The 72,089-nt window shown below is 31.7% G+C and overlaps 2 protein-coding genes and 1 long non-coding RNA gene across 3 annotated transcripts in view; all 3 read left to right on the forward strand.

The window, feature by feature from the left end:
* Nucleotides 1–19,767: 19,767 nt before the first annotated feature.
* Nucleotides 19,768–23,586, forward strand: LOC143056107 (uncharacterized). Its single transcript, XR_012972244.1, has 3 exons — nt 19,768–19,875; nt 21,302–23,050; nt 23,295–23,586. It is a non-coding gene; the product is annotated as an uncharacterized LOC143056107 (long non-coding RNA).
* A 6,138-nt stretch (nt 23,587–29,724) lies between these two features.
* LOC143056784 (DNA ligase 3-like) lies at nt 29,725–51,315 on the forward strand. The gene is made up of 18 exons (XM_076229947.1): nt 29,725–29,811; nt 33,137–33,661; nt 34,134–34,316; nt 34,962–35,102; nt 35,408–35,514; nt 36,699–36,743; nt 37,728–37,814; nt 38,616–38,695; nt 42,182–42,259; nt 43,023–43,179; nt 44,506–44,661; nt 45,024–45,155; nt 46,221–46,300; nt 46,735–46,822; nt 47,837–47,914; nt 48,738–48,861; nt 49,735–50,099; nt 50,917–51,315. Exons 2-18 carry the CDS (start codon nt 33,154–33,156, stop codon nt 51,004–51,006), a joined length of 2,499 nt encoding a protein of 832 aa, XP_076086062.1. The 5' UTR covers nt 29,725–29,811; nt 33,137–33,153; the 3' UTR covers nt 51,007–51,315.
* A 3,825-nt stretch (nt 51,316–55,140) lies between these two features.
* The window catches only part of LOC143056783 (DNA ligase 3-like), a 34,745-nt gene continuing 17,796 nt past the window's right edge, over nt 55,141–72,089 (forward strand). Inside the window, exons 1-11 of the mRNA XM_076229946.1 lie at nt 55,141–55,214; nt 63,618–64,104; nt 64,779–64,946; nt 65,890–66,030; nt 66,752–66,858; nt 67,493–67,537; nt 68,890–68,976; nt 69,869–69,948; nt 70,572–70,649; nt 71,104–71,266; nt 71,820–71,975. Coding sequence (XP_076086061.1) covers nt 63,819–64,104; nt 64,779–64,946; nt 65,890–66,030; nt 66,752–66,858; nt 67,493–67,537; nt 68,890–68,976; nt 69,869–69,948; nt 70,572–70,649; nt 71,104–71,266; nt 71,820–71,975 — 1,311 coding nt within the window. The 5' untranslated portion in view covers nt 55,141–55,214; nt 63,618–63,818. The remainder of the gene's footprint in view (nt 55,215–63,617; nt 64,105–64,778; nt 64,947–65,889; nt 66,031–66,751; nt 66,859–67,492; nt 67,538–68,889; nt 68,977–69,868; nt 69,949–70,571; nt 70,650–71,103; nt 71,267–71,819; nt 71,976–72,089) is intronic.

The raw sequence follows: 72,089 nt of genomic DNA on the forward strand, positions 1-72,089 counted from the left end.
CCAAAAGCTTAAGGAGAATCCTGCGCATTTACTGGCCAAACAAAATATCCAATGAAGATCTTCTAAACCAGTGTCAGCAAGATAGCATGGGTACAATATTAGTGAGAAGGCGTTGGAAATGGATTGGGCATGTGATTAGAAGATATAGTAATTCCATCACTAAAACAGCATTACATTGGACTCCAGAAGGAAGGCGTAAGCGAGGAAGACCAAAAAACACATGGAGACGTACTGTAGAAGGAGAACTGAAGACCATGAACAAAACATGGGGAACAGTAGAAAAGATGGCCAAAGACAGACAGAAATGGAGAACCTTTGTTGCTGCCCTACATGCCGATGGCATACCGGGCAGTAAGTAAGTAAGTAAGTATATTAGCAAACTTAAAGACAAGAATACTCAAATTTACTATAGTACAATAACACAATACCGGGATTGCTAATGTTGCCTTGATATGTATCCAATCAAATATACAAAACACCATATATTTTTTTTTTTTTTATTTTATTCGCTTTAATCAGAAGTTTCAAATGATTGTATGCCTGTGAGAATTTACTTCTTCAGTATCTTTTTGCGAAGGTCTTAACCTTTTAGGTGCTTGTATCCCACTTGACTGATTTATCTAAGTTCAAAGAACTCATTAAATTGTCTGTTTAATACTTAATTTAATCTAAATTGTCGTTTCAAACATTCATGTTTTTAAGTAACAGGCATTTGGCTGAAACTTAATGTTAGTTTATTGAATTCTAATTTATAGAAGACAATGCAAGAAATCACTGGGTCGATGTTATTGAAAACCCTAGCCGTATTGGACGCAACCTTTTGGAACATTTGGTCCTCAGTGCTCTTCAACTTTGAACTTGTTTTGGCTTTCGAACTTTTTTCATCTATGCGTCACTGGTTAGTCTTGTGTGGACGAAACCACGTCTGGCGTATTAAATTTTAAACTGGGTACCTTTTGTTAGCTATTATTCGTGTGTTTATCTGTCCTATATGTTCTTATTGTCCACATTGACGATGAGTAATTATCCGCTGGACACCAACCATCTCATTATTTGCATTGTAGTCCGGAGGGAGCGGGAGGTTTGGCATGCCACAAAACCAGGTTCAATCCACCATTGTTTTTTTTTTTCTTAAAATAGCCTGTACCAAGTCAGGAAAATGGCCATTGTTATATTGCAGTTCGTTTCTCTGTGTGCTACATTTTAATGTTGTGTTTCTGTTGTACGTGTCATTGTTCTCCTCTTATATTTAATGCATTTCCCTCAGTTTTAGTTTGTAACCCGGATTCGTTTTTTCTCTCAATCGATTTATGAGTTCGAACAGCGGTATACTACTGTTGCCTTTATTTACTGAATGCTGGTGGAGTTTTTATTCCCCGATAGTATCACCAACCCAGTAGTCAGCACTTCTAATTATAAATTAACTGTTTACATTTTTGAAATACTAAGGCTTTTCTACATCAGGAATATATTCCTTAAGCTATATTTTGCAAAACTTTTAGGAATTTTGGATCCTCAATGCTCTTCAACTTGGTATTTGGTCTGGCCTTTTTAACTTTTTTTTATTCGTGCGTAACTGATGAATCTTCTGAAGACGAAATTCACGTCTGGCGCAAATACAAAATTTATATTCTGATATCTATGATGAGTTTATTTGAACACCTCGATTAACATAATTCAACAGTTTTCATTACATCAAGAAAATAACCTAGTAATTATACATCACTTACACGGATACAGGATAAATAAAAAAAAACTAGCAAAATAGACAGCGGTCTAAACAAGTAGACGAGAAAAGGAAACACCAATGACAAACAAGAGGTGGATAAATAAAAACGTTTTAAACTAGGGCTAGACTTTTTTTATTCAACATATATTTATTTATCATTAGTTTACTTAAAAAGATAATTTAAAATAATTTCACAAGGTCGCATTCAACTGCATATTATATAAGAATTATGAAGATATCATTATTCCTATCAATCAAGTAAGTTGATTCGCACCAGTACCATCAAAAGAGAATGAAAAATAGAAAATTATTTTTGCCATTTAATTATGCATTTAATTTTCTCTGATGAAGTAATAAATCGGGTTTTTTTTAATAAACTATTTGATGTTCAAAGTTTATTTAATTTTGACATGGTGAACTTATATTAGATGCATACATTTTCATGAAAAGGTACATTAAATTATGATATCTGTCAAATTATAAACGATGATATAATTTTCTCTCTAGCTTTTAAAAAAAAATGTTTGTCTAATTATCATATATTTAATAGTTAAATTTGGAACATAAGGTCGTGGGAATGTTTAGCCCACTAAATGAGGAGTATGTATAGTAAGTATAGTTATCATACTTATGGAACGTTATATTACATAATATACATAATTAGTGTCATAACCTAGGTTTATACCTGAAGAAATAAAGATTTTAACTCCTTTAAGGACTCGAGTACAATTTTGGGATATGACATTTATAGCGACTTTATAACTGGTCTTTGTCCAAATCGGGTGATTTTGGCGAAGTCCAGACACAATTTGTTACTGTAAATTCAGAAACTATTGCGATGTTTTTGTTATTGCGAAAAATGCGACAGAGTTATAATCGCAATAATTCAAACTCGCTTTATTCATTTTTTATATGAATGAAACATGATTTTTAACAATATCGCAAAAATTAAAATCTCATTTCAGTCTAAAATGACAAAATCGCAATAATAAATGCACGCAATAATTTACAATATGCTAAAGGGTTCTATTTCCATGAACATTTTTAAACATGCTGTTTAAGGGGTCATGCAAATTTTTCAACGATTCCGCCCCATCAAAAATTGACAAATCATGTATAGATCCTTGACAAATTTGAATGTTTTGAAATGTAAAAGGTTTTCTACCCAAGCAATAGATAACATTAGTATTTTTTGTCTAAGACTTTCAGAATTTTGGATCAAAGCCATCAATATTCCTTATTTGGCCATTTAATATTTTTATTATTCGAGTGTCACTGATGAGACGTTTGTAGTATGTCGGAACGCGCATCTGGCGTACACAATTTTCATTCTGGTACATGAATCTACGATGATTTTACTGTTTCTTTTCATTCATTCATTAGAAGTTGCGGTACTGACAGGAATCCGTGAATGTAACCGAAAACGATCGAAGGAGGGAGTATAGGAACGTAAGATCGTAGTGATGGTATGCTTATTTTATGTTAATTATGTGCAAGAAGCAGGTAGTGACGTCATTCGTCATTCCTTTGAAAGAAAAGCCCGATGAAGTGACTATGTCTCGGCCTGAAGTGTCCGACCTCGACATTTTGGCAAATCAATTTTTGGAATTATATACTTGTAAAACGTCTATGTATTTATCATATATATGAAGCTCCAGAAGGCTTGGTGACCCCTGTCACCCTAAATCTGTGTTTATTGAAAGTTTATTTTCTCCGAAAACGTATTGACATCGATTTATTGAAGTGATGAGGTCAAATAACTTAACAGTTGTCATAAAGGATGGCAGTACCCACCAATATATTGCACAGTAAAACACACAACACTCAGAAACTGTAGAACAAAGAAAAAAACAAAAAAACAACGAAGTGGGGTTGAAACAGTTTCATCTGCGTAATCACCAAAATCTGTGTAAATCTTATTGCCTTTTTTCGCACTTTTAATGACATACTAATATAAATATATCAAATTAACTTAATAGTTCCTAGTATCCATGTTTTCCGTTGTATTTCCTTTAAATTAAAATTATTTGCATTCTACTTGTGGTGGAATATTTAAATTATTTTACTCAAAGCAATTTCCTATCCCTGTAAATGTTACTTATCGTGAAGCAGATAATGCAAACACTTCGCAAAACAATTGTTATTCAATTCATCATTTAATTTTAAATTTTACATTATATGAATGATGTGTTAGTAGATAAACCTTTAGAATTAAATCCGTCAGTTGAAATTGGGGTTGTAGTAGGTTTTGCAAAAACTCATATAAATTAAAAATAATATATGATATTGTTACGACATTAATTTTGTTTTTATACAAGTGAGAGCTAGTTTTAAAACAAGGTTTAATCCACCATTTTCTACAGACCAAAATCTCTGTACCAATTCAGGAATATAATAGTTTTTATCCATTCGTTTGATGTATTTGAGCTTTTAACTTTGCCATTTATTTATGGACTTTCCGTTTTGAATTTTCTTCGGTATTTTTTCAATTATTTTACTTGATTTAACATCTAACATATTTGAAAAGTTATGCATTAGAGGTTTGTTTTCGATATGCATATCATAACATGTAATAAAGAAAGAATGATACCAAAACTGTTTGTTTTGTTATATATTTAATGTATGCTTTAAATATATATCCGTATTTCAAACATACAATGCACTTTATTTACCATTATAAAAATTGTAGAAGATATTTGATAAGGCATGCGATGATATGGAGATATAAGATTGATAGCTCATAGCTCGTGCTATTGATTGGCTCCCATGTTATTGTCTAAGTTATTCCGCTTTCAATTTCTACTTCTCAGCCCTCATGTTTCAAAATGCACTACATCTATAAAAAGGACATTTTCTATGTACGGTTTCACTGATTAAGCAGTCGTCAGCGACTTTGAGATCAAAAAGTAGATGATGTGCAAACAAAAATCACAAATGCACATTTGTAAAATCTTTTTATCATGGTTCTGGAAAAAATAAAAAAATGATCATGTCAGTTTCCAATGTTGGAGAAAAAGAAGGTAACATACCAAAAGACTTAAAAACTACTGTATACAACAACCTGTTTTTTTCTCTTTTTTACATTTTTACCTATTATGTCTATTAAAACCAGGTTTAATCCACCATTTTCGACATTAGAAAATGCCTGTACCAAGTCAGGAATATGACAGTTGCTATTGGATTTTTTGCATCTGATTAAGGACTTTCCGTTTTGAACTATCCTCAGAGTTCAGTATTTTTGTGATTTTACTTTTTCTCACAATAATAAATAATGATATTTCCATCTGAGTAAGAATGACAAAAATGCATATACATGCTCGCGGTTTTATATTTCGGTAAAATGTTACCTTTTTCGGTATAATAATATTAGATTTAATCATATATATCATCATGGTGTTTAATTTGAGGACTTTCCCTCTCATCTTATACCTTTGAGACAGTTAGGTCTTTCATAAGCGAGTTTGATTGTAAGAGATAACGCTATTGCTTTCGTTTTAGATTTTATCTTAAAACGGATCAAGTATACTTTTTTCAAACTTTCAATTATCTTAAAGGATACGTTTGTTCTTTTTGTTAGAAATGTCATATCATTGTATTATAGTTTTCATTCTTTTCGATTTTAAAACTGATAAATATCTGTATTAGATGAACTTCAAGGATATCAGAAAAAATAGACAGAAACTGCACGCAAACGACGTTTTGATCCAAGTTTCCAGCACACCTTTGTATAAACACTTTCGATAGGTGGGTGTATTTGTAAAAAAATAAGATTAGAAGGTAGAAATACTCACGATACCACTCTTAAAATAAAAATAATTTGCTGAAAAGATTACAGCGTTCTTGTTTCATGAGATCAAACATGAAAGTATTCACATATTGGTAATCAAAGGAAATCATTCGGCCAAAATATGGTATAACACTGTTACCAAATTTGAATAAAGGGAAACAGATGATCTAAAGTATGTAATCTAGTTGGGTTTTTTTTTGCGTGAATAAAAATTAGGAAAACATTTAATAGGTTTAACATATTTTATTTTAAGTACACGAAGGGAATCGAACACAGTAAAAAAAAACTAAGGTTCTCTTCCAACATTATACCAGTGACGATGTGTCAGCAATAATTATCATGTCAGATAAAACAACTATAGACTTAACATGGCCGTTCGGTTGCCTATTATTGCTAACATCCACTTCATTTGAACTTTAATTGATAGTTGTCTCGTTTGTTTATCATATCATATCTCTGTATTCCTATATAGAAACTGAATTTATAAACAAATTAGTAGTGACTATCATAAATCTTTCATCAACTCCATATTTCCAAAAACAAAAACAAATATATCGATAAAACAATAGATGAAAAAGTTTCGGACTTGGTACAGGATCATGAACATAGAATTCTCCCGCATTAATTCAAATATTTCAAATCTAATCGGTTAAATAAGAGGCAAATTTAAATGTACTATTAGGCTTGGTTTTCTCGCAGTAACGTTGATTCAATCCCCTTGTGCATGATTATCATACACAATTTTGAACCAAACATCACTATGTTTGAATTCGCGTACTAGTAAAGTAAAACTAATAAGACGATTCGAAGCTTTTTCGATAGAAATAATATTCCACAACGCTAACTTATAATAAAAAAGCAACAGATAAAGCTAGCTAGTTTGCATCCCATTTGCATAAGGATCTTCTTGAACATCCACGCAATATCTGCCAATGGGCGTGAGACCAACAATCAATAAATCACGAGATTCTTGAGGTATAACAGTTCCTGTTCTACCTGAATCTCTCGTCATGTTGCTCAAGAAAACAATCTGGTTTCGGATGATGCGATAAAAGATAAAGAGGGCAGGATATTGACTCCAACAAATAGAACATATATATGTGTTTTACTAGTGTGACACAGATATGCGCCCATACATACTCGTTTTATATTTTTGTATTCAATTTTTATATGACTATATAATATTTGATACAACAGTTTTATTTTTGATTTTATTTTTTGCAGTAATTGAAGAAATTCCATGTGTTTATAGTTTATTGTATTATTTGTTGTACCAGTTATGTCTATATTTTATATTTATGATTTCTGATATTAATCACTAAAAAGGTGAACTTTTGCATATTTTACTGTAATTAATATTGCCTTATAGTTAATAAAATGAACATAACGTATTTAATATCATCCGCAATTCGACCTTTAGCTGCGGAAATATACATTAAATAGAGATACAAATCAAATGTCATATATTTTAGCTTTTTAAAACGTAATGTTCACATAAATATACGTAACTGTATTATTAAAAGACATGGTATTTTATGTCATAAATTTTTTGAGATTGGGAAATCAGATTTATATATTTATGTGACTGTTCCATGTCTGGTACCTGTGTCTGGTACCTGTAATTCGGTTGTTGTTTGGCATATTTGTTTTTCGTTATAATTGATTGTTTTAGCGTAAATCTGGAAGTTGGTTGTCTCGTTAAATTTGAATTATATTACATTTTGTCATTCTTTGTATTGCTGATTTCTTCCCGATTTTCCCACTTTGCATATTTTATGAGTTCTGGTTGTCTTACATCGAGAAGCAATCGTATGAGTTATGCTGAAGGTCGTATTGTGACATGTAACCACGTCCTTTAGTCACCGGAGGGATCTTGGTGTTTTATTGATAATCAAACCATATCTCCTTATTTTTACTATAATGACAGCTTTGGATTTCAAACAAAAAGAAACAAAAAACAGATATCAATGAAAAGATGTCATGCTTCCACTTTTTTGGTCAGGGTGTTTCTCAAAATTAAATGGATAAATCATAAAGAATAGGTTCCAAAACGAGGACCACCAATTGAAGTTGTGCATAATGTGTTTTGAACTTTTGAAAACAAATGTCACTGCGAATGAAGCCATAGAAACCGACAATAAGATAAAAAGGGAGTATGGTATATTATTGGATTAAATAGAAATGGAAAATGGGGAATATATGTCAAAGAGACAACAACCCGACCAAAGAGCAGACAACCGTCGAAGTCAACCAACAGGTCATCAATGTAGCGAGAAAAATCCCTCGAGAGTAAGAACTGAAAACCCCTTGAGAGTATGCATGAACTTATAACCATTACATTTTTATACAATGTAGATGTCCGCTATAGACAGTTTTTTTTAATAACTTTCACAATCATAGGAACTAATTTGTTGCCATGGAACCTAAAATTTCAAAATGCTATAAACTTAATGACACTTCACAGAAATGTTGTCTGGTAGGTGAAGATGTGGTATTTGGCTTTGAAATTTCCAAAATGTTTGCTGTTACCATGGAAACAATTCAAAAATGTAAAAAATCACCATAAACTTTAAAGTAGCATTGCCTCTCTTAAAATAGTAGGTCAAATTCATTGAAATAACATTAACGGTACCAATTTTCCTGCACCAGATGCGCATTTCGACAATACATGTCTCTTCAGTGATGCTCGTGAAACTTAGATGGTATGTGCACTCCCATGTACCGATGTTGCATTTGTCATTAAAATTTCGGAAGGAGTCTTTGTCACCATGGAAATCAGTAAAGTGTCAAAAATCAATAAAAAAAGCTCGGGACATTTAACTTTGGCATTTCCAAAATGGTCACCATTGCTTTGGAAACAGCAGAAATGTGGAAAATTTCAATATGCTCCAAACATACTAAAACATTACAAAATATATTGTCTGGCATGCACATATCTGCCATTCAACTTCGGAATGTTCTAATTGGCTGTCGTAACAGCGGCAATGGGGATGAGTTACATTCGCTATTTCTTGCAAAAGCACTTCTAGTTTCATTTAAAAAGTAAAATTGATTCCAAAACATGTTTCGTGAGTTGTCACCTAATGATAACCAGTATCAAATCTACTGTAACAAAATATAACACTACATATCTTTCTTTTAAGTATATCTTTTTTTCGAACCCAAACTAAATATCTTTATATAATCTGTATGGTAAACATTTGACGAATTACATATAAAGGCAGTAGTAGTCTACCGGTGTTCAAAGATCATAAATCGATCGAGAGAAAACAAATCCGGGTTACATAACCATGAACAATTCTAGACCAATAATTACCATATGTAGTTTTTAATGTAGTCTGTCATGTGATTCACACCACGTTTGCCTTATAACATAAAGTTTGGAGTCGTCTACTTGAGCTTTTGATTTTGTCATTTGATTAAGGACTTTCCTTTTTGAATTTTCCTCGGAGTCTAGTATTTTTGTGATTTTTCTTCTTTCTCCTTTAAGTTCAGTAGTAGCTTGCAAAATTTAATTTGTACACTCTCTATAATATTTGGTTTTCTGAACCCCAAAATTTCACACTGATTTGAACGTCTCGACACAACATTTCGTTGGGTTTGTACCGATTAATATTCTAGACCTGAACAAAAGATGTTTATTAGTTGAAATGCATCATTTAATTATATATTTCAAGAGGTTCATGCAAGTACTCTCAAATTCTTTCTTTGAACCATTTAAATGATGTCTTTTTGATAGTTTTTTTTTATGGATTTTCTTTATTTTTTAACACTGTACAGTCAGGTGTAGTTGTATAAATTCTTGTCTTTTTAGTCTTTTGCTATTTAGTTGTCTAATTGGCAACCATACCACATCTCGTTCTTTACATTTTAACCAACTTGCACTGTGTCTGAAAGAAATATATTTTTACCATTTTGCACTGTGTCTGAAAGAAATATATTTCTACCATTTTGCACTGTGTCTAAATTTGAAAGAAATATATTTCTACCAGTTTGCACTGTGTCTAAATTGGAAAGAAATATATTTCTACCATTTTGCACTGTAACTAAATTTGAAGGAAATGTATTTCTAGCATTTTGCACTGTGTCTAAATTTGCACTGTGTCTAAATTTGAAAGAAATATGTTTCTACCATTTTGCACTGTGTCTAAATTTGAAAGAAATATATTTCTACCATTTTGCACTGTGTCTAAATTTGAAAGAAAAATATTTCTACCATTTTGCACTGTGTTTAAATTTGAAAGAAATGTATTTCTACCATTTTGCACTGTGTCTAAATTTGAAAGAAATGTATTTCTAGCATTTTGCACTGTGTCAAAATTTGAAAAAAAAATATTTCTACCATTTTGCACTGTGTTTAAATTTGAAAGAAATGTATTTCTACCATTTTGCACTGTGTCTAAATTTGAAAGAAATATATTTCTACCATTTTGCACTGTGTCTAAATTTGAAAGAAAAATATTTCTACCATTTTGCACTGTGTCTAAATTTGAAAGAAATATATTTCTACCATTTTGCACTGTGTCTAAATTTGAAAGAAAAATATTTCTACCATTTTGTACTGTGTCTAAATTTGAAAGAAATGTATTTCTACCATTTTGCACTGTGTCTAAATTTGAAAGAAATGTATTTCTAGCATTTTGCACTGTGTCTAAATTTGAAAGAAAAATATTTCTACCATTTTGCACTGTGTCTATATTTCCACCATTATGCACTGTGTCTAAATTTGAAAGAAATATATTTCTACCATTTTGCACTGTGTCTAAATTTGAAAGAAAAATATTTCTACCATTTTGCACTGTGTCTAAATTTGAAAGAAATGTATTTCTACCATTTTGCACTGTGTCTAAATTTGAAAGAAATGTATTTCTAGCATTTTGCACTGTGTCAAAATTTGAAAGAAATATATTTCTACCATTTTGCACTGTGTCTAAATTTGAAAGAAAAATATTTCTACCATTTTGCACTGTGTCTAAATTTGAAAGAAATATATTTCTACCATTTTGCACTGTGTCTAAATTTGAAAGAAAAATATTTCTACCATTTTGTACTGTGTCTAAATTTGAAAGAAATGTATTTCTACCATTTTTTCACTGTGTCTAAATTTGAAAGAAATGTATTTCTAGCATTTTGCACTGTGTCTAAATTTGAAAGAAAAATATTTCTACCATTTTGCACTGTGTCTATATTTCCACCATTATGCACTGTGTCTAAATTTGAAAGAACTATATTTCTACCATTTTGCACTGTGTCTAAATTTGAAAGAAAAATATTTCTACCATTTTGCATTGTGTCTAAATTTGAAAGAAATGTATTTCTACCATTTTGCACTGTGTCTAAATTTGAAAGAAATGTATTTCTAGCATTTTGCACTGTGTCAAAATTTGAAAGAAATATATTTCTACCATTTTGCACTGTGTCTAAATTTGAAAGAAAAATATTTCTACCATTTTGCACTGTGTCTAAATTTGAAAGAAATATATTTCTACCATTTTGCACTGTGTCTAAATTTGAAAGAAAAATATTTCTACCATTTTGTACTGTGTCTAAATTTGAAAGAAATGTATTTCTACCATTTTTGCACTGTGTCTAAATTTGAAAAAAATGTATTTCTAGCATTTTGCACTGTGTCTAAATTTGAAAGAAAAATATTTCTACCATTTTGCACTGTGTCTATATTTCCACCATTATGCACTGTGTCTAAATTTGAAAGAAATATATTTCTACCATTTTGCACTGTGTCTAAATTTGAAAGAAAAATATTTCTACCATTTTGCACTGTGTCTAAATTTGAAAGAAATGTATTTCTACCATTTTGCACTGTGTCTAAATTTGAAAGAAATGTATTTCTAGCATTTTGCACTGTGTCAAAATTTGAAAGAAATATATTTCTACCATTTTGCACTGTGTCTAAATTTGAAAGAAAAATATTTCTACCATTTTGCACTGTGTCTAAATTTGAAAGAAATATATTTCTACCATTTTGCACTGTGTCTAAATTTGAAAGAAAAATATTTCTACCATTTTGTACTGTGTCTAAATTTGAAAGAAATGTATTTCTAGCATTTTGCACTGTGTCTAAATTTGAAAGAAAAATATTTCTACCATTTTGCACTGTGTCTATATTTTCACCATTTCGCACTGTGTCTAAATTTGAAAGAAATGTATTTCTAGCATTTTGCACTGTGTCTAAATTTGAAAGAAAAATATTTCTACCATTTTGCACTGTGTCTATATTTCCACCATTATGCACTGTGTCTAAATTTGAAAGAAATATATTTCTACCATTTTGCACTGTGTCTAAATTTGAAAGAAATATATTTCTACCATTTTGCACTGTGTCTAAATTTGAAAGAAATGTATTTCTAGCATTTTGCACTGTGTCTAAATTTGAAAGAAATGTATTTCTAGCATTTTGCACTGTGTCTAAATTTGAAAGAAATGTATTTCTAGCATTTTGCACTGTGTCAAAATTTGAAAGAAATATATTTCTACCATTTTGCACTGTGTCTAAATTTGAAAGAAAAATATTTCTACCATTTTGCACTGTGTCTAAATTTGAAAGAAATATATTTCTACCATTTTGCACTGTGTCTAAATTTGAAAGAAAAATATTTCTACCATTTTGCACTGTGTCTAAATTTGAAAGAAATGTATTTCTACCATTTTGCACTGTGTCTAAATTTGAAAGAAATGTATTTCTAGCATTTTGCACTGTGTCTAAATTTGAAAGAAAAATATTTCTACCATTTTGCACTGTGTCTATATTTCCACCATTTCGCACTGTGTCTAAATTTGAAAGAAATGTATTTCTAGCATTTTGCACTGTGTCTAAATTTGAAAGAAAAATATTTCTACCATTTTGCACTGTGTCTATATTTCCACCATTATGCACTGTGTCTAAATTTGAAAGAAATATATTTCTACCATTTTGCACTGTGTCTAAATTTGAAAGAAATATATTTCTACCATTTTGCACTGTGTCTAAATTTTAAAGAACTATATTTTATGCTAGCTTTACATAATAAATAACATCCCTCCAGATGTTCAGTTTTATATGAACTTAGTATTGACCTATTGTATAGTCTGAAAAAATATATGAGAGTTCAACTTACCCTTTCATGAAAAAATATCAGGCTTGTCATACAAATTGTATTGTAAATAAATGTGAGAATAAAAAATAAATGGTTTGTTAGATATTTGATACTTTCAATATCAAAGTGTAAGGCACAAAAATACTTTATAAAGAAAAAACACAATATAAATTTTGAAAATAATGCTTTGTAATTTCAGGTTATCACATACTAATTATATTTATAACACCTGGCGCGCGAACTATTGACAAAAGGTTTATTCAATATTGCTATTTTCTTCATAAACTATTTATCTTTTCAACAACGTATAATAACAAATGAATAGGTATTATATTATGTATGATTAGGCTGAATGATATGATAATTATCAACATTTTAACCTAAATTAGTCTATTTATTTTGAAATGCAACCAAGAAAATGGGCACAAGTACCGGGTCGATGGGTGTTACTACGTAGATATTTTAATATGCCTGTGCCATTTGATGGCCAAATATTCGACCTTAACTTATGTATGCTGAGCTGGTATATAAAGTAAACAAATTCTATATATCAATTATAAATCTAACACTGTCGATAAACTGTCAATAAAAAATGCCAATAATCATTCATGTTTTCAAAAATTCGCAAAAACAAAGACAAAACAAAACGAAAATTATTCACTGGTACATTCCTTCAAGCTTTAAGCATTCACTTCCTTCTGAAAAAGGTTGTTTCTCGAAATGCTTAGGAAAGTTTAGATCAAAATTATAGATGTTTCTTGTAACAGATAGGCGGAAGACATATCTATAATACTAAAATAACGAGGTCCAATTTGTCAGCCGTCATGGGGTAAACACAACAAATCAAAGTAGCTAACTTAAAATAGGGCGTATAGGTTCTGTTTTTAATTTGTTATCCGGCATGACGTACAACAGCGAATCAAAGAATTCAGCTTTATTTATAAATAATATAGGACAATACTGTTGATTAAAATATACTCCATTCCAGGCCCTTTTGTTTTCCAAATAATTAATATTACCAATAATTGATAAGTTCCAGGTCGATGGGTTCAAACAGTGAGATTTTGAAAGCAGATAAAACTGTGTATTTTATAATCGGCATGACTATCAGTTGACAATACCAATACTAAAATAAGGCTTACGCATAGTTATATACCTTTATCATATACTTAGACTTAATAACATTTGATTTTTGCTCTACGATAATAGCATTAAATGTACGTAAATTCCATATTTTTCGAATTGGTGCTTAGCGGGCTGATATGAAAAGTTTATCACATGCTTCGATTGTTATCACATGCCTTTCCGTAACGTTATCGCAGGGCATTCCGGTGATACTCGTCAAATTCCGGGAAATAGACCTCAATGAATGCTACGTTTTCAATGAAAAACATTATAAAGTAGGGTACAAAACAATTATTTGGATGCTGGAAAGTATATTTTGTAAATAATTTAAAAAATAATAATAATAAAAACAAACAAAAAAAAAAAAAAAAAAAAACAACAAACAAATTATTAAATAAATGAATTTTTAAAAGTTTCAAACAATAATTATATTTAGAAAGTTACTTTAAAAAAGTTGATTTTCCAAACAGTGTTTATTATAATATATTTTTGTCAATTCGTCCATATTAAAATATTTTTCTTCTCTATTGAGTCGTATGATAGAAAGATTTCATATCGAATGTACTAAATTTGGGGTCCGATGTCCGTGAACTTTTCACTCTTTGAACTTCTATTTGGAAACCACGTAAAAGGATCAATATATGAATCTGTTATTTTTCTCCACTGTTGACGCATATGATAAAAAGATCATAACATGTCATTTTTCATATCGCATGTATTATCAGCTCTAGGTCAATATCAGCCCTCGAGCCATGCGGCTCTTGGGCTGATATTAAACCTAGGGCTGATAATACATGCGATATGAAAAATGTCATGTAATAATCTGATATTATTCAGTCACGGACCCGCAATATCACAGGTGTGTTCTAGTATGATAAATGATATCAAACTCAGAAGACGATGACACACTGACAACACCAGGGCAAACAAAAAACATAAAATCGACTAAATGACAAACAACAGCTTTCAACAAAAAGAACATAAAAATAAAAACTGAATAACACGAACCACAAGAAAAACCAGGTGTGATCTCAAGGGCACCAGAAGATTATGCAGATCCTGTTCAACATTTGACAACCTCAATGTTCATGGTACAAATTAAGCGATGTCACATATACCTAGTATATCTAATTTAATCTCCTTGCATATACTATAACGTTAATGTAAGGCAAGGTACTTTTTCACTTCGGAAAGTTATATTGGTGTGAGAATACAATGTCACAGACGAACCTATATGTATTTACAAGCCTAATGTGGCCATAACTGTTGTAAATTATTCTGCATTCATGGAAATATTGTATTAATGAAGTACCTCCATGATATACTATTATACTAGTAATGTAAAATTGTCTGTATGTAAAATTGATTGCATGACACATATATGAACAATGCAGTGTTTGCCTGTCGCAATAAACAATTATAGGTTACCGTAGGACAAAAAAAACTCATACCGTATAGTCAGCTATGAAATAACAAATATGACAGACATGAACCAACGACAACACCTGAATTTAACGCTCCTGACCTGGGACAGCGAGGCAACTCTCCATCCAAGTCATAATGTGTTCATGTAAAAAGTAAACAATCATATGTCAAAGCACGGTCTTCAACATGGAGCCTTGGTTCACAACGAACAGCAAGTTATAAAAGGCCCCCAAAAGACTATATAGTGTAAAAAAATTCAAAGAGGGAAACCAAGGGTCTAATATATATTATATGGGGAAAACAGAGAAAGAGAAACGCTTATAAACCAAATGGAACATGTTTAAACGTGCACAACACTCGTTTAAACAAAGGCAGTGGTGTTTATGTACTAGCACATTAGAACGAACTGTATAAACAGTTGCATATATTATTTAGCTGTCGAACCTTGACTGCATGCATTCTACATTATGTCCGTAAATGATCTTCTGAAATCAAGAACGTGTCATAATTGTCATACATTGTTACATTAACTATAACCATGATACAAGGCGGAATACATTTGTTCAAATTATATAGGTAGTATTACCCAGTTACATCAGTGGGTGGTGAATGTCGATTTCAGCAAGGTTTCGTACATTAATTTTACAATGACTTAGAATTAAGACTATTCTGAAAATTTATGGCTATTGAATTATTTGAAATGACAGAAAGCAAATTGCAAAATCATTTTACAATCATGACTTTTTTAAAGTACCTGTAATCTACCTGTAATTTCTTTCATATGTGCTTAAATTTTCAGACAGTTCTTGACTTTCTTATCGGCAAAATGAGCGATTAACAAGGGCGGATTGGGCGTACGTACCCATCTGTGAATTCACTAAGCAAATAATAAAACATATTTTTTGTCTTGCTAGTACCAAAAATTGACAGGCTCAGTCATCTTAAAAAAAATTTTTTTTTAAATTTGTACATGTTAAAATGCAATTGTGTGTGGGTTTTTTTCTTTTGTTACTTTCAGCCTTTTTGATATCCATTTTTCCTATCAAAAGAAAAACCTCATGTATTGATCATCCATATACAATTTGCTCTGAACGTTACTATAAGTCTGTGTTATGCTAGTCCAAATAGTTATGACGTCTGGCAAGGCTATTTCAATGTTTTCTGGGACGCCTTCCTAATTATTTGGACGTTTTATGCATTCACATAAAACAAAGAGATTGGTTTTATATGGAAATAAAGAGATGTGGTGTGATTGCCAATGGAACAACTTTTCGCCAGTCTAAGGGGTTGTCTAACTATATAATCTTATGTTTTGTTGACCCTTTAATATTAAAGAAAGAGCGAGTGCATGCTTAATTGACCATTCCAAGGATATTTTATTTGCAGACGTTCAGTACATTCAACAGATTTGAATAAATAGATATTGAGGACCAGTGTTTTAATAAATCGTCCGAAATCCTTAAATGGATTCGGCTATTATGTGTATGTCTGAAAGGTCAAACCGGTATTATGTTTCCGCAGAAATTTCGGACGCATGAAATCTTTGAAGAGTTGTTTTAATTTTTTGTATACTATACTTACCCTTCTTACAAGATCTTACAATAATTATACTACGTTTTGGGAATGTTTTTATTTTTTGTATTTTGCTTTTGTTGAAGGTAAAAGGGAGACAAATAAGTCATGATATTTATTTTGTCCGTCAATGGCCTTTATTAATTCGGACCATTAATATTCTATTTCAATTCCATCTCCCATAACAAAACCATTATACGTCAGATACTTACAAATTACCTTAAGCCCCAGTCCCACTAGACCACGATCGCACCACGCTCACCGCGATCTAAAATAAATTCAGATCGTGGTGAGGTCGCGGTATAAGCGGCATGAAAATATAAATTTTCGTTGCTTTCACAATTAATGCTACTACGTTCTCATTAAGCCCCAGTCCCACTAGACCACGATCACACCACGCTCACCGCGATCTAAAATAAATTTAGATCGTGGTGAGGTCACGGTATGAGCGGCATGAAAATGTTAATTTTCGTAGCTTTCACGATGCTACTACGTCCTAATTACGCTTCTACAACGATACCGCTACGATTAAACCACGTTCTCACCGCGCTTATTCTGCGACCTCACTACGCTTATAAAGATCTTTCTACGCTCTTCACGTTCTCACTACGACTATACCACGAGTTATCCGATTGCAACACGATCTTACTGCGATTATAGCACGTTCTTATCACTATTATACTACGTTCATACCGCGATCTTACTACGTTCTCAGCAATACCGTCAATATCTTGTTTCATATCAATATAGTTCCATTCCTTCTGTTTCTGATTAAAACGGAGATTTCTCGGAAACAATACAGTCCTGCCACCAAATCTACTAGAACACGTGGGCGTGGTGGTAGGGGTTGATGTAGAGGCAGAGGGAGCAAGGTATGAACGCCATACTAAACCCCAAATAGTACACAAGAAACTAAAATTAAAAATAGTACAATACTAACAAAGGCTCCTGAATTGGGACAGGCCCAAAAATAGTGGGGTTAAACATGTTTGTAAGATCCTAACCCTCCCCCTATACATCTAGCCAATGAAGAAAAGTAAACGCATAACAATACGCACATTAAAATACAGTTCAAGAGAAGTCCGAGTCTGCTGTCAGAAGATGTGACTTAAGAAAATAAACAAAATGACAATAATACATAAATAACAACAGACTACTAGCAGTTAACTGACATGCCAGCTCCAGACTTCAATTAAACTGATACTATACACATAAGTAGTATAATATTTGTCATCAAGAGATGTCGGAACGACCAATCAAACTTAAGTTACAAGCTATTGCTGGTCCATAAAGCTCAAATAACGATATTTTAGTGAACGATAGCAGAGATGACACAGATGTGTCAATATATATAGGAAGATGTGGTATGCGTGTCAATGACTGAGACAACTCTCCATCAACGTAAAAATCTATAAAAGTAAACCATTATAGGCCAAGGTACGGCCTTCAATACGGAGCCTTAGCTCACACCAAACAGCACGCTATAAATATAAAGGGCCCCCAAAAAAATACTATATGTTAAATACATTCAGACAAACAAAATCTAGGGAGTTTTTTTTTATATATTTTATGTGAAAATGACAATAAAAATGATGGTCGTAGTGTGAACGTAGTAAGGTCGCGAGAAGAGCGTGATGAGGACGGCAAGGGCCTGCTAGAATCGTACTATGGTCGTGAACAGCGTGGTATAGTCGTAGTGGAAGCGTAGTTGGGTCGCGGTGAGAACGTGATGGTCGTAGTGAGGTCGTAATAACGTCGCTGTGAGATCGTAGCGCGGTCTCTGTGAATAGAATCACGCTTTTACTACGCTCTCGCTACGATGGTACAGCGACCTTTGCGATCTTACTACGATCTTAGTGCGCTCGCACTTCGCTTCTACTACGACCTGATTTCGCCACGACCGTTAATGTTAAAAGTTGGCCACGCTCATCACGATCTTGAAAACCTCACCACGACCGTGATACGACCTTACTGCGATATACACAATCGTACTACGATCATCAAAATTTGCATTTTTTTCACAGATCGTAGTGCGATCGTAGGCTAGTGGGACTGCGGTATTACTAACAGTTCGTGACTTACTGGATTTTTTTTCAGGTCAAAGGGAGACAATTCGAATGGTTTAAGAGCCGAGTATCCCGTTGTACATAGATTGATATCGATGTGTATAAATTAAATGTTTCAAGAGTATAACTAATATTTTATTGTGAAAAAAGCATAAGATATCTTATACATTCGTATTTATTATATAAAACGTGGTGTTTAGAGAAAAGGGGATATTAGACGAAAACATCAAAAATAGAGATGATTGGACAAAACGAAAAAAAAAAAGAATAGAGAATTATGAGGCTCAGCACAAAAAGACAATTAGCAATATAGAAATATGACACGAACAATAATGAATATACAGAAATAAAGACTCCCTATACAGAATCAAGTGTCTGCTGTCAAATAAAGATTCGTCAAGTGCAATAAGCTTAAGTTTTCATCTTCTCGTCGGTTCAGTATAACATGTATAAGCACAAGAATTTCTTTCAGTAGAAAATGGTGGATTACACCTGGTGAACACTGACTAACTCCTAATCTATTAGACTTTTTTTCTGTCACTTTCAGGAGTGTGTCCCTCCCACATAATTGCACATTTCAGTCCACTCTGGGACTATCACACTAACATATCATGTCCCATTGGCCCAGTCTAAGGCAACGGTTTGTATTTTATAATTCTTCTCATTAATCTGGGAATTTTATATCAAGGATGTGTATACGTATAGACTAGTACTATACAAATCCATGAGTATACTGAGTTAGTATTAATATAGTTCTTAAGATTATTATTATTAATTAGAAAGATAAGCATGTGTAATATTCTGCTTTATCATTTTAAAGGTATTATAATTTCCTTGGTATAATCAAGTCCTAGTAACAATATAGATAGGAAGTTTAGCACCTTCGGCCAATCGATTTATTGATCTTCGTCTATAACATTTATAATATCATATAATAATACATAACACCAGATTGTTACGCAATTTTTGTTTATGGCATAGTCCAGTTATCTGATCTGGGTTAATTTAAAGACATGTGTTGGATATTTACGTTACAGAAAAACTGTATTTATGATTATTTGCAGGGACGATCCTGAGGTAGGTTAACCTATATTATTAGTAGAATACTTTATATAAAAAGCCGTGAAAATAAAAATTGTTTTTGAATGTTTCTTTTTAATAATTTCTAGCAGATTAGCTTTTCGATCATAAAGACATATAATCAATTAATAATTCAACACCAAGTTGCATCAGAGACATATATTACTCAGATATAATATAATAATGTTATAAATGTAATTGTATTTTGTCTCTGGTTGTATAAACGCATGACCTTAGTTTAATGAAGATATTTATATAAAAATAATAGCTAGTCAACTTAACCTTGGAGATTATATGATCTGATATAACCTCCGTAATTGATTTAACAGAACATACAATATCCAATATATGTACCTGTATGGATATAATAATGATTATCATAATAATGACATTAGAAACAAAGGTATATTTAAGGATGTACACCTCTGAGGAGCCAAAAATTTCTAGAATTAAACTTTTTTCTTAACCTGATTTTTTTGTTTACAAGACTGTAACAAAATGATTGGTGAAGAAAACATCATATGGCGGTGCACTTCTTTTTTTGCTACGGCCCTTTGAAAATGTCCAATTTTGATGATTTTCTCATTTTTCATCGATTTTTACCTATTTTGGGGCTTTTATCATGAAAAAATCACAGTTCCACAATTAAACTTTTTCTCGTACTTTCTATAAAGATGAAGTGGACCAATCTGAATAAATTTTACTTACAAAAACTACAGGTAGGTGTTAATATAAGAAAGTTTTATCATATTTTGACGCTTTTTTGTGTAAAATTTACCATGCTGTCAATTTTGTATTTTTGTGATTTTTCTCAGTTTTGAAGAACAAAATGCATATTATTTCAATTTTTGTGTTATAAATGAATTTTCCACTTCTATCACATGTTTTGGAAATAATTCAAGAACGAGATTTCAACGAGACTGAACGAGACTGTACAAATTGTAATTTGGATTTGTAAGTCTTTTGTACAAATTACAAAATAAAAAAAGTCAAAACACACATTATAATGTGTACACACCAAATGCATTTTTTTTACAATTTTTAACCCTTTCAAAGTTAAAATGCAAGCATTTGTAATATATGTCATATGACATGTTATTTCTGTTGTTCCGTAGATGACTGAATGATTATGTAATCTACTTTGTATGTAACACCAACATTGATCAAACTTTAGACATATTTAAACATGACATTCATGATTTTAATCATTATATAACATTTATAAGATTATAGATATGAAAGGTTAATCTGTTCCTTAGGCTTAAAAAACATATAACAACAAGTATTTCTGATACTATCAAAAAGTTTCTAAACAAAAAGGGCACAGTCATATATAATAGTCATGCGTAAGTTTATTTGTAAAAATCCATTTTCTTTTTTTTATTAAAACAATAATAAATATATATATTTTTTTCAATTTAAGCTAGAATTTGTGGCAGTAAAAAGGTATGACATCTGTGTCGCATGGAAAAGAAGAGGGGCAGCAATTGTTACTTCTGGAGGCCATATCTCAGAAATCATCTATAAGTAAAATAGAACAGCTAATAAAAGATGGTGCTAGTGTTAATGATGCCACAAAGAACGGTGTTCGTCCATTACATTATGCCGTAGGCATGAAATTCGCTGACTGCGTACGTTTATTATTATCAAAAGGAGCGGATGTTAATCTTGCAGACGACACGGGATTCACCCCTTTGCTCTTATCCGCAAGTCATGGATGTTTCAAAGTAATGAAAGTGCTGATAGATAATGGTGCAATAGTAAATTACTGTGGTGCAGAGGGAAAAGATGTTCCGAAAAGTATACGAGATATGGGGTATCTAACGTATGACCCCCTAAACATGGCCATTGAAAATAATCACGAACAGTGTGTTAAACTTTTACTTGAAAATGGAGCACATGCAAATAAACACTACTATATGGGATACGAAATTAATTTGATGCCATTGCATCACTTGACATGTCTAGAGTTACTGCTAGAACATGGAGCAAATCCGAATTCACTAAGTCGATATGGTACTACACCCCTAATGAAAGCTTGTAAAGAGAATATTCCAAACGCAGTAAGCCTTCTTATAAAATTTGGTGCGAACGTAAATTTAGGATCTGGTACGTCTTTCAATACAAAAACCCCAATTAACATTGCAGTAGAATATAGTGAATTTAACATTGTAAAACAATTACTGGAAAATTGTGCAAAAATGTCAATGCAGACGGGTTGTACATACAGCCCGCTCCATACAGCAGTTCTGGCGGGAAGAACAGATGTATGTGGATTACTATTAGCACATGGTGCAAGCATTGACGGTGTATCAGAAGATGGATTTTCTCCTTTGATGCTTGCCGTTAAATCTCCACGGCTATTTAATAGATTGGAGATAACAAAACTATTGCTTAATTTTGGAGCAAATCTAAATTTCCACCAGAATAATCCAACATATTCAAAGGAATCATCATCTGTTATTGGGGAGTATTTTAAAAACAACTCTCACAATTTAAATAAACATATACTGTGTTTGCTGCTAAGATATGGTGGGAAAATAAATATTCGAACTTGCTTGCCATGTGGCAAGGAAGATCCCTTCGGGGTACTTCCTTATATGACTGACTCGTGTAGTAAAGAAATATTACGCCTACTGACCGCTACAGCTAAGTCTATTGACCGAGAAGCAATCAAGAAAAGTGTTAATTTAACCAAAGACCAACGGGACTATTTGATGTCTCTTACTAAAAGTCCACAGCCGTTGATTAGCGTAGTTCGGAATAGTATTATCGAAATTTGTGGTAGAAAGTTTACAAATAATAATTTTACAGATGACTTTGAAATACCAGCTATTCTAACGAAATATTTAATACGTGTAGATCATGAATGTTGAAGATATATGTCTTAAGTGCACGAATCTGATCATGGGTACATCACTACATGTGACTAAAAATCTGTCAATTTCTATCTGTTCCATATGTTATTACATGTATAACTGTATACGGCAATAAAGATTAGAAACCAAGGAATCTGGTAATACCAAAGATGGGAGAAATAATTCTTCTATGTTTTTTAACATAGTTATCAATTAAAAAATACAATTTGAAATGTTAGTCACCTTTTAAACAACTTTCGAAAATGGTCGTATCTCAGATCTAAATCAACTAGGTTTCTAATGTTCGTCATTAGGCCAAATAAAAAAGTATGTGTGGTTCCAGTTACATCTGAAAAAAAGTTAGGGTAGGTAGGTAGGGATTTTTTTTTTATTTTATGTTTTTTTTTTTTTACATTGGGTCTATGGGAGCAACATTCTGACTTTAACAGTGCTTAATGAAAAATTACAATAAAATCTTTAGGGTAGGCTATTTTTAAGCCGAAAAAGTAGGGACGGTAGGGTTACTGGAACCACACATATATTTTTATTTGGCCTTAGTCTAAATAGTTGTACCTGCATGTTCATGCTAAAAATCCCCCAAAACAACGTGTCTTTATAAAACACAATACATGTATGCAATCAACAAGAGAAAATCGAAGAAAAGAACAAAAGGGACAATGCTGTTATGTTTCATATTCAGACTAGTCTGAATAAAAAAAAAAAAATATAGGAGCATTCAAATGCAGAAAATTGCAGTAATCTGATTTAAAAGTGCTTGCTTTGGTTTATTTCTTATTTATTATGTAATGCATTTGTGGTGTACTCTGTCTAATTAAATGTGCTTAGTTATCACGGTGGGTATGGTTGTCCTGCGAGAGAACGTTCTGTGCTGGTGATTTGGTCCTGTCAGGTGCTGGTGGGTCCTGATTCTGTGCTGGTGGGTTTGTTTACATTGTATCAGGACGGCAATAAAACGACTGTTTTGTTGCTTAATTTTTCTCTAATGCGTCATAAGTACCATGCAAAGTATATTACAACAATATTATATTGCAAAAGTCGTGCAAGTTCCTTAAACGGAATTGTCCTGACGCTGTGCTGGTGATAAGAAAAACGGTCCTGGTTCTGTGCTCCTATGTCCTGGTTCTGTGCCTTTATATTTTAGCTTAAAGTGGCATATATTCAAGATCATTGATACTGTTATTGACTAATTAACTGAACTGTCTGCTTTCTTGAAATTGACATTGTTGTGAATCTGTTTACTGTTATTATGAGAGAAAAATACCCCTATTTTTTATTTTTTTTTTTAAATTAACTGTAATCTTATTTATTGGCCTGTTAATGGAACCCTTCTTGCCCCCTTTTAAGATAAGAAAATATATTTACGATTTTCGGGATTACGATCATTTTGCAAGATCACCAAAATACGTTGTAATTTATACAATACTTATATAAAGTAGATGATGTGGTATGTTTGTTGTCAATGGACAAATTTCCATAAGAAACCAAAGGAAGTATGTGTTAACAACCATACTTCATCGTACGGCCTTCAACAATAACCCATAAAATAAAAATGTAAAAGGCTTTGCATAAAAATGGAGAGCAAAAATATAGAACAAAGGACTTGTTGAGCGTTTGAACCATATGTCTTTAGCAGCTTAAAACACATTTGTGTGTGAACAATTTAGTACTGACTATAAGAATGGCAATAGTATTGCGGGTTTGTTTGTTTGTTTGGTTGGTTTTTTTTGTTTTTTTTTTTGGGGGGGGGGGGGGGCGATAAGTTAGAGCGAGGTTACAGTGAAAGTTTTAAGCTTGGAATAGTTTCTCGTAAGATTTAAAAGTTGTATTTTAAAAGAAAAATGTGCCTTATAGCTATTAAGAATCACTTGCTGTATCTGTAAAATTTTTTCAACATAATTTTTTGTCTGAACGGTTATCAGGTTTTTTTTCGAAAGTTCGATAGAACACTAAAAAAAATCACTATTTTATGAAAGGGCAGACTAGAATATGTCAGAGAATGAAGACGAGATAACCTGTGTACAGAGATTTTTGTTATGTTTAGCATGGGATCAACACAAGGGTACATTATCCTTAAAGATCTATTTAAAAGTATTTGAAACTACCGTTTGCTTTGTTAATTGTGCCTGATCGTCCTGAATATGCATGAAATATTTGCCACTGGACGTTAAGCAACCAACAATCAATCAATCAATTAATTGTGCCTGTAATTTCAAATATTTAAAATATCTCGTAGATTCATACTACCAATTAAGTATAAAACAAGTATATAAGTTTAAAAAAGAAATTCTTAGATTAAACACCTACATTTAACTTTAAAAGGTCATAACAGTTTAAAACAATACAAATCTACACACACAAAAAACCTTCAACTGGTTATGAACCCGAATCTCTATATAAGATCATATAGAAGCTCACCTGTGTCGAGGGGTCGTGTGAGGTTCATGTATTGTCTTGGCGTCCGCAATTACAAAAAGATCTGTTCTGAAATGACTTGACTAAATGTTACCAAATGATTTTTCAAGAGTGAATCTAGGAAAAACAATATTCATCAACAAACATGACCACTGTCTGTTAAAATGTATTCGAGTTTTTAGTTACAGCCAATTCCATTGAGTATGTAGGCAAAGGTAATATCTTTGGTTAGCTTGCTTGTTAGCTAAACCGTGAAGTCATTGTTAGGTAAGGTATACTACCCTCCTTTCAAAGTAGCCTGGTTCTACATACAGAAAGATATGTCATTTGTCCGACTAGTCTACTCTTAAAGTTTACATAACCTAACAATGACTTTTCTGTTCAGCAAGCAAGATAACCAAAGATATTTCCTTTGTCTACACACTCATTGAAATCGGCTTTAATGTTGCATAAGTTCAAGCAATTAGGGCAAAACTTACCGAGTAAAAAAAATCAAAAGGCCAATGTCTATCTACCTGGCAAATTTAAGAAAATTCAGATCAGATAACGAAACTGGGTCCAGCAACATTTATAAGCAATTTAAGATTTTGACCCTCACAGTTTCCATTCCCCACAAAAATTCTCGTTACAACGAATCATTTTAAATACAAAAATACCAGTTGCAGCCTTTTGTTTATCTATTTATATATGTATACGGATAAAGCTATGAAAGGCAGCAGGGTCACCAGGGTGAGGAGTCCATGTCATCTGAAATAAATGCTAAGCATAGATCTAGAAATCGACAGATAATCATGACATTAAAAAACGCTCTTCTTTTCGACTTTTTTCGAACAAATTGACACATAAAATTAATTATATAGTATTGTGGAATTTTTAACTTGTGTTCAATTCATTGGTTACACCTTTTACTAGGATAACAATCCTGTCAAGCATGAGCTGGGAAAAATATTTCAGAAAAGAAGATGGAAATGTAAAAGTTTCCGTGCGTCAGGTGCAACAGCATACGAACAGCTAACATTCCTCGTCAGGGTGAAAGCTAAAAAGTCCACGAAAATTTGATTTAAAGCCTTTATTCGTTCCAACAAAGTTATTGAGATTTTGTTGAGGATTTAACCATCTACGACTACAAGAATATTTTTTTTAGAATTTACAGCTCTTCTATAAATATATGCAAAGCAAACCATTGATCAAATGGCTTTCTATGATTGTTTGGATGTTTGTAAACGACAGGTAAGTAATCTGTTTACTATATACTAGAATTTGTTTGGACAATAAACATTAACTTCAATTCCTGTCAGTTTGTATTTGACCAATCAAATCCCAGTATGTATTGAAACTCCGCCTACCTATTGTTTGAAAACATCCAAGCAAACATAGCAAGCAAGTCAATCAAAGTTTTTTTTTTGCATGCTTTTATAGAAGAGCTGTACTATATAATGCAAAGAAGCGTTGTTAGCACAAGATTCACTGCACACTTTTAAAGTTCTGCTTCATCAAACATTAAAATGTGAACTTAAGTTTTGAGACTTTTTTAATCGACACGATTGGAATTTTTGTATATGAGAACATGGTTTATCTATTAGTTGAAAATGCGGATTTGAACAAACTTTCAGTACCTGCGAGCATTCGTTGTTCAATAATGTGCGTCTTTGTATTATTATTTTATGTGATAAATTGTTGTGTTGGTACACCACTGTAACAATGAAGGAGGAAATAAGGAGGGTTGGTTGGGTGGAAAAAGGGGGGGGGGGGGTATACAGAGCGCTATAACAAACATGTCTATGCGGCATGGGCTTTGATCATTGTTGAAGCATCAATGTAAGAGGCATTTAATATCTTAATAAAACTATTCTTATTTTAGATACTATATATTGTTATCTGATATTGGACGAAAGATGTTGCCCTTTTATGTAATTATGTAATAAAAGTTACGATCATTTAAAACCCAAATTAAACAGCCAAATGGATGCACAAGAGCTAAAATATGAGTCATAGATCCTATTGACAACAATTATCTGCCCAATTTTATTGATTTTGTAACATTTGTTTCAAATATGACCAACTTCTTATCCAAAATCACCAGCACCGTATCAGGACCCACCAGCACAATGACAGGACCCACCAGCACAGTATCAGGACATGAATAAATTGAGAAAATGCCAAATTTTAATTAATTGCAATGTTTTTTTCACAAAATAGTTTTGTCGTGTGGATTGCGATATAGAAAGCGGACTCTATGAGCATTTTTGTTTTATTTTTTCAGTTCTAGATTTTCTGAAAATGAGCATTTTTGTGTTACGCTTACTGAAACAGTTTAGAGGGTAAACTTTTTAATGGTTTACATATGAACCCATAAGAAACAAAATTGAAAAATCTCAACTGTTTTCTTCCATTTTTTATGAGTGAAAACGTAAATAACCATCATTTTCGTCTTTGTTTACATTTTTTCATTGATCACCAGCACCCGTCAGGACCGAATCACCAGCACAGAACGTTCTCTCGCAGGACAACCATACCCACCGTGGTTATAGTCATTGAACAATTAAATCGATATTAAGTGTGGCGTCCATCTTCTCTAAACTTTATATACGAAGATTTGTTTACACAAAAAGAATATTCATATTTCACGATGGCTTTCCCCGAGGGAAATATGATTTTCGAGGGTGAACAAATCTGCATATCTCTCGAAGCCAAGGGAAATGAATGTTTTATTCCACTGCCAATATATGCTACACATAAAATATAAGTTTGCAGACATTTTTTTTTATCTTAATTCGCTTGTTTTTGTAACTTAACACGACATTCACATTAAGAAACAGTACGGATCAAAAATTAATCATTAGTCTTCTACTTCAATCTACCAATACGCGGCCACCATTACTAAAGTTGATTATTTTGCCACTATTGAGTGCGAATTTAAAATTTAGACAAACAAAAATCTTTTAATGTTGTATCTAGAACCTTAAAGTCTTAAATTACAATGAATCTATGTTTTTGCTTTGGGACCAGAATATTGTCGAAAAAAAAATAGCGAAAAAAATTAGCCAAAAATTAATTAAGCCGTTTCCATGCAAGGAGAGTCTAGGAAACGCTCAGAAAGCACGATTTTGCGTTGTTTTTCTCGGAGCTTCGCCAAAAATTTTTGCCTCGCTACGCTCGGCAACTATGTTTTGCCTCACTATCAAAAGAGGCAAGTTACGGCCCTGGCAGTTTCTTTTATTATGTTGTGTCCGATGATATAATGAGATATATGATTATATCATCAGCAAAGAGTCTTACCCTTGATCGGATTCCCTCTGGCATGTCGTTTATGTAGAAAATGAACAAACTGGCAGTTTCTTTTATTATGTTGTGTCCGATGATATAATGAGATATATGATTATATCATCAGCAAAGAGTCTTACCCTTGATCGGATTCCCTCTGGCATGTCGTTTATGTAGAAAATGAACAAACGGGGTCCAATTAAGAATCGATCCTTGTGGAACGCCCGAATCGACGTTGATTGTATCAGATTTCCCCCTTCTACAACTACTACTTGTTTTCTGTCGTTTTTGATTTAACTACGACTTGTTTCCTGTCTTTTAATTTAACGTCTAAATTTGAAAATGATACTAATTTTCGCTATCGCTATGTTTTATTTTATTTTAAATCGTTGTGTACATTAACCGCGCGTAACGTCGCTCGATGTAGTCTCTCGGGTGTGTCAGACAACAATAAAATATGTAGTGCAATCTATGAATCCTGGTAGAAACAACAAATAGGTGAAATTGTAATAGTTCAGAGAAGAGCTGCCAGTTATACACTTAACCAATACAGCTACCAAAGCAGTGTAACAGCCGTGCTTGATAATCTAAGCGGACTGAACCTACAATTAAGAAATATTGCATCAGTCACCATGCTATACAAAATTCATCATCAATTAGTAACCATCCCTATAACAATCAATACCAAATACCATCAAAAGAACATAAATTTAAACAGCCATTATCTCCCACAAATTGCCATTATGTTCATTTTTTTTCCGAGACCAATAAGGTTGTTGAATTCTTTACCATACCAAGAAGCCTGTAGCCCAAACTTCGAAGCATTCAAGTCTGGTACAAAATCACTTATGTATTGCTAGATCAAATCATATTTTTATTCATATACCCCCTGACTGAAAAAAAAAAACTTTAAAAAATGTTTTTGAAATTATTGTAAATATGTTTATTTATTTTTTTTAATTCCCCTAGTATGCACCTTTTTGTAATCTTCGACATATTGAAGATAAGAAGTATTATGTAGATGAAGATATGCATATGTTCAATCTTTTACAGACACAATTAAGACACTTTCGAGCACGGAGAGTTGTCTCATTTTGGCACTATAACCACATCTACTTGTTTATATTAAGATATCAAATGACCTACAGGTTATAAAAATAAGTAAGTACCATTTCCCTACTTCTCTCTCTAAAAAAAGAAGCTATGGTGCAACAAAAAGGGATTTTTCGATGAGCCATCTAATGCGGTTCTCCCTAATTAGGAGTTAGCTGGTTTGAAATTTAAAATGAAAATGCTCGTTCCTTTCCCCTTCGTCATTAGTACCCACAGAAAAAATAAAAACCTCTATATCAGGTTTATTTAACGGAAGCTCTACTTGGTAAATGTATAATAATGGCATAATGAATTTTGCAGCACCCGCAATGGTTTATGCGTCACAGAAGAAACTGCACGGAAAATAATAAAAACATGTAAAAAAAAAAATAGAAAACAACAAAAAGAACAAGTATCAAGTATACAAGATCTAGCAAAATCATTGGCATATGGTAATCAAATAGATGTTATTCATTTAGATTTTTCAAAAGCATTTGATAAAGTCCCCCATCAAAGATTAGCCCAAAAATTAGAAATTAAATTTTTGCTTTGGCACCTTCCGTTGATCATTTGTTAGCGTTAGGCGTCCAAGAAAAATATATAATAACCTTATTGCTATTTAGTCCAATCCGGGAAAAACAGTCATTTACACAACTTCCTGTTTGGGTCATGCCGCCAAAAATAAAGGTCATCAGTGGTGAGCTGAGGGAGGAAAAACTTTAGAAAGAGACCATTAAAAAACTTTGATAGAGTATGATCCACTTTTTTCGAAATTAAAAATGAAGTAAAAAAATATTTTGTATGAAGTATTTACGGTAGTTTAACAGGTCTCACTAAAAAGTATCTTGCATGGTGCATTGTTTAAACAGGGTCCTAGATAGTTTCAACTGGATGAAAAAGTTGAGTAATTTTAGAACTTATCCAGAATGGAATAAATAGCGATTAGGTGTATAGCCTCTCAAGATGTCATAATTATTTGGACTAAGTATTAGGAATCAAAATTTAAATTGGATAAATGATTTTTTAGCTGACAGGCAACAGCAGGTATTACCAATGTTATTTCAACTGATCCGGCAGAGCTTACATTTTAATTTGCATAAGGACAGTCTATTTGAAGATGTGTGTGTTAAGGTGATTGCCGTTATAATTATCATTGATTTCTAATCACCTATTAGTGTGACCAAACAAATATACAATAACCATAACTGGACACTTCATTGGTGAGTTTATCACAAAACACCTATCAGTAGATGGACTGGTCAATGATAAGCGAACCGTTTTAACTCCACCCAGTCAAGTGAAATAAATCAAGTAATACTCAGGGAGCAGTTTTAGGCCCAACATTATTTTTACTTTTTATTAATGATTTACCAGAACATGTAACTTGCAATTCAAGACTTTTTGCAGATGACCTGTTTATTGTATAGATTTATCTAGTTTAGGACAATGGGAAGAGGACTGGCAAATGAATTTTAATCCTGAAAAGTGTTATGTTACAACAATGTGTTATACATACAAATGACATACATTTTGCGTATTTCTGAAAAAAGTAAACCTTCCTCTTTTCACTTTTGATTATATAGTGTACAATCATCATGATCATGTTTTAGAAGCAGTAAAAGACAGTCAATATTTAGGCGTAACTATAAGCCATGATCTTGATAAATTTGGGAACACATATAAACAATATTACCTGTAAGGCAAATAAAACCTTATGTTTTCTTCGTAGGAACTTGAAAAACTGCACACATAAGGTTAAAAACCTTACATACACATCACTTGTCCGTCCAGTCGTCGAATACTCTTCCCCCGTCTGGGATCCGTTCAAAAAGCAACACATCACTCAGGTTGAGCAGGTACAGCGTAAGGCAGCCTGGTTTAATGTCTTTAACGATTATAAAGACAGCTTTGAAGCAGTTTCAAATTTAATTAAATCTTTAGAATGGGAAAGTTTAGAAACAATAAGAAAAAGAGCTGGATTAACTATGCTATATAAAATAAATTGGGGGTTAGTTGAAGTTCCTAAGGACAATATAACAATGTCAGATAGACGTACTAGGGGGAAACATAAATTTAAGCAAATATAAAAAAATAAAGATTTCTATAAATTTTCTTTTTTTCCTCGCACTATTTCTGAATGGAATTCACTACCTGAAGCATTAGATATGTCTGACACCCTGGAATCCTTCAAAGTGGCATATCCACTCTAACATTTGAAGGACCACACCAACTTATTAAACTAAGAAGCCACTGTACATAATGTATATATGTTATTGTAAACGATTTTTCTTTGTCATATTAATTTTAAATTAAGTCCATATGTACATAGCACACAAGTTCCGGGAAGTTTTACACTCCTACCTAGGAGTCTACTCCCGTATTCAGAAGAAGAAGAAGAAGTAACAAATACTAGCAAAATTAAATACGGTACAAAGTAAATATAGAATAATAAGAAATAAACAGAAATTGAAATAATGCCCTCTAAGTCATATGTTCATATGTTATAGGACTTCTCTGAACCAACTTAGTGACAAGTTACCAGTAGCAGTGGCAGATTCAAAAATGTTCATAAGTGGGGGCTCACTGACTGCCTAAGAAGGGTCCTGCTCCAGTCATGCTTCAGTGTTTCCCTATATAATCAACCAAACTTTTACCAGAAATGGAGTGAGCCTCTGGTTACGTCATCTAATAACTCTTATGTTACGTATATTTTTTTCCTATTGTTAAAGGCCTTACAGTTGCCTGTAGTTGCTTACTTCCATTTCCTTTGAACATTGTTGAACTATGGTGGATAGTCGTCTCAGTGGCAATTATACCACATCTCCTTATTTTTATATATTAGTGGTTGATTACATGTGACATGCTTAAAGTTTGTATTCAGAGCTGAAAGGAGACCTTCCAAATTAATAGTCAAAAATGCAATGTGTTCAATTGACATATTGTGTTTTCTAACATGTCTAATGCTACACAGAAGCAAAATATAACATATATACATACATAATATAATATCATACATTTGTCATACACAGAAGCAAAATGTAACACATACATAATATAATGTCCCAATTTAATGTTAAATATTTCATTTATGGCAAGATTCAAAAGTGATGGTAATTGATTTTCTTACTAATAAAATTTCCTTAAAAAATCGGCATACCTGTTCTTTTCACTGTTATTTATAATTATGAGGAAATCATCTAAGTACAATTAAGTATATTGCTTATCATAATTTTTGGTAACCGTTTATCATGTTTATACATGTATGTCAAAAGAATATTGCCCCAAAGAGTTGATGTAAAAATTTATTCGAGAAAAACTGTAAATTTCTGATGATAACTGATATTAGACCAGCAACCATGATTTCTACTGGGATTTTTAGTCTGGAGTGCAATAGATGTACACTTGACTTTAAATAAAATAAAACCATGATAACTTCAGTTAAAAAAAATTCTCATCATTCATGTCATTTGATATGTTTAGGAAAATAAAGCTTAAGAATAGGGAGTATATATCCATCTAATACATCAGTATATGCACAGGAAAAAAAAAAACACTCTAAAAGCAAAGGAACAGCGTATATTACTTTAATATTTTTTTTTTTTATTTTTCAGTTTTACATGCGAACTAAATGCTTAAGACCCTCCTAAGAACTTCTTGTATAAATGGAAGAAGTGTACCAAGGAAACCAATTTCTGGATGTATTTTGAGCAGAAATGTTAATTTAAGCTGGTATGCAGCAAACAACCAACAACAAAGATTATTAAGGCAGTTTAGCTTGTCTTTGGAATCACATATTTCCCTTCAACATGATCACGTGAAAATTCAATATTATCTTTTCAAACTTGTGAGGAATTTCCACACATCTATTAAGTGGAATAATAAATATATTGTCAACCATGCCAAAGAAGGAACTACGAAATGCAAGAAATGTAAAACCAAGATAGAGACAGGAGATTTAAGGGTTGGTAAAGTGGTGATCAATCCATTGTCCAAAGGAGCTGGAGATATGAAGCTGTGGTATCATCCAAGGTGTATGGTGGAAACATTTAAATTAACTACAACTATGATAGAAAAGATGGAAGGATTTGGTGACCTTGAAATGGAGGCTAAAGATAATATTACTAAATTGATAAATGGTACAAGTTCAGAGTGCACATTATATAGCAATAAAATTATTAAGTTTTGTCAAAAACATGAAATACTTTTAGCAAACATTCATGACATTGTAAAAAGCCTTTTTAGGACTTTTTTTATAAAGGTAAATATTGAAACTGATTTCTCATATAATATTGGAACATGAAATACTTTATAAATCCCTTAATTGTAAAACATTATACTATACACAATTGAGTAAGGTAAAAGTCACATGACACAGTTAACTTCAACCATGGGATTTTTTTATCAATACAAATTATTCTGATGCACCTTCGTTTCAACAGAGGTTACCCTCAGCTTACCAGTAACCAAATAAGCTTTTGATCAGTAAAAATGCTGGATACTGTCTTTTTTTTTTTAGAAAATTCTAGGATTCTAGAATGAATTATTCATGCTATTGAAAGAGTACCGGTAATTGATTTGTACTATGAATTATATTTGTTGTTGTTTCAGAATCTAAGTCTGTACTCAAGAAAACAGAAAGCATGAAAACCTCAAATAGTGCATATCAGAAGAAAAAACCAACTACTTCTACAAAATCGTCCAAGAAAGTTTTAAAATCTATCTACTCTCCCTCCTCTCCAACAGACTTATTGGAAGCTGACATAGACTTATCTGCTGCTGGTAGAGGTCAAGGTTTGATTTGAATTTACAACATATATAAAATGTGTATGAATGCCATTGAGACAACTCTCCATTCAATGTCACAATGTATAAAATGTCAAAGTATGGCCTTCAGCACGGAACCTTGGCTCACACAAAACAGCAAGCTATAAAGGCCCCCAAAAATGACAAGTGTAAAACTATTTAAATAGAAATCCTGTCTATTTACGTGATTTAAATCTATATAAAAAACAAAAACGAGAAACACCTATGAACTACACTAACAAACAACAACTACTGAATAATAGGTTCCTGACTTAGGATGGTACACCACTATAAATTGTAACACTTTTAAGCAGATGAAAAATTAACAATTATAATAGAACATGTTTTTTGGTACCTTCAAGCATACTAGTATCTTTTTAAATTATTTTTTTCTCAAAAATATTGACCATGTTGACAGGTCTGGCAGTGCTAGCTTTTTATTTGTTTTAAAAGATATTGGCACAAACTTGCTATATCTTTTTAAAATAATGTTTGCCTTTTTCAAATTGTCAGTGACACCCAGAGATATATGAATATAAAGCTTAACAGTCTCTGTTATCTTATGCACTTTTTTTATGAAACTTCTTTATATATCAGAAATAAATTACAATGATTGTATGTTTATAATTGTAGAATCACTTAACTGTGATGTCGGCAATCCTGGTGATTCCTTAGAGAATTTCAGGAAGTTGTGTGAAGACATTGCAGCAGAAAAAAGTTACCTTGTAAAAACAAAGAAAGTTTCCTCATTGTTAATGGAGGGGCCTGAGGGAGGTATAAACCATATGTACACTTGATCTTATTCTGCAAAGGGACTATTTTTGTGAAACTTGAATTTTACAATTTCAATGGCAAGTTTGCAAGATTTTATTTTTCCATATTCTCAATTCTGATTTTGATTTTCCTTGAAGATCAAATTTACATGACATGCCTGAGGGTATATTTCCTTGATTTTATCTTAATAATAAATAATATGAGCAATGATTTTTGTATATATGCGTAATGCATATGCTTACCTATGACCATTATTTAATTTCACACTAATTGTATTTCGTTCTTTAAATTGATATATTTTATAGATGGATTTAAAGGTGATGCCTACCTGTGGTTGAAGTTGTTGTTACCTGGATTTGTGAAGCGTGTTTATAACCTTAAGAGTAAACAGTTGGTTAAATTATTTAGTCAGGTAAAATACAGAATATAGATATTAGAAGATGTGGTATGAGTGTCAATGAGACAACTCTTCCGAGGAGACTAAATGACACAGGTATAGAATGCTTGTTATTTTGGATTACTGTCTTGTTGACATTTACTTGTTATCTCCTTTTATCCATTCTCATTTTTCTGATTTGAAAATTTGTAATTCATCTTTAGGTCGGATGATGTCTACTTTTGATGTGTAATGCAACATTTGATTGGATAATTTCTGCCTTTAACCCTTTCGCTGATGATTCCCCGTTAACTGGGATTCAAGCTTCAGACAGCTGATGATGAGTCCCGTTTTACCGGGGTCGGAAAACCTGTTTTATATTTCCTGCTCAAAACAGTGCAAACACAAGTTATCTTTCTTTGTTGAATACCTGGATGAAAGTGTAAATATTGAAAACTGTGTCAAAATCAGAGGAAATTTACAGAATTTAAAAGAATATGGAAGAGTTGAAGCCAAACTAGTATACTTTTTTGACATAAAATGTCGTTTTATGTACAAAACACTTGGAATTGACATCATTCCGTGTAAGGAATTTTTACAGCCTCATTAAATTTTTCAAAATTTTGCCGTTTTGTGTTAAAAAATTACGATTTTGGGTTAAAGAGCAGAATTTTGAGAATTTCACCTAGATAATGCTGAATTTGAAAATTTGAATATTTTATGAAGAAAAAATTATCAAAACATGAACAAAACTGTGAACATGGTGTTAGTGAAGGAACATGATGAAATAACATGAATAATGACACAAATAGCTACAGACAACTTTTTATTGACATTTATTATGAAGATCTCCCACTTGAGTAATAGTAGCCAGGGAAGCCATCGTCTCAGAGTAGCTTCTGTCTGGGTAGCTATCGATGAAAGGGTTAATTGCATACTCTGAATTTAGGCAACAAGGTTGTGCAATCACAGTTGTTGTTTCCTTGATATTCCAAATGTTTTCTCTTGAACATTTTATAACTATGGCAAAAGAAAAAGAAAAAAAGACAAAGTTTGACAAGTTGCAACTATCAATTTAGGATGTCCATTGTTGAACTCAATTGCTCTTGCTGCTCTAGATCTCTTTGTTGGTTAACAAAGGTTTAACTGTATTCTACATGATGCAAATATGAAAATAATGAAATATGTTGTTTTTTAAATTCTATTTTCATCTTATTTAGATTTTGGACACTTCTTGTGAAGATATGGTAGAAGATCTAAATCAGGTAATTTGAATTTGTTTGGCCAGTTTTTTCATGGTACAAAATCCTGTGGATGAAATAAGTTTTTTTTAATTTTAATTCTGTCTGTCCTTCTCGTATGTTCATTTACATGTATTTATATGGCAGCATGTCCTTATATTTTCATTGTATATTTCCCAGGAACTACTTATAATAACTTCCTGAAATAAGCTGGCTTCACATCAGCAGGCTATGCAGTTAGACACTTTTTTTTAGATTCATTGCTCATCAATTTCCTGTTTACCACATTTTATATTCTAAACATAATGCCCAAGAATTTTTGTTGCAATTTCTAGTGACTGCAAATCAAAGATTTCAGAAATTAGTTATCATTCATCGCTTATCAACATCCTATTTACCTACTATTAATGAATTATTCGAACACATACTGGATTTATATAATATTTTTGTCACATTTGAATTACAAATAAAGGCTTCCTGAATTAACTGTCGCTCTACATGTGGGCATGCTTTAAGTGGGATACATTTGCACCTTGACTTTCCATGATACTTTAAGGGGCATTAGCCACAAGATATTTTTTTTTTTAAATATTTCTATTTATAGTTCTATGTAAGGTTGTTATAATTCTGTTTCACATGAGAGCTTTGCCAATTTAGATTTAACTGCCTATACATAATAAAGATATAAGAAGATATGATATGAGTGTCAATGAGACAACTCTCCATCCAACTCACAATTTGTAAAAGTAAACCTTTATAGGTCAAAGTACCACTTCAACATGAAGCCTTGGCTCACAACAGATAGCAAGCTATAAAGGGCACCAAAAATGACTAGTGTAAAACCATTCAAACAGGAAAACCGACTGTGAAACGAGAAATAGAAAAATACTAATTTAAAGAGTCATCTCCCATTATTTATTTTACATTGTTCATTGATCAATTGTCATTCATTTGATATATAATCTTGTGTTCTAATTTTAGAAATCTATTATCAGATTTTTATTGCAGGGAGATGTAGCAGAAACAATTAAAACTTTTTTAGAACAAAGCCAAATGATACTACCCCAAAAGAGAAGTACTCTTATGTTAAAAGAGGTAGGAAAAGAATAAATAACACTGGCGGATCCATCCATTTAAAAAAGGGAGGTTCCCAACCCAGGATAAAAGGAAGGAGGGAGTATTAGGGGCTCCAACTATATGTCCCCATTCAAATGCATTGATTGTCCAAAAAATAGGGTTCCAACCCCTAGAACACACCCTCCTTCCTTCCCCTTGGATCCTCCTCTGAATAAGGCCTTTTTGCAATTCCTTAAAAAAAACAATTTTTTACAAAATTATAGAAAACTGACAAAATTCAGTATTATTTGTGTTAGATGACCGTGAAGTTGTAGCGACACCTAGAGATGGTTTCTCTTATCTTGTGGTATCACAGTGTGCATTAGAATCAAAGTCATGCTTTGTTAGTTAAACTCCACGAAAGCAGTTTGAGAGAATTCAAAAAATCTAGCTCACATTCTTGAAGATATTTGACTGCTATTCTAATTTGAAATCTTAGTGATTTTTAGTTATGCTTCATACCTAAATACGGACTTGAATTTATATAATACAGTTGAACCTTTTTGTATCAATTTACATTAACTCTACATCAACAGGACTATAAAGTTTTCTCCACTTAACCCAGTATTTAACTTATCAGAGGTAAATACCTATTGATCAAAGGGAAATTTTACCAGGACAAAGAAATAATTTCGACTCATCAGAGTTTTCAACAAATGAGTTCAACACAACAAGTTTTGACTGTAACTTATTTGCATGTAACACATATCTCCAAGAGAAGAATTTTGATGATTGTCCTATTTCATTATGTTTTTGACTAAACACTTTATTCTTTTGAAGATTGATCAATATTTAGAGGAACTCACAAAGGTCAGAAAAGAGGATGATCAGATACAAATTCTTCAGGAAGTAACCCAAAGGTATAGCAAGATTAATAGAATTGAGAATGGAAACGGAGAATGTTTTAAAGGGATGATTCACGATTTTTCACTTTTCATCTTATTATGTTCATAATACCATAAAAAAACATATTCACCAAGTTTTATTTTGATATGAAAACTAATAAAGAAGAAAATCGGGAATTATTAATTTTACTTCTTTAAACTTCCTGACTAATGTGACGTAGTTTAAGTCTTTATGCATGCCGGGAGTGAAATTAATCTCATTAAAGTTTTGTTCGTTAACCATCTAATAACGCGATTTAAAGCGCATCCACAACTTTTGGTGTAGCTATTAACCAACGAAAAATAAGTGATAGCCATGCAACTTTTAAAATTAGATTGTAGGATTTATGTGTGGATTTTTTTTATACGAATTTTAGTAATAAAAGTAAATCATACAATAGAACATTTTTATGATTTTTTTTCTACAAATACTTTAAACAAACATATGAAACTGACATGATCGATAGTGTATTAAAAATTCATGTTTGTATTCTGACCTTTTTGCTTCATTCCAGCAAACATTTTCACTTGCTTTTACTGTGGAAATAAAAAGTGTATTGTTTTGTGACACTTAGTGAATGTTGAATGCGTAGTTAAACTCAAGGTAATTAGAAGATTAGCATTATGTAATTCTAATCTTTTGATCTTCATTTAGTGAAATCTAGGCGTCACGGTTCACCAGGTGTGAACAACATTCTGTATGAATGATAAAAGGGAGTCAGTGATAGTTTAATACACAGAAATGTAAAAAAAAGAATTAAAATTAATTTACAGGAGTAATAAGGTCGCATAATAACTGGATAGCTGTTGTATATTTTTATATTTTGCATAAACTCACTTTTAAATGAATTATGACTTCTGATTACTTTTGTAATAATTAAATACTGAATTATTTTAATTGAATAAATTTATAAATGAAAATAGCCTTCTAAACATGAGTGTATGAACTAAAATTGCTATTTTAAATTAGAATTGGCAACCTTTGATATTTCAAACAGATCATTAACAATTGCAATTATATAATTAAGTCCATCCAAAGCAATCTTTAATTATTTACCTAGTACGTGGACTAGTCTATTTACAAACTTTTTACCCCAATTTACACAAAATGTATGTTTCTTTCTTATGTTCAATGTATACATGTATATATTTTAAATTGCGCTACAGTTCCGTAACTTTCTATCCAGGCGTATAAACGAATGGTCGACAAGTGCGTACATTTTTTTAAATCAATAATTCTGGTATGTTCCAATCTGTCCTTCACTATTGACAAAGAGTATATATATATTACATTTTCCCAAATTTACCCTTGGAAAAAATATGAAAATAGATTTTTATTTCATCAAATCTTTTTTTTGTATTATTTATATTTTTATAAATAATATTCTTTACACCAGAAATCTTATTTATAAACAAGCGTATGAGTTTAGTTATGACTAGTATATTATATCACTTTCGGACATGCAATACAGAGATGTATATTATACACCTGATGGTTCAAAATGGAAAGTTAAAAGTTATCGGCCTTGTACACTGATCAATACCCTCAGAAGTGAAACGATGCATGAACTTGCAAGCCCGACAGGAAATCGCTTGAATACCTGGACGTGTCACCTCACACCCCTCACAATACCTTTGGGAGTTATACCTTTAGCCATGCTGGTGATCAGATGAGGATGAGGGAAGATCCGAATTTATTTGAATAAAGTTTATTACATAAAAGATTTATGAACAAATTAGATTTTCAAAAACGATTTTTACGGAACACATATTTATGATTTGAACTTTTGACTTTTTAACTAATTCCAATATTAACAGTTTAAAAATAACAGACCATGATTATTTAAAAAAAATAAGAACATTGTCCGTGTCAAGTTAGTTAGTCGGATAAAACAACCGTACGATTGACAAGATATCGACATGCAATTACGACTACATCAGGTTACTGTAGTTTTGGTCCTTTGTGTTTTATAGACAAAACATGGTTTCAAATCGGAGAAGATGACAAAATGGCAGAACGCAGAAAATTGATACTCTAAATTTTAAATCGATGGTGATCTCTTATCTAGCAGAATAAAACTTTTAATATCTATGAATTTGAGCATTTTTATACAGAATGGACATAATATCAATTTTTGATTTTTTTGCGAAGTTTCCCTTTAAAGGGACTACGACTCGATTAAAGAACAGAAAACAGCCCAATGCTGTCAATGAGTCTTCAAGGCAGCTACAAAATCTATCATCCAGAGGCGGGCTTCAGTTTTACTTTAAACAATAATATATTGTATATAGTACAGTCAAACTAAGTTTGAGCCTCAAACTAATTGCAACAGAAAACATTTTAGTTCTTATCTATAGCATTAAGCCCCAAATATACACAGAAAAAAGTCCCATAAAATCTAACAAGAGGAAAACTCAAATTTTGCATTTTTAATTTCTTATGGAAATTAACATTGGAAAGGGAGATAACTCTGCAAAATTGAGTTTTTTTTTTTATCTGTTTTAGGTTGATTTTCTTTTAAATTCATGTAAAATATGATACTTTGATGAGGTTATAAGTTTATATTTGACTATATTATATCATCTTCTAACGAAATGTACAAAACCGAATTGTTATGGGTATTTTTAATTTTTTGACACACTTTTCATTAAAGAAATTGCAAATTTATGACTTTTTGACCATTTTGAAAAAATGATTTGAATATTTAGTATTGTGTATATCTGTTAATTATATTTGTTCAGCATCTATCTTGTTTAAATTGCAAAAAAAAGGATATATACATAATTAGTTTGATTCAATTTGAGATTCTTTACCTTGACATGCTGAAAAATCTAATAAATGGTCAACTAATGAATTATGAAAGCTAGGTTGTAGCTTGATAAAAGATATGAAAACACCTTTATAGTTGTTTGTTATACTCTAAAGAAGGCTAAAATATCAAGAATTAATACATTCTGTTGAATAGAAGCAGTAAAGTTTTAATTTTGTAGCAATTTTTATTGATGTTTCTGCCTTTTTTAAGAGTTATCTCCCATATCAATCCAAATCTTCATAGGAATTTTAAAATCATGTGTTTTTAGCTCCTCAAAGTTAGGACTTTTTTCTGTGTATATTTTGGGTATAATGCTAAAAATTAAAGCTTAAAAATCCTTTGTTGCAGTTACTTCAAGGTTAGGGTCAAATTTATGCTTGATTGACAGGACTAATACTATGAGTGCTTTAAGGTTGTCTTTGAAGGACAACATCTATTTTTTTTAATAAACAATGGTAAACAGAAAACTAAATATGTACACATGATCAATTGTGGACATGATACTTAATAATAAGATATAAGAAGATGTTGTATGAGTGCTAATGAGACAACTGTCCATCCAAATTGTATATATTTCTATGTAAATTAATTGATACTATGATTTTTTCATAGTGACAATATATTTATGTGGTATCATTTTCTTCAACAGATGTACAGCTGATGATATTAAGATGATTGTGAGATTAATTACAAGGGATTTAAAAATGAATGCTGGCGCAAAGATTATGTGAGTACAAAAAGGGTTAATTGGTAGGAATTCACAACAAATTCACAATTACAACGCTTTCTTAACCTACTGTAGATTCATAATTATTCCTTGGATATCAGTTCTCGTTGTTTTCATGGTTGGAGTTGAGCCAAATTTTTTATCAGGTTTTTTGCAGACATTGGCAAAACCACGAAATCACATACCCACGAAAAGGCAAGTTATCTGTAAACCACGAAAATTAGACCCCACGAAAATAAATGAATCCACAGTATTATTAGCAGCCTTCTGTATATATATCTTATGAAAATAACATCTTAAGGATTTGACCAATAACTAGTACCTATATGGAACATGAATGAGCAAAACCTGTTATGTATAATCAGTTTTAAAAGGCCTTAATGTGAAAAAATGTGAATTATTTTACAATAGAGAAAACCAATAGTCTCATTTAGACTACAAAAAAGAAAGAAAAAACAAGTACGATGGACAGCAGTCAATGACACCTCTGGATGACAGGTTTTTGCCTTGGGAAGGCACATTTAGAATGAATTAATATTTTTGTGCTTTGATATTTATATTGGTATTAAGAAAAACAGTTCTTTTCACTATTTTGTAAAAACCAATGAATTAAAAAATACTTCCAGTGAAGACAAGAACAATAACTCATACATGTATATGAGGTTTAATATTCTATCCCCTAAAAGTCCTCCTCCCCTCCAAGAAAAGGAAATGGTTGTCGCCTAAATAGGATCTTCATTTGGAGTTTTTTCTAATATTTTAGATTGAATGGACTAGATAAAAATGCTTATGATGCCTTCCAAGCTTCAAGAGATTTGAAGGATGTTGTACAGAGAGTTAAGCATGGACAGTCCAAACCAGGAAACAGTGAACCTATCAATATCAGGACATTGTTAATGACACCAGTGCTACCTATGTTGGTAGGTTATCATTTAAGGGTAATCCATTGTCATGAAGTTTTAGCCTTTAATTTTTGTGATGGAGATATTTTGTAAAATTTTATTTGCTCTGCATGCTGTTCATTCCTAATATTGGCATCACACATTAGTGTATAGCTCATACGTAGGCTGAGCATGGTAAAAATTCATGTACGCTGCCAATATGCTAATAATTTTGGATGCATTCAACCTGTCAATCATATCTGTATTGTGTGCACAACGAGTAGGGGTGTACGAGAAGTGTACCTTAGCGTATATCAGGTGTTCAAGTAATGTATGTTGGCATATGCCTGTCGTGTGTCTTACGTAGATGGAATGCACGCTACGTATGAAAAAAACTCTTGAAAGTATTTGAGACGCGTCCCGGTCATATCTTGGGGTTACAAACACACCCGCATAAGTCTTTGATAAAGTTGAACGATTTTAAAGCATATACAACGTGCCCTAAACATGCCTCAAACTTATCTGTAGCGTTTTCAACGTGCTTGTAGCATTTGTATTACGTGCGTGTAGCGTACAGGTATACGCTAGACACATGCTTCAGCTGGATGAAAATTTTTATGCTGCATCAAAATATCCTCGAGATGTAGCGTTCACCAAGCGTATTTTCGATGTACTTTAAACTTCTGCAACACGCGTTTAACGATTGCTTAGCATTTCTCTGCCGTGCGACTAGCGTATACCGACTTTATCAATTTTCTCTGTATGTTTGGTGCATGTTGTCTATACGCCAATCTGTGACACAGCATAAGGCAAGATGTCAAGAAATACTTTCCTTCCAACATTTGTATACTGTGGATTCATTCATTGCTGTTCGGTGTGAGCCAAGGCTCCATGCTGAAGACTGTACATTGACCTTATACAAATTGTGAGTTGGATGGAGAGTTGTCTCATTGGCACTCGTACCATCTTCTGTCTTATATTCATTTTAGTATTGTGTGGATACTTGATTTCAAGGTTTTCACTAATTTTGTATTTATGCCTATTGGAAAATTGTAATTAAAATTCTTGGTTCAACTATACCACCAAATCTTTAAAAGTTTGTATTGCAGGAATAATATACACCTTATCTCTATTTGTCAACCATAACTAGACATCACAAAGGTTCCCCTTTAAATTTTGATGTCATAATACAAAATATCTGATGCTGCTATGGAACAGTAATGACTTTGGTAGTTCAAGTGGCACAGATTCTTGGATCAACCTGCACAGATTTCCAAATAGCGATAATTATATAAGGTGTATGATCTGAACAGTATACAATGAAATACAGAAAATTTTCATTTTATATTCTTATTCTATTCACAGGCTCAACCTTGCAGATCTATTGAGCAGGCTTTTAAAAAATGTCCCAATGGAATGTATGCAGAGATGAAATATGATGGAGAAAGGGTTCAAGTTCATAAAAAGGGAGATAACTTTTCCTACTTCAGTAGAAATTTGAAACCTGTTCTGGATCACAAGGTAGGTCAATGTTATAGAGCAAAAACAACAACCTGAGTATTCTGACACCCTACTTAATCTGACATTTTTGCTGGTCCCTCAGTGTGTCAGATAACACAGGTTACACTGTATTCATATTTTACCACAGGACTGTTCTCAAAGCATTTGAAGAATGTCATATTATAATTACACATGTATAATTTTAATCATATATTTTGGAAATATTCTTTTTATGTACTGGGAGGTTTTTTCGAAGTCCAAATTTTAAATCCTTTCTTAAATATGTATTTTGTAGCAAAGAATTACAAGCAAAATTAAATAAAATTCAATTATTAGCAGTAAAAAGGTTAAACATTTTATCATGTGCACTCTTGTAATTTTAGGTGAAGCATTTTTCTGAGTACATCCCTCAAGCCTTCCCATCAGGAGATGATCTTATCTTAGATGCTGAAGTTGTATTGATTGATAATGAAACTAGCAATCCTCTTCCATTCGGTAATTTAGGAGTTCATAAGGTGATTTATACAATCAAGATGTTTGTTTATTTCATAACAAAAAAATGAAGACGCCCTAATATACAACTTTCAAATTTGTACATTTTCCTGTTTCCTGTACATTTTCTAGTTCAAAATGATTTACTATTGATTGATTATAATTTGTGGGAAGTCCATTTTGTTGATGTCATGGTTGCAGGATGAGGTGAACCATGAATCAAAATGTTTAACAAAGTACAAATTTTGTATAGGTCTAGATCTGTATGCAAAAGTATGAAATCAAATATGCACAAAAATACAAGGTTTCCTCAATTCACTTAAGGTGGTACACAACACCTTTACTAAAATTAATTTGGCTCGTTTAATTTTCATATAAAAGTATTTACTTTGGGCCTTTGACAAAAATATAAAAAATTCAAAAAATTTGAACCAACCGTTTTATCAGAAAAATTACACTGGTTATATAGCAGTTTGACAAACACTAATTTTGATCATTGCGAAGCTTAATATTCCCATAACAACACAACCTAATTAAAACATTTAGCTGATTTTACAGAGTTATCTCCCTGTAGTGTTAGGTACCACCTTAAATTGGTACCCATGAAAATTAATGTATCCACAGTATATGTTATTATGTCACAGTAAGAAATAATTGTTCAATGAAGTCATTTTCTCTGATTGACACCAGGTTAACTGATGTAACTCATTCATGATTGTTCTATGTTTTATCTGTTTTGACCTTTGCATTCAGCCATTTTTTATGCTATTACTAATAAGAAAAAAAAGGTCTACAGAAAGTCAAAAGTATTACTTATATATAAAAATTATTAGGATTCATTGAAATAAACTATTAGCCTGGTTATTTGTAGCAGTCATGATTGTCCTGGTTAAGTATATTTACAAGTATTAACTATTTATCACCAGACATTTTTAATAATTTTAAGCAGAAAACATATAATGACATTGTATACAGCAAAATGTTTCTTTTTATATAATTTACAATAATTTTATTTAAAATATTTATGAGTGAATGCTTTTGTTTTGTTTAACTTTCTATGTTATAAGATATGTATTGCCATTTTGCAGAAAGCTAAATTCCAGGATGCCCAAGTGTGTTTATTTGTATTTGACTGTCTGCTCATCAATGGAGAAAACATCATGCACAAGTGAGTGGATGCATTTATTTTTGTTAATTTTTTATTTCATGATTTTGGCAAAGTCTACATACAACCTTATCATAATTTTTACTTTGTTAAAAATTTTAACGCTTTGATTTACCTATATGTACCAATACAGTCAAAGTAAATTGGTATCTTATGACTAAAATTGAATTCACAGTATGTCACTAAAATATCCAGTACCTGAATTTAGGGTTGCAACATATTTCACAGACATTGCTGGAAAATTACGACTGTCACAGATTATTTTTCTCAATGTTCTTAATTTTACAAAGAAAATCTGGTATTTGGACACTGAATTTTGACATTTAAGGGAACTTTTTTTTAACTTGTGGACTTTTATCTGAACAAAAGTTCTTTTATTTGAAATCCCCAAAAAAATACTTCAAATCCTTTATTGACTTTTTATATGCATATTGTAGACCTATTAAAGAAAGGAGGAAACTTTTACAAGATGAGATGATGGTTATTAAAAATAGGGTTATGCTTTCTGAGATGAGGCTGATAAATGTAAGTTATGTGATATAGAATTGCTGAGTTGATCGATCAATAAAATTGAGAATGGAAATGGGGAATGTGTCAAAGAGACAACAACCCGACCAAATAAAAAACAACAGCAGAAGGTCACCAACAGGTCTTAAATGTAGCGAGAAATTCCCGCACCCGGAGGCGTGTTCCCCTTACCACATCCTATTGCTATTATATTTCACATCTAGAATATGTTTTAACAAAGATGATTTAAAAGAGTGTAAGCTCTAAATAACATAAAAGTTACTTTAACAAGGTTACAAATAACACGTATTGTTTTCTTGCTTTGAACAGGTAATAAAGCAACACATAGGTCAGCTGTTTCCTGTGGTGGTCACAGTGGCAAAAATATACATTTTAGTAAATTTTGATTTTTAGTTTAGTTTTCTGAACAATATCTTATGACCTATACATCAGATATTTACTTATCTTCAGGGAAGAAGAATGCACCTTGGGTTGAAAAATAACCCTGTTGATTTTGATGTCATTTGGTCAAAGGTTAAAGTCACAACAATAAAACAATATAACCATCAGAATGTTTAAGAACATTCTTTTGTTTTTATCACTTTAACTTGCGTGGTTGGCAGACTTTATAGTATTGCCAATACATACCTGCCAACTTTTCAAAATGCCCATGGGGGTTTCGCGTGCAAGATGGCTGCCATAGTCCCAAAAAAACCTTCATGTGCGGCTTCAAATACATTTTAATGTTGTTTTTTGGCTTCTTTATACTTTTATAAGTCTAGAGTCATTGTAAAATTAATTGTTTTGTTTAAAATTGTGGACAAAATTGCTCTTTCAAAATTTCAAATTGGGAGCCTCCATGGGGGAAATCCCCCGCAAATAGTGACAGTTGGCAGGTATGCCAATACCAAAATAACAACACCTGACACAAAAAACTGTTCCTTTTTTCTACAAGTTATTGATCATTTCAACTTAACTAATGTTCCAAACTCTTTGTGCATCTGTTATTTTACAGTCAATCTTTACTTTCAGGATCCTGATGATCTACAAGACATGATGGATGATGTATTTAGTCAAGGTGTAGAAGGCCTTGTTTTAAAAGATATAAATGTAAGTTATAAATGGAATTATTATGTCTAAAAAAAAATCTCTCTTCTTATTGACTAAAAGCATAAGAGTCTTCTATGATAATACATTATATTCACTTGGAGAAAAATCATGAGAGGTTAATGTAATATTTTGAACAGCTAAAGTGTACCTAATATAGATATTTTAAGGAAACGTCAACGACGTATGTTATTGGTGCCATACAAATTCTTGTTTTTCTTTTTCATCTTGTTTTCAGTGCATTTCAAGTAAAAGGTCAACTATATTTGGTGGTTGGAACGATTGTAAGGTGTATATGTCTGTCTGGAAATTATGATCTGACCATGACCTCATTTTCATGGTTCATTGATCAATCTTAAGTTTCCCTGTTTGAGATTGTTTCTTAGATACTGTATGCAATAGGTCAACTATCTTTAAAGCATGTAATGATTGTAAGGTGTACATATCTGTCTCAGGCAGGGTACATCAGACCTTGACCTCATTTTCATGGTTTATTAATCAATGTTTTCTTGGTTAAGTTTGTTTCTTACATACATGTACTATTGTGCATAGGTAAACTTTATTTAAAGCATATATGATGTATGGAATATTTGAAAAGTGTACATGTATTTTTAGTTTGGTTTATCTGACCTTGACCTCATTATCTTTGGTCTTATTAAGTTTATGTGATAGTTGTAGATAAGCTTAATATTTAGGAATATCAACATAAAATCAATGGTTAGTAATTAAAGAAGGTAAGTGTGTACACCCTTGCTATCTAGTTATTTAATTTGATTTATTTCTTGATTGTTGATATATAAATATGATTTACAATTAATGATTTCAGGGTGTTTATTCACCAGGAAAGAGACATTGGCTAAAAGTAAAGAAGGATTACATAGAGGAAGGAAAAATGGCTGACTCAGCAGATTTAATTGTTCTTGGAGCTTATTATGGTACAGGAAATAAAGGTTAGTAAGGTTAACTTGATGAGGTCACAGCTGATGACTCAGTAGATCTAAATTTTACTACGAGACAAATTGTGGATAGAAAAACAAAGATAAAAAAAAAGTGCATGATCTTGCATATAGGAAAATTAAGAAGATCAGCATTCTCTGTGCGCTAATTATAGTTCAAGGAATGCAATCACAGATGATGTTTCAATTTTTTTAAATATTAGTTTAAGAGGCACACTTTAGCAATTAAAGTATTGCATTAGACATGTTAGAATGAAATAAGTGTTATCCATTTTAATACTAGCTTATGTATCTCATTTCAAGATAATTTTTTTGGTCTACTCAAGTGTTGATGGAGACCTCAATTTGTTACTGTAAATTAAATGATTAATAGCAGCAAGTATAGAAATACAATACCGTTATTCCTTAGTTGTTTTTAGTCACAGTGTCTAGTTAAGTTAGTGGGCTTTTATACCACTTTGTATTTATTTTTTACAATTCAGGTTTTTATGCCACACCTACAAAAATAGAGGGTCATTATGTTTTCTGGTCTGTGCTTCCATCATTCATCCATCTGTCCCACTTCAGGTTAATTTTTTTAGTCCAGATCTAGATAGTTCTTGATGAAGTTGAAGCCCAATCAACTTGAAACTTAGTACACATGTTCCTTAGATATGATCTTTATATTTTAATTCCAACTTAGAGTTTTGACCCAAATTTCATGGTCCATCCATGTATTATGGACACATTCTTGTTTAATATAAATAGATAAAAATATAAGAAACTTGAGTATATAAGTGACAAATAACTTTAATACTTGTGTAAAATTGTGTTTGAGTATAACAATTTATGATTTATAATTTTAAGTTAATTTTCTTTTCTTTATAGGTGGACTCATGTCAATATTTTTAATGGGAGCCTACAATCCTCATACAAAGAAGTTCTGCACGGTTACAAAATGTAGTTCAGGTCTTGATGATAAGACTTTAGAAGAACTACAGTTCCAGCTTGAAGTTGTGAAGATCAACAAAGACGTCACCAAAGTACCAAACTGGTTACATGTCAATAAAACCCTGGTCCCTGATTTTGTTGTCAAGGACCCAAGAGAATCGCCAATTTGGGAAATTATTGGAGCAGAGTTTAGTAAATCACCAGCCCATACAGCTGATGGGATATCAATCAGATTCCCCAGGATTGCTGATGTTAGAGATGATAAAACATGGGAATATGCTACTGATGTTCCAATGCTACAGGTATAGAAATGCTTTCAAAATAAATAGACTAGTTTTATAAATTATTTAAGAAATGACTGTAATATTTTTTCTATCTATGAAGAAATAACATAAAAAAATGTGGTAAATAACTCGTGAAGTGGGTTATTTTTAAGTGTGCATCAAATTTTTAATGTATTACAGTCATTCCTTATAATTTAATTCTAAATTCCACTTAAAGCCAGAGTAAATCATTAAAGAAACGTTGATGACGTCACATTCACATCACAAAATTATATATATGAGCTGATAGACGAAACACTGTCGGCCAATCTGAGACATGTTACATCCAAAATTAATTTATTTCATGTTTGACTCTTCTGTAGAAGAAAACACATGAATAAACTAATAACACTTGGTGATGCTTGACAAAACACACACAGGATTTACCAGTGCTGGCTTTGTTCTGATCATTTTATCTAACTTGATGCAGAGCTCCTTAAATTCAACAATTAAGACTCAATCAACTCCTCATAATAAGAAGAACAGAATCATGAATTAGGAGAAAGGGAAAGCACACTCATTTAACTTGATTTAGCTTTAGATATTGCAAAATTTTAACTCTGTGAAATGAGCTATTTCATATTAACCATTAAAAAAAATAAAATAAAAATCCTGCTTGAACATTTTCTTTCTTAAACCTAATAAAAAATTAATTGCTCATCTTATGAACAAGGAACCTGAATATCATGTATTTAGTAAACAATTATCATGCTTTATTTTTATAAATATTTTAGCTGTAATATATTTTACATGTTAGATTTTTATCTATAATTATACATACCGGTATTTATTTCAGGATCTGTTTAAGAATTCGAAAGAAGCATCTGACATAGAAACCCCAAAGAAAGGAAAATCCTCTCCAGGCACATCTACGAAAAAGAAATAGCAAAACTAATGGTGCCACTGTCAATAGTGAGAAACACATCATCACATGTTTGCTAGAATAATAAGCATTGGACGATAGGGAAAGTAATGGCATAGGTCCAGCCTCAACCGAATGGAGAGGACTGTTTGAAAACGTAGACTTGTGTGGTATCAAATGAAGTTCAAGAGGTTAAGAACAGCTCTGTTTTGCAGAAATACTTGGTCAAACTTAAAATGGAATAATAAATGATTTGTTATGAATAATTGATAATGCTTTGGATGGTGATTTTTTATTGGAATGAATAAACAATATTAACAATTACAAAAAATCTGATTTGTTGGAATACATCATGTGTCATTTTAATACATACAGTTGTCATATTTTGAATCAATAACTTTTATTGCAAGATCTCCTCTGAAATAGCTAGTAATAGTCTTGAGCATCTGAGATGATAATTGTTCCACAAATAGCAGCTGTGTGCACTATTATCTGTATAATATATAGATATAGGAAGATGTTGTATGCGTGCCAATGAGACAAAACTCCATCCAAGTAAAAGTTTATAAAAGTAAACCATTTTAGGTCAAGGTACGGCCTTCAACACGAAGCATTGGCTCAAACCGAACAGCAAGCTATAAAGGGCCCCAAACATGACTAGTGTATAACTATTAAAACAGGAAAACCAATGGTCTAATCTATATAAAAATGAGAAATGAGAAACATGTATGAACTACATAAGCAGACGACAACTACTGTACATCAGATTCCTGACTTAAGACAGGTGCACCATGCAATTTTTTTCAGTCAGTTCTCAATTTTTATTCCCTGTAAATACACAAGAGAAATGCCAATTAGGTACACATTTTGCCAATCACTCTTTTTATAGCAGTTAAAACCAGGCTCCAAATAAAGAAGTATACTGGTTTACATCTGTTTGTTCAAAGTTCAAATTTGATACCTGAATTTATATCTCGTAGAAAATGTACATTCTTATTGTTATACAAACTGACCATTTTTTTGCCTGCATTTTGATCCAATTAAAAAGTTGCTTGATAGGTTTCTAATGACAATATCTATTTCAAAATTCTTTTCCAATGGAAGGTACATTTTGTGATCACTTCTGATCAATGAAGTGTTCATTGGAATACAAACACACTTGGCCAAGACATTCACCTTATGTTTGATTACTAAGTCTTGAGAGATAAAAATACCAGAGTTTATATACTTCATAGAAATATAGCAAAATAAACCAATATTTTAGGCTCACCTGACCGTATAAGCTATTAGCATCATTTAGTATCTATAGTTGTCTTCCATCATCTAATGGGTTCTAAAAAGACATCAGGACATTCAATTAATGAATAACCTAGGGGACAAGGCAGAAGGTCATTACTGGCTTATTGTTGATTGCATATAGGATTAGACTGAGAGAACCGTTTAATCCCTTTGACTTCCATAATATAAAAAAAGAAGATGTGGTATGATTGCCAGTGAGACAACTCTCCACAAGTGACCAAAATGACACAGAAATTAACAACTATAGGTCACTGTACTGCCTTCAACAATTAGCAAAGCCCATTCTGTATAGTCAGCTATAAAAGGCCCCGAAATGACAATGTAAAACAAGTAAAAATGAGAAAACTAACGGCCTTATCTATGTACCAAAAAATGAACAAAAATAGTGTATTTCCAATTATGTTATAGTTTAGAATTTCTACTGCCAAGTTCTACTGCCAAATTTTACATCCAAAAAATAAATTGAGAGGATTATCAAACAATTCTCTAATTACCTGTAAAAAGGAGCTGGGCTAAAGGAACATTAAAACTCACAAGTTAGAAATAAAAGGACAATGGCATGGCTAAAAAGAATCTGTAAACAAACTCCACCAATACACATTTTATACTGCAACTTGTTGTGCTAATTTCATAAATATAGTAACATAGCTATATTTTGTATAATGTCAATTTCATCATGGAACACTTTCTCCACAATCAGGGGTCCATTAAGTGATGAAAATAAGTTTGACATTTGTGTTATGATTTAAAAAGCTCTCAGTGTAATAATTTAAGTTGCAGCATAAAAACAATATTAGGTCAACATGGTCAATGTCATAAAAATATAAAAAAATGTTGTACTCATGCAAAACCGGAGAAGGGCAGGGCTGCCAAGTCTCACGCATTTAGCTTTAGACTAGAGTATTATGATTTTTTGGTGGAATTTTCCTTATAAATCTATTGTTTTTTCTCTTTGATCTTTTCAAATTTGGCCAAATCTCATGCCCGCATTTGCTTCCTGAAAAGTTGGCATAACTGGAAGGGCTCGGTAGAACCTTGCCCTTCCCCAGTTTCTCAGTCTCATACAAAAAATTTATATTTTCCTGACATTGACCTAATATTGTATATAACTGGTTTACCAACTCCAGAAGCAGTTATACAATAAAGGGCACTTATTTTGTCTAACAGTATATGCAGATCTAAAGCTTGCTGCACCTCAAGAAAGTGGAAAATTGCATAAAGACGACAAGGAATTGAAAGCAACAAAAAGTATAACAGCTGGTTTATTGTTAACAAAGCTGTCTTCTTGAAAAAAAGTTGTGTGTTCCATATTTGTACTTATTAATTTGAAATAAATTAGTCTGAAACACAATGGAAAAACAAAAAGTCAACGATTCTGGCCAGACTGAGTTATAAACAAGAGATGACAATGTTGCTTTCTTTAATTTTTTCTTGGTGGAATATATAATTTTGTCAAACGTCATCCCAATATGCTGGTTTTATTTAAAATCTTACTGCGATGTGACCAAAGCTTAGTATTGCTGTTTACCTTTGCCTGCTGGTCAACCAGATTGTAAAATTGATTATATGATTGGAACATTTAAATTTACCAGTTGTATTTTTCCCAAAATATTTTTTTTTTTCTCACATGAATTATATTAAATATATTTGTCTTATCAAGACCTAGCTTTTTGTGTTCTGCTAAGGGAGCCAGAGGCCCCCCTTTTCTGTGAAAAATTTGGTTGATTATACAGGGAATCACTGGAGAGGGCCCCCTCTTAGGCAGTCAGTGGGTCCCCACTTATGAAAATTTCTATATCCACCACTGGGAGCAACCATTTAACTTCAAAGGAGGTTTATGTTTTATTTTTTGTCAGAATTTTTTTCACGATCAATTAGATTATTTTTTCAAAATTTTACACTATACTTAAGGTATGTAGTGAATTTCAGAATATTTTTTTAGAAATTTATACAATAACCCCACTGGAAGTTAAATGGTCGTTTCCTAAGTAGAGTTTACGTTTTAATTTTAAAGCAGTGATAACAATATTTATGAAGACCATCAGAGCTCATACGAAACACTCCTGCAGATTACAAACCTGCCATCATTAAAGACTCGTAGAATGCTCTCAATTGCCTTGGAGACCTTTAAAATAATTAATCAAAAATATCCTTTATTTATTCAAGATTTAGTTGTAATAAAAAACAATTCATACATGTCATATAATTTCAGGTATGTGAATACTGCTGAGGTACCTAGACCTAGAATCTCTAGTTATGGTGAAAGATCCTCTAGATATGAGGCAGCACAATGTAACTGCAGTTCATGTCGTTTCCATCCAGTGCAGTCTCAAAGCTGAAATTTCTTTCTTTCTTTTTATAATGGCCTTTTGCTCTGCTTTTATGCATTTATTGAATATATCTGCCTCTAAATGGTAGTGCTTATATTTATTTATTTATTGTTTTTATGCTTTTAGTCTGTTATTATTTAATGATTTTCAAGTGATTTGCTGACTCCCCTGTTCAATGCACATAGAGGCGCTTGCCACATGAACTTTGACTCTGGAGGCTCACAGATCAAATATATTTACTTCCATATACTTGCATGCTTTTTTTCATTTTTACTTGATAGTATTTGCATGATGCTGCATGATTTGTTTATGTGATAGTCGGTTAAAGAGCTCACCAGAGCTCATGTTTTGTCTGTTATTGTGTAGATATATGCCGACTCTAAATAAAACTTACTTACTTACTTACTTACTTACTTACTTACACTACTTTACTAATTTCCTTTGATATCTTGTTAGATTTGGGTAGATTCTCGGGATTGCAGTCAGGTTTTTAGGTTTTTATAACTTTTCGCTCTCCTTTTTAAAGATAAATTTGTCTGTTTACATTGTTTTGAAAAATCGCAAACCTCTGCAAAATTGTTTTCTGTTGTGTTGAAATTTCAAGTAAGAATGCCAAAAACAAATCTTTAGCCGACAAATACGGGCGTGTCATCCTGCATGCACCATTGTATTTTTTGCAAAATGTCTGTGCTAAAACATGTAAAAGAATGTGTTCCAATGACAAGAACTGCCACTTCGGCACTAGCTGCGAAAACGTAGCTCTTGTCATTTGATTTTTTTTTTGCCCCTCAAATATCATAAATCATCAAGAGGACCTTAAGAGCTATTTTTTGGCAGCTACTTCGGCACTTGTGTCGTGTAACCGGAGTTTTTTTTAAAACTTTTTGCGTGGAGTATTTTCTGTGTCAACTTTTACATATTATACCCCAGACCATGTAAAGAGTAGGTATCGGAATCCTGAGTCTCTGATCCTTCATATGTGGCTTTGTTTTCATAGTTGATAATAGTAAATTTTAATTTAGCAAATATCAACAATATTCAAATGTAAATAAGTTAAAGGGAAACTTCGCAAAAAAATCAAAAATTGATACTATGTTCATTCTGTATAAAAATGCTCAAATTCATAGATATTAAAGTTTTATTCCGCTAGATAAGCGATCACCATCGATTTTAAATTTAGAGTATCAATTCTCTGCGATCCGCCATTTTGTCTTCTTTCCCGATTAATAAAAACGATATGTCTATAAACCACAAAGAAACAAAACTACAGTATCCGATGTAGTCGTAGATGCGTGTCGATATCTTGTCAATCGTACGGTTGTTTTATCCGACTAAATAACTTGATACGAAAAATATTCTTACTTTTTTTAAATTACCATGGTCTGTTGTTTTTAAACTGTTGATATTGGAATTAGGTGAAAAGTCAAAGTTGAAATCATAAATAAGTGTTCCGTGAAAATTGTTTTCGAAAATCTAATTTGTTCATAATTCTTTAAAGTAATAAACAAATATATTTTGATCTTCCCTCATCTGATCACCAGCATGGCTAAAGGTATTACTTCCAAAGGTATTGTGAGGGGTGTGAGGTGACACGTCCAGGTATTCAAGCGATTTCGGGCTTGCAAGTTCATGCATCGTTTCACTTCTGCAGGTATTGATCAGTGTACACGGCTGATAACTTATAACTTATAACTTTCCATTTTGAACTATCAGATGAATAATATACAACTCTGTCTTACTTGTCATTACTAAACTCATACGCTTGTTTATAAATAACATTTCTGGTGTAAAGAATATAATTCATAAACATATAAATAATACCCAAAAAATAAGATTTGATGAAATTAAAATCTATTTAAATATTTTTTCCAAGGGTGAATTTGGGAAAATGTAATATATAGTCATTGTCAATAGTGAAGGACAGATTGGAACAGACCAGAAATATTGATTTAAAAAAATGTACGCACTTGCCGACGATTCGTTTATACGACTGGATAGAAAGTTACGGAACTATAGCGCAATTTAAAATATATACATGTATACATTGAACATAAGAAAAAAACATATATTTTGAATAAATAGGGGTAAAAGTGTTGTAAATAGACTAGTCCACGTATGCCAACAGTATGTAATCATCGAATGTCGATAGACTATTGTATACCAGAAGAAGAAGAGAACCAATTTGATTTAAATACAGGTCGATGTATAACTTTTGCTTTGGTTCATTGAAGCTGTGGACCTAGTAAAATCACAGATTTATATTTCAATAAGATTGTTCTCGAACAAAGGAAGTAATTCGTCATCACAATTGTTATATATGCCACTGGACGAACACTAATTATCCCCAGGGAATGTGAATATTTTGCTGGGAAACTTTTGAGTATCAAAGTTTCAAATTAATTTCGGGATTTATTTTCTTTCTTGGTATTCAATAACAGAAAAAAGAATAAATTACTTGTTCGCTAAATAGGGGTATTCTTGTCAGATAAAAGACTTTTAGTTATATTTAAAAAATAGGGAAATATGACATTAAATTGGTTCTGTCTTTTTTTTAAACATCGTTAAAAAGATGTGTGTCTAAGGTGGACGCCACAAGAACCCTGTAATACTAGTACGAGAGTATAGCATGTAAACATTCCTTCTCAATAATATGGTTTTTGGAAATCTTTTCATACAGATTGACAACTCATTGTCCGATATGCATGTAATATTTGCCACATGACGCCCATAGTTCTTTCTACCATCATCATCTTATTCTGTGATATTGCTGTAAACATCGATGGTTCACACCCAAACAAAATGGGAGTAATGGATCTTCGGAGCTTCTCCGTGTTATACACTTGTGAAATATATAGACGAAATTTCTGAATTGAAATGAATCTACATCTCACAAACAGGATTTTCAAATAACGATTGTGAGTAATCACCTTACAAACCAATATAAACGTATGGCAAGATATAACCATGAAGGAATTTAGTTTTTGTCAGACGCAAGAACTCATCACTATATATATCATAAACGTATACGTATATATATGCATACAGTTTCAAATATTAAGAACAAGCGGTCGATGTCGATAGTCTGTTTTCTAACTGTTCAGAGTTAGACATGTCACTTGTTCATTCTTGGAAGCCTTCATATTCCCCGTCTAACGATGGGAACTCTTTCTGATTGTGTTGACTATAAATGCTTGTATGGTAATTCTGTCGTTTATCTGTACAAGCGGTTGCATTTCCTCTCCTTTCCCAACAAACAAACGAACGAAACGCCACTAGTCTGATTTCTCTGGAGCTCATCCTCAATGGCTCTTATACGTCAGGAAACTTACATGTATACTAATATTGATTGTTTCAAGAACAACGATGTATGGACGAACTATTATAAATTCGTCAATATCAGTTATGCATGACTAAAATATAACTTTTATTACAACTACTGTATTACTTATTTGGATTAATGACGGCTATCATGTTCAACATTGCACAAATATTATCATAGAATTTTAAAAAAAATCCTCAAAAATCCTGAAAAGAAATAATGCCTTAGCTTAGATAATTGATATTCTTTTCACAAAAAGTTCGTGTAAATGATTGTCAAATGAATTTAATTATGTAAGAATAAAATGTTAAAAAGAAACTAAAAAAAAATCATGCATGTTGTATGTTGTATTTTTTTGTCAATTAAAAACTTTAAAATTGCAATAGTTTTATTAGCATTTAAACACAGCCAGATTTGAATACAAGTTAAGAAATTCCGGTAAAGTCAATGATATCAAACAGATGTACAATGGTATATCAAATTGGGTAATATTGCATTTAGTTTTTATAAAAGATTAAAACTACTATTTTTTGCTTCATATTTGAATCTTTACGCCAATTGCCGCTAAGAAAGTAATCAAAAATTGTTTCCTTTTATTTTTATACACTTTCGGAATTACGAATCTGAATTTTATTTTCAATTAATTTACACAATTTAATTATTGTATCTTTATTCTCATCGTGTATTAAATCTTAGTGTATTAACATCGTGACAGCATACTCTTTCTAATCCTTTCTGTTTATCCTATCCAAATAACAACATTTATACCTGTGTACGCTTGAACTCACACCTGCGGCTAAATAGCTACAAGGTAAACGAATTGACCTCAAGCCGAGAAATATACAGTGACCTTTACAAAATAATATACACACTCTGCTCACACATTAGTTGCATTGAAATGATTATCAAAACAATAACGGTAAATAGAACTGAAATATTTTCAGTTCAATATCAGTAAAAATGTTTAATAAATATTTTATGAAAAAAATCTCAACAATAATTAATTAAATTTATTCAAAAACATTTACTAGAGATAATTTTATAGGAGTTTAATTCAATCAATACAAAACGGTATATGCATATTCATTTTCGTTCATTTTTATATTGTGGTTAATAACTTCGACCATTCGTCAGCTGTGCGCTTTTAATTACGTATATTGTCGATAAGCTATAAGAGTTAAACAGATTTTATTTTTTCCCAGAATTCAATAAATCGGGCTAATACGTCACGACCCACTCGAGAATTCAACCAAAAAAGTTACAAATACTTGATTTTCTCCGTTATTAGAAGGAATATAAATTTAAAACTTTGCAAATGTGTTTTTTATGTTAAGATGAACATAATTAGATGATAAGTAAAAAATCGCGGAATTTCCCTTTAAAACTCACATAAAAGTGACAAAATATGGTGAGGTCTGTGCAAGACCAGCTAGACTGAAGATAGACATTTTGTTCTATATATAACAATGTCATCTTACAGTTAGTGGTAAGGTCTGTGCAAGACCATCAAGCTTTCTATATGTAAAGCTATACTGCAGAGTGACTAGTGTTGACAAGCAGTGTTACTTAGCTTTTCTTTCATAAAAGCACCTACCGTAAAAAGTCTCTATAGGAAGACCAGGGTTCTCGCTGAGGATTTTTGAAGGCGAGTCAGGGACTCGTCATTCTTAGCCATGATGAGTCCAACAGCAAGAAGAAAATATTTTATTGCAATATAATGTAATATTTTAGTCTCCATTTCCTAACAGAGCAATGAAATGACATTAAATTCAGATCACTTTTAAACTTTTGCTATAAAATGATGATATTTGTGTTTAACTATGTTCAGTTTATACAAAATATTTCAATCTTGATGCATCTGTGGACTCACCAGTTTTGAATATGGAAAGTCCAGACAGATTTTGATGAGTCCAGGACTCATGGACTCGCCTTAGTGAGAACCCTGAAGACTGTGGCTCTCTAAATGATTAAGCAATTTAACAAATATATATATATATGTTCCAGACCATATGAGTATTTGGACCGTACGCGTACGGTCCGGACCGTATACGTATACTCGTACGGTCCGACCATACGCGTACGGTCGGACCGTATGAGTATACGCGTACGGTCCAGCTGATGTTTTGGGATCATATTGGTTAAATTTAAACAAATATTTATCAAAATCATTATTTTTAGTTATACAAATTGATTTTATTACATGTATATGGATGAAATGATTAAGCGAACAATTGAAATTAAATATGTGTTTATTTTTATATCCGTGATTCCTATTTTGTTACTCATACAAGGGGACACTGACTTCGACAAAGAACGTCATATTTTTTTTTACAGTAACATAATTTGTTCATGCACGTTGTTTTGCATTTTTTTTTATTGTAAAGTTCCTTAATATTCTAAAACGATTGTCCTCCCACTCTAAGTTTACTTCCGATAACTTCAATTTTAATTAGCATACTTGGCTTCAATATATGAATTACTGACATGCTAAATACAGGAGATTAACAGATTAAATAAACGTGATTTTTTAAAATAGTTATAACATTATTTTGTTTTATTTCAATTACTATTGAACTTTTTACATTAATTTGAGATGTAAGCCATGTTGATCTGTTATATACATTTGTATCTGATAAACGTGACCAACTTTTTAATATTAGTCAGACCGTACGCGTACGGTCCGACCATATGCGTATTTTAAAAATATACGCATACGGTCCAGACCGTACGCGTACGGTCCAAATACTCATACGGTCTGGAACATATATATGGAAGTGTTTAACGACCTTGACTGGCTTTTCAGCCCTCGCACGGTCAGCTCGGTGCCCGAAGGCATTTGATGAGCGTTTTGATAATTTTTGCCATGGATCAGGAACGAGCGGTGGTGGCCATTTTGGAGGTCGCCATCTTGGTTTTGTGAGTTGTTTTGATTTGGTATGTTGACTAATTTGATGTTATTTCTTCACAACGGCTGCTTTCAGGGCCAGTTTGGTCAGCTTGACAGCCTGCTAACCTCGATGATGGAGTACTGGTAGATGATTCATGGACGTAGTTCTAAAGATGACAGGAAGTGTTATCAGGACCAAAGCCGTGAGGCAGTCAAATGAAGGTCAATCATCTAACACCTAGGATACAGCCCTCTGACGTTAATCGGCATAACACTCCCCCATGATACAATGGGTTTTGGAGTGGATGTTAACACGGGTACGCCAACTACTACGTCTACTGTACGGCATTGGATTGGTTTCTGTCATCTATAGTAGTAAGTCGTTGTTCATCTAACTGTAAACCCTCATCGAAGATAGCAGGTGAAGGAGAGCTGGCCCAGCACATCCGTTCAGCTCTAATGACTGAGACCTGATCAACAGAAAGAAATGATTCTTACTGAATATTGCAGAGAAATAGATACAATGAAAGAATAAATATTAATCTCGAGCTCAGAACTGATTTAACAATATCAAGATGAATAGAAAAGCTATATAAGTAAATGATAAGTTGCAAATTTATCAAAATCTGTGAATATCTTCAACAAATTAAAGCACAATAAAGTAAATAGATATTATGACATGTAAAACAATCATTTTTATCAATAATTTATATCAACAGTAATACTTAAATGTTAATTTCACAACAGTCCATTTTCAAGGGAAGTAATGTTGTTTTAAAAACTGGCCCTCCGCCACACTTGTTTCAAAACAGAAACAGGTCGGGGAAGATACTCTTAAACGTGGACCCAATTATTTTCCCAATTACTTCAAAGCAATTTTGTATTTCATACATATATAAAACTGCAAAATTTTAATTCCTCTTCCTTCATGTCCTTGGAGAATTCTTTAACAATGACAACATGTTCATGATGTTCAAGGGTCATCGGTCAGGGGTTGTTCTTAAACAAGTGATTTTGGCTGTGAAATATTTAAATTTTTTTCACAGACTTTTCAAAACCACTGAAACAAATAATTTGAGAAGTAAAAATTAAATCACTTCAATAAGCAATGATAAGTGTTTATAACATTTTTTGGATATTTTTTTTCCACAAGCTTGATTTTTTTTATTGGTATAAAGACCAGAATTCCATTGAAAAAACAACTATGTACATGCAGAAATTGTCATTTGCTTGATAAGCCTGCCAGTTTTTACAGTGTTTGATTATGCAAACAATGGAATAATTTGTAGATCAGGACATAACTTTAAAATAAATCATTCTAATTCTAAAGAAAACCAATCAGGTCACCTAATACTGTTGACCTTTGTCTGATAGTAAGAGTAGTTAATGAATATTTGATTAGAGAACAATTCCCAAGGGTACTTTTAAAAGCCTTTAGCGAACTTGATATCCAAAGATAAAGGGATAATTGATTTATGTAGGAAAATTATATAGAAAAGGTTAAAACTTGTGACAATATAGAAAATCAATGAAATTAGCATTTGAAGATCAAAGAAAACACCAAAATCACTTAAATAGGTGATAACTGAATATAAAAAATTACTGAAATAGGTGATAACTGAATATAAAAAATCATTGAAATAGGTGATAACTGAATATAAAAAATCACTGAAATAGGTGATAATGAAATCACTTGTTTAAGTAGCACCCCTGACTGGTCATTGTATGTACAGTGTGTATGTATGTTTTGTTTGTTATTATAATCAAATTATATTTGTGCACAACCAAAAGTGACAGATTTAGTCAACATGATGACGGTAATCACTAACCGGTAGAATTAGAAGTATGTACTGGTATATTCCTCTGTTAGACAGAGCACTCCTCTAGAGCTGTGAGGGTACAGTGGAATCCGTGTACACTCCCTTTTGGGATTAATGGAAATGTGTCGCTAACATATTTACAACAATATTTACAAGGGCAATCCCCACCCAACACGAAGGGAGTTCTAGGACACCAGGAAGTCTGTTATTATGGTGGAGGAAGCCAGAATACTAGGAGAGAACCACAGGGACACTTGGCGGAAACAGACAAACCGAAGAGATATCAGTAGATTGATCTCCAGGTCAAAGTAGGGGGCAACTTTGACCAACCAAGGCCCCAAAAGAACTTTGTTTTCCAAAGTTCAAATGAGAACTGAAATTATACCAAAAATCCTACTTTTTCAAGGATATTTAATATTTATCCAGATAATGTGTCAGTCATAGTGTTCTAAACAACAAAATGTATAGGCTAAATAACATGAAAATCAATATGTTGTATAATAGCTAAGCTCTGCCTTCTTACCTTTGGATCCTAGTTGAGCTGCATATCTAATTATCAAAGTATGATACAACATCAAATTGCACTTAATATACCATGGTTAAAAACCGTTTTCCCTTAACACACTTTTTCAGCAAATTGTTTCATTAAAACATCAAAAGAAAAAATGCTATTTATATACAATATAGCAATACACTATGTACACTATCCAAAACATAAAAAAGATTTATTCAAGACGAAAAAAAGTTGTCAGAATCGCACTTTATTTTGAAAAAATGATTTTTTTTTTACAGCAGTACACTTTAATAACAAAACTTGATTACAAATTTATTAAACACTAAACCAATAAAAAGGGTGCGAAAATGAAACAACATGATCAGCAACTTTTCTAGATATTTTATCTGACTCTATAATTGTATAAGTTACCATATAGCCTTCAACAATGAGTGAAACCAAAATGTTTGTTTAATTTATTTTTCAGATTTAATTGTGTTCCAATATGTTCTGCCTGACTATAGAATGTATGAAGTAAGATTGGTCTGCACTTATAACAGTACTTTGAGTGAACACCCTTGCCTTCAAAATATCTAGGTTTTAACTCCTCGCATACCAGTAAATAAAGGATCCCAGATTTCCTGTTATTAGACAGACCATTACAACATTAGAACAGTTTTGTACCAATATGGCTGATAACAAGTATATTGTTGGGTACGCCAAACTAGGAACATCAGGATGTAAGAAATGTAAAACTAAGATTGCCAAAGGTGAACTTAGAATTGGCAAAGTCACAACCAATCCATTCTCTGACGAGGGGGGAGATATGAAGCAATGGTTTCATCCAAATTGTATGTTTGAAACTTTCAAAAGAGCAAGAGCAACGACAAAGAAGATAGAAGAAGGAGAAGATATGGATGGGTTTGGAGATCTTCAACAAGAAGATAAAGATCGTCTAAATAAAATGATTGATGGTATCTATACATACATGACATTGATTTATAAGATATAACATGAAAATTGTCGGTAATCTTAAGGGTAATTGCATTTTGACTTCCATGACAGCAGTTTAAAAAAAAATATTTGGATATCTTTTAAATTTAGCTTATTCTTAAAACACTGTGGATGATAAACATCTAACCATAACCAAAATTGGTTCAATGTGTAAGTCTGCATACATCATGTACATTTTACTGGAATGCATTTAAATTGTATTTTCTAAGGTCATGCAAGAACTTTTAAAACTATTTTAACAAAATGAAATACCAACTGATCATGTAATCGTGTCTTATGATAATAATATTTATGTTATTTATTAGTTGTATTTAAGTTATGAAACTGCACACAACTTTAAATTCTCTCTGTCCTGTATGATTATCATCTATTTTACACATACATGTACTGTACATTACAGAAAAAGCTATTTAAATTTAAAATGGAAGTTTTCACTGCATGAAATGTTCATAAAAAATGACATGCAATGAGTGAACTGTGCTTTTAAGATTATATAATAGTTTACTTTATCAGAAGACAGCAGATTGCCAAGAAAGTTAAACCTTGTAAACCTTTAGCAAAAGTTTCTTAAATTCGAAAAACAAAATCATAACAACTTATAGTAGTAACCATTTTTAGAATTTCTCTTTTTCAGATTCCCAAGCCAACTCAAAATCTCCTGCTAAAACTCCAAAAAGGACACCAAAAGCCACTGGACAAGCAAAACTGCCATTTTCACCTCCAAAGTCCCAACCAAAATCCTCACCAGCAAAATCAGCAGCTTCTCCAAAGGCAGGACCATCATCTGCTGATAGTGATGAAGGTTTGATTCAAATATAATTTGTTCAATAGTATTTTGTATGGACATAACTAATTTGAAATAAGAATATTTGACATGTTTGCAATACTAGTACAAATGCAAGAAATTTAAGGCCAAAAAAAAAATACATGTTTCCTGTCTTGCTTGCAGAAAAAATCAAAAGTAGTTTAATAGGCACGTGAACAATTTAAACTTGAATATTTAAATATAGACTACAGAGAAATATTTTTGTAGCTTTAAACATGAAACATGTTAAAAGTGCTTAACCAAAAATGTCTCAACTTTAATCATTGTTAAAACTGCTTAACCAAATTAAAAAAAAAAAAAAAAAACATAAACTGCTGTGAATGTGAAATTAGGATCTTTTCTTATGTCATTTGTATATGAACAATCACTAAAAATTGCGACAGAAAGCTTTGTGAAGTCAGCAAGAAATAGCTAAACGTGAAAAAAAGGTATTTGAGGAGGGAGGTTGGGTTACAGTATTTGATTCTTGATGACACTGTATAAGAAGTAAAGCTTTCATACCAAAAATATTCTATGCTTATTTTAACACAAACAAAAAATGTACATTTTGTAATTGATCAAATAGCATTGTTCAAATTACAACTGGAATTAAAACATTGCTTTGTTTACATAGCAACAGTTTATGTCATATTATAATTTTTTAATACTTTGAGTATAGAACATTGAATTAAATTTCCAGTAAGAGCTATTCCATTAAAATATATTTGGGAGGGTAGGAAGGGAAGTTGAATTATTAAATGTGGGTCATGGGTATTTTTTCAGTATGGGTTTATTACCATTATGCGAAATTATCTAAAAATAGTTCTTGGTTGTATGGATATCTTGAAAGTCGCTTCCTACCCAGTAACCCTCCCACATACATTTTAATGGAATAGCCCTAAGAAGTATCCCTGTTACAATTTGTATGTTTTTCCTTCAGAACCAGGAACTAGTATGAAAAGTGATTCTAGTGATAACTTCAGGAACTACAGAAAGTTATGTGCAGATATTGCAGCAGAGAGTAGCTACCTGGCAAAAACTCAGAAAGTATCTAAGTTCTTAAAAGATGGACCTAATGGAGGTAATTTTTGTGTTGTTTATTATTATTACAAAATGTGTGATGAAATAGTGAGTCTCAAAATTAGACTGTGATTTTAAATTTTGATAGCATTAAGTTATACACAGCATTTCCTGATGGTGGAATAACTAAACTCACATTTGTCATGTTTGTGTTGATTGTCCTACAATTACAGTTAGTAATAGCTACACAAAATAATTCACAGTTATTTCTAAATATAAGATTTATTTGTAGTAGCTAGAAATATAAGGCTTACAGGTTTATGAATAATTTTGAATTCCCAAAATGGTATGTTTATTCCTTTTATACTACGAGGCTTTTTAGTTTTGCAGAAGATAAACATTTGGTTGACAACTGTTCAACATGAATCTTCTCCTTTACATTGTCAAAGATAAGTAAGTCTGCAAGTCTACAGTTCTAGAACATATCGATAGATTTGACTATGTTTGCCTAATTTAGCACCAAAAAAAATCCAAACAATTATCTCCCTTTTGAAAATTTTCATCAGAAGTTTTAAAGTTTATTCATAAATATTTTGAAGCGCAATTCTAAAAATTTCAGGCAAATTAAAGAAAAATACATAATGTCTGTGTAAAAAAAAAAAGACGACATGATTTAAGGAAGGAAAATTTTAATCAAGGTAAAAGTTGAAAGTTATTTGCCTAGTTGTATTCTGCAGTACTTCCTTATATATTTATATTTTGCTTACTAATATATTTTATAGATGGATTTAAAGGTGATGCCTACCTGTGGTTGAAGTTGTTGTTACCTGGATTTGTGAAGCGTGTTTATAACGTGAAGAGTAAACAGTTGGTTAAATTATTTAGCCAGGTAATAAATTATGATCAATTTATTTACAGAGTATTAATTAGAAATTTAACTTTTATTTTATCAATAGGACCAAAAATATTATACTCAGCTTTTGTGTGTGTGCTTTGGTACAGCATTACCATGTCAGTTTGAGGTTTTATCTTTTTTGTGAAAATTTTTGAATACTTATCTGATATTAATTAAAAGTGTTTTCTAGTCTTATTTATCATGTTTATCTTATATAGAAAAAAAAACAGTCCTCTTCATCATGTTCATAGTGTACTAAGAGACACACGAAACAAGTGCTATGCATATATTTATTCCTTTATGTAAACGGTGAAGTAAAAATAAATTAAACCTTTACTGAAAACATCTTAAATATCTAAACAGCAAACAGTATATTTGGAAGTCATGAAAAATGAGAACAGATGAAATTAATTAGTCTTGTTTCCCGTATAAAATTTAAAAAAAAACAATCTTAAATATGATAATTTGTTTTAATTTCTCATTGCACACATATGCTCATTTTTCATTAGTCTGATCTCAGTTTTACATTGTTTTTCCATAGATTTTTTTTTATAGTAATAGTTTTGCCATCAATTGGTTTTATCTTGTCTTCTGAAGGTCAAACTTTATTGTCTATGTTTATTTTCAGATTTTTAATACATCTCTAGAAGAAATGGTTGAAGATCTAAATCAGGTAAAGATTTTAAAATAATGTTCTCCAATTTTTGTGGTATTCTCACATTTCATGTTTGTGTGAGAAAAATATTTCTCGTCGCTAGTGAAGTATCTGTTTTCTAGCAAAGGATTGGTCATATTTATTTTTATTACATTAAATGTCTTGACCACATCTTTCTGCAAATCTTTGAAAAAGAAGGATAAAAATCATTAGAGAGACAGATTTCTAAACTATAACTTGTGTATTAGGATATTTCTTAACTCTCAACAGTTAAATTTTAAAGACTTAAAAAGCTCGGCAAGCCTCACATTTTAAATATGAAAACTTAACTGTCTCGAGTGGAGAAAATGTTGTAACACACTTGTTGTAGAAATCTATATATAATAATAATTTCATGCATTTTCTATACATTTTCTTGTCACAATGTTTATTTTATTACTTAATGGTATTTTGTAAATAGGGATTGTTCAATGACTCAATAAAGGTGATGTATCCCGATCAACCAGTGTAACTCATTCATAAAAACAACAACCAGTGTAACTCATTCATAAAAACAACAACCAGTGTAACTCATTCATAAAAACAAATCCAGATTAGTCTTTGTATATTATTTTTGTCTGTTTAATGCATCAATCATACAATGTTTTATTGATATATTTTTGATGCGTTATAGGGAGATGTATGTTTTATCGATATATTTTTGATGCGTTATAGGGAGATGTATGTTTTATTGATATATTTTTGATGCGTTATAGGGAGATGTATGTTTTATTGATATATTTTTGATGCGTTATAGAGAGATGTATGTTTTATTGATATATTTTTGATGCGTTATAGGGAGATGTATGTTTTATTGATATATTTTTGATGCGTTATAGGGAGATGTATGTTTTATTGATATATTTTTGATGCGTTATAGGGAGATGTATGTTTTATTGATATATTTTTGATGCGTTATAGGGAGATGTATGTTTTATTGATATATTTTTGATGCGTTATAGGGAGATGTATGTTTTATTGATATTTTTTTGATGCGTTATAGGGAGATGTATGTTTTATTGATATATTGTTGATGCGTTATAGGGAGATGTATGTTTTATTGATATATTTTTGATGCGTTATAGAGAGATGTATGTTTTATTGATATATTTTTGATGCGTTATAGAGAGATGTATGTTTTATTGATATATTTTTGATGCGTTATAGGGAGATGTATGTTTTATTGATATATTTTTGATGCGTTATAGGGAGATGTATGTTTTATTGATATATTTTTGATGCGTTATAGGGAGATGTATGTTTTATTGATATATTTTTGATGCGTTATAGGGAGATGTATGTTTTATTGATATATTTTTTATGCGTTATAGGGAGATGTAGCAGAAACAGTGAGAATTTTCTTTGAACAAAGTGATACATTACAGCCACAAAAGAAAAGTACTCTCTCATTAAAGGAGGTAAGAAAATGGGTCCATGGGTAAAGATTTATTTCATAGACACTTACATTTCTTATTTATTTCATGTTTAGTTTTAAACCATGAAAATTAATGAACATATGGAAGTTCTAGCTTTGTACTCTTAATATATGTATATATTATAATGTAGTCTTGTGTTGGGGCAAAAGACACTCAAGAAACAATCTAAGGGTTACAGATTTTTTATTTGAAGTTTATATCGTAATCCAAAATATTACCCTGTAATAACAATACATTATATTATTGGATGTAATATAATTAAGGAAATATATAATAGCTTTAAAACATTATGTTTATAATTATGAACAAGGAAACTGTTTACTTTTCCAATTATTTTAATACTATAAGAATAATATATAATTTCATTAAGTCGGAAATAGGAATCTCCTATTCTATTGTTTCATAAATACATGTACATCTCAATACCAAATCTAATCATAGTTCATGATTAACTTTTTTATAATCCTATATTTTACTCACAACTTCTAAATTTGACTTCTTAGAAAAGAACATTTTGATTCTAATGATAAATTTAGAACTCAGAAGCCCTATAAAGGTAAGATAAAGAAGTTCTTGCTCCACAATTGAGTTGCTCATGTTACGTAAATATCCTTAATTGATTTGGAAGTGGTATTATTTCTAATAACTAAGTTGACTCTTTACAGTATTTTTTAATTGTGTTCCTACATTGTAAAATTAGTATTAGCAGGAACATTATTTTTAATGTTAATCATAGCATTGGTTTGAAAGCAAATCATGGACACAGATTTTCATGTCAACCCTTATGTCCTGGTGTTTTATTTAGAACAATTCTATTAAATGAAAAACAATTCCCCATGAATGGATACAGTGACCCTTTTACTGTTCATTTCAGGTTGACGATTATTTGGAGGATCTTTCTAATGTCACAAAAGAAGATGACCAGTTAAGAATTTTAAAGAAAGTTACAAAAAGGTAGTTTGAATTTTTACAATTCAGGAATTGATAAAACAACTGCGAAATTTTTAATATTTGGCAATTCTTTTAAGACAGTTTTGTACTGAAAAGATGAAAGTATATTTGTTTGTATAAATTTTAAGTGGAATAAGTTTGAATCATATAATAATGATATCAATTTAAGAATTAAACAACTAGTTCTTACTGACCTAGTGATCTGTCAGAGTAGTTCATCTGTAGTGAACAATAATAGAGATTATGAATTGCCATTTATCCGGCTTTTACCAATAAAAAAAACCACCTTATAACCATGATATATATAGCAAAGGACACTGAAAGTGGCATTACACACAAAAAAAAAAAAACATAAGGCAACTTTAAAATAAATTCTTTTCTGGTAAAAGGGAGACAATTATGAATCCAAAACATTTAATCCCCAATTGGATCACATTCTTTAAATGCATGTTTGTACATATGATTAGGTTGAATTGGTTCATCAGCAGTATCTTCCAATTGATTGTGCATTGCATCAACTTTCATATCAACAGTATTTGGGTCATCATCAAATGACTACATGCTTTGAATATGTGGGATATACATACAATAAATTTAATTTCATGAATTTCATAATTTCTTTTCAGATGTTCATCCAATGATTTAAAGATGTTTGTGAGATTGATTAAACATGACTTGAGAATAAATGCAGGAGCAAAACACATGTAAGAACATGTTTTATATTTACTAATGAATTTATTAAAAAAAATTAGATGTAAGAAGATGTGGTATGAGTGCCAATGGAACAACTCTTCCTCAAAGTCACAATTTGTAAAAAATAAACAATCAAAGTATGGCCTTCAACATTAATGATGAAAGACATTATGTATACCTTAAGTCTCTAGATATATTATGGTTATTGATGTTATTTGGTTGCTGTCTCATTACTGTACACCACCCATTCAACATCTGGTGTAACAAACCAAAATAAAAGCTCAAAAATGATGCAAAATCCTAGAATAACATGCACAAGTTGTGTGTCAGTCATTTAATTGAAAATAATAATATGGGAACATGTACAATCAAATAAAACACGTAAGTATTGCAAAAAAAATTAAGGATATCTGCCATGGAGATAATGTTTATCTGACATCTTGAAATTTTTTCTTTTAATATTAGTTTAGATGGATTAGATGAAAATGCTTATGCTGCTTTCCAAGCTTCCAGGGACTTGAAGGATGTTGTAGAGAGAGTAATGGAAGGAAGGGATGGATCCAAACCAGGAATGAGTAAAAAACTCAGTGTACGAGCATCACTTATGACTCCTGTTTTACCTATGTTGGTAGGTTACTGAATTCGTATTTACATAAAGTCTGAGTGTTGGATTTAAAGTCAATTTCATAATACTCTTTCTTTCAAATTGAAATATGATTTAAAAAAAACTGTTGAAGCCTAGAAAAATCATATAGAATCATGCACTTAACAATACTATAATGTATTGCTTTTAATTACGTGAATCTACAGATTACACAATTAAATTGGATTGCATTGGTGGAAAGGTAGGGGATGTTTGAATATTTAGAAAATTCCATTATAATTCCTCGAGTAGAATTTTGACAGACTCTGCACTTTCAGATTCCATGCTCAATAATTTCCTGTTATAAAGGGGATATTGTTACTTATGATTTCCATGTTTGAAATGTTCATCACATTTTTTGCAGGAACTTTAATTGACATGTGAACATGCTAAGCCATGTGATGCATTCACATATTCATCTCAACTTCCCATTCCTGTCTCATCAACTTCCTGTTTACTGATAACTTAAAAGTAGGTGTATCATTTGAGAACAATGGCTCACAAGTCACTTATTGACTTTATATAACTTTGTTTGTAGGCAGAAGCTTGTAGATCAGTGGAGTATGCCATGAAGAAATGTCCAAATGGAATGTATGCTGAGATAAAGTATGACGGAGAAAGAGTTCAACTCCATAAAAAGGGAGATAAATTCTCCTATTTCAGTAGAAGCTTGAAACCTGTACAGCCTCATAAGGTAAAGTTTTGTAGGAAAAATGCATGTACAATATGTATATTATATGTTATTCAGGTCTCAGATAGGGTATATACTGTGACATTCCGGGCTTAGAGTTTATATCCCTGGGGCTGA

The sequence above is a fragment of the Mytilus galloprovincialis genome, chromosome 13 (genome assembly GCF_965363235.1).
Source record: "Mytilus galloprovincialis chromosome 13, xbMytGall1.hap1.1, whole genome shotgun sequence".
NCBI lineage: Eukaryota > Metazoa > Mollusca > Bivalvia > Mytilida > Mytilidae > Mytilus > Mytilus galloprovincialis.

Excerpts from the sequence above, each read along its gene's own strand:
- LOC143056784 (XM_076229947.1), top strand. The coding sequence starts at position 33,154 with ATGCTTAAGACCCTCCTAAGAACTTCTTGTATAAATGGAAGAAGTGTA. Across the intron at positions 44,662-45,023 it reads AACCTGTTCTGGATCACAAG|GTGAAGCATTTTTCTGAGTA; the intron begins GTAGGTCAATGT and ends TTGTAATTTTAG. Across the intron at positions 46,301-46,734 it reads GGAGAAAACATCATGCACAA|ACCTATTAAAGAAAGGAGGA; the intron begins GTGAGTGGATGC and ends TGCATATTGTAG.